Below are 72,089 nucleotides of genomic sequence, written 5' to 3'. Positions count from 1 at the left end.
GGTTATTATGACTGAGTCATAGTGACATGAGCATAACAATGTGGTCCGCTGGTCTGCCCAGCGGACCACATTGTCTGTCTACCTGTGTCCCTTTTATGACCATATGGAGATCTCTGTATCTACCAGTACTTGTCCCTTGCCCATATATAGAGTCATACCCTGTATATTGGAATACCTGGTATATGGGCATATTGTTTGGATCAACGGTTCTGGACAATTGGATAACCATACAGTATGCCTATATATGGACATATCGGTCAGATCAGCGGTTCTGGACAACCACATCATAACGACTTGGCAGCGTGCCTACACTCTCTCGAGTGCTTGCATATTATGCACGTGACCCAACCCAGTCTACAGGGTGTGACCACATAAGCCAGATCTATGACTCAAGACGGCCAGATCTCCATCCATAATATGTTTGTTTGTGTCATTTGCCCATTTCTCAGAGTGGCAACCATAACTACGGTGTCAAGCGGCTCCTATTCATGGGTTGCATTTGTAGTCCTAAACGGCCATGTTGAGGACCAACACAGGTGTTTCTATTTGACTGATTGGCACAGAACTAATGTTCTACGCCAATCAGAACACCTGTGTTGGTCTTCAACATGGCCGGTGTAGGACTAATGCAACCCATGAATAAGTGTGTGTGAGGCTGTGGGTCGACGCCACAGCTACACGACAGTGCTCTGGAAAAAGGTCTATATGTGGTCATATTGGGTTTGTTGATGGTGATTAGCCTAATTTAGGATAGGCCTTTATGTATACAAAAGTAGAAATTACATAGGCCTAGTGCAGTAGACCTACATTTCTTTTGAAAATCAATGTATTAAAATGGAGAAAATGTAAAAAAAAAATATTAAAAGGAAAATCCAGACATTTTCATTAAATAATCTTAGCTTGTAGATCTGCTGTTTTTACTATAATGTACTTTTTCAAAAGTCAAAAGTATCCTGAAATGTTTTTGCCTTGGAAATGTATTAGAGTGAATGTCATAAGTAGGCTAGGATATCCAAAAATATAAATATTCAAGCACAACCATCAGGAAAAAAATAATGCATCCCCTTTAAACCGGCCTGAAACTTTATGGCACCTGATATTAAATATTACATAAAACAAATGTTGAATAAATTAATAAAAAATAGCAAAGAATGACTTCAATAACAGCATGTCTGAAGACTTAAAATAATTTGTATATAGCCTATTTATATATTATTGGCCTATTCTTAAATTTCATTGGCATGTGGTTTGTTGTCCAATCAGATTATTGCTGTCTGATTGTGGCGGTCATTTTCAAATGACGTGACGCTCGAGCTGAAAACATGAGACCTACAAGCTCACAGGACTAGGTCGTGACTCGTGAGACAAAAAGATTAAATCAGTACACACACACGGATACAGAGTTATTTTCGGGCAAGGCTACAAGGAGTAGGCTGATCTACATTATGAGTGAATTAAGTTTAAAAATTAAGCAGCTAGTATGTATATCTGAGTTTTGGGGCTTCAGACATGGCAAAACTGCTGACTTTGACGAAGCATTGAATATCCTACCATGGGAGAAGACGACAAAAGGTAAGACATTGAAATTTAGGTTTAAATAATTATCGGTAGCCAATATTGACATAAAATAAAGTGAACAAACACAGGTGTTACCAGTGATAGCCTGCCCTTAGCCTAGTACAGAGTGCCTATAGTTGTAGGCCTACTACTAATTAGCCTAACAAGCAGCACCCTAGCTGATTTATGTTTGTATGCTCTGAACGCAAATACTTAACCTAGCTGTTTTACACCTAGAGCTCAGTGGTTCTCAGAATTATTTGTTTCAAGGACATATCATGGGTCCATTTGAACCCCCTCAAAGAACATGAGGGTCCCACTTATGATGATCCCTGGACCCCACAGAAATAGTGTCTATTACAGTAATGGAAAAAGTACTCACACATTTTACTTAAAGGTGACTAGTACTCCTTTAAGTAAAAGTATCAATACTGCAATATAGAAATACTCTGTTATGAGTAAAAGTGTTGTCATCAAAAATGTACTTAAAAGTACCAAAAGTAAAGGTACAAATTGTTTGATAAGCTCTGCTATTTTCAATTAGCCAAGGTATAAAATAGGGCTATAAAGTGGTTTATGTATGTGTAGGCCTATGCACAATATTATAATTCATATCTGCGTACTGGACTAACTAGTAACTAGTTTTCCAATAAATGTAGTGGAGTATAAGTACACTATTTTGATCCAAGATGTAGTGGAGTAGAAGTGAAAGTATTGGAAATACTCAAGTAAGTGCAAATAAATACTTAAAAATTGTACTTAAGTCAATGTACTTAGTTACTTTACACCACTGGTGAGTGGTGACTTATGCTGCATGTACATTTAAGGTCTATATTAGCCATTAGCAGTCTAGCTGACTGACCAGGGCCGGATGTAAGCTCTAGTAGTAGGTGGGGCGAGAGGAAATGCCAGGGGGGCAACCTTTTTAGGGGGTCATAACGCCAGAAATGCATAAAAACCTATGCATTTTGGCACACTTATACCAATGACACACCACACCATGCTGTGTACAGTACAAGTCACAGAACTTAAGAAATAAAATACACAAAAAAGTAAAAAAAAAAAGAAAATCACACCCGTGTGAACTGAGCGGTGGTTTACCCACCTCATAGATCATGTGTACCGATTTTTGTGACATTTGAAGAAAATATGTAGGAAAAGGAGCAAAAAGTGTGTTTTGGAGAAAATTCAAGATGGCGGATCCTGGCGCAAATGGGCGTGGCCTATATGGGGAGATGCGTCTTGACCCAAGGAATCCAGGGAAAAAAGAATTTTAATTTTCCGATCTACGGTTCAAGAGTTACGGGGCAAAACGTAAAGTAGGCCGTTATAGCGCCACCATGAGGCCGAGTGATGTAATTATTTTTCGATTCATTCTTAAAATCATTATGAATCTCCTCTCCGAGGTTTGAAACTGTAGCTCCAATGGTTTACGAGAGAAAAATACTTGAAAGTGATTTCTTGCATTGTCCCATTATAAGTCAATGGGGACAATTAAGCGTCGTTTTTTGCCGATTACGTCGGCATGGTAAGGCGGATCGGAACGAAAGGTAATAGCACACCATTCCCGGCCGAGCCGCACATTTTGATGTATATATTGCGCGAGTGGCGTAAATGGTGCGGCACTAGTTACGCGCCGAAGTTTAGGCTACATACAGACACGGACGGAGACAGACAGACCCACACACACGGCCACGTATAGGAGCGTTGTGACCACCGCTCAAAAAAAACAACAAAAGGTTAAAGAAATGATAAATAATGTGATGACAAAAGACAGACATGTTACTGGTGTGATAGCTATATAAACTGATGTGATTGACAAAGATGAATGCAAATGATACTATAGACTGATAGATATAGATTGATACACTGATATGAGACTAGATGGATGATAGATATGATACTGGATAGATTGAGACACTGAGATGACACTAGATGGATGATAGATATGATACTGGATGGATAGATTGATACACTGATATGACACTAGATAGACAGACAGACAGACAGACAGACAGACAGACAGACATGACACTAGACAGACAATGACATTATATTTCCTCCAAATTTGCGACAAGGAAAACAAAAGCACGCATCTAGCTTCACTGAATATTCCAGCCATGGTCTTCCTCCACGGTACCAGCCCGGGCTGAATGCGCGTGCTGTCTTGCCAAAATGACGTTTTGGAAACACAAGATTAGCGGGCTGTGATGGTGCTGTTGTGCTTAAGCCAGTGCTGTTAGCAGCGGCCACTGCTGCGTCGTGTACGGCGAAGCTTTCAGCTTGTGTTGCCGTGCTTGTGGAACTCAATTGGGGGTTAGGGTTTGGGTCGGGTCGAGGAGCAGCAGCTCTACCTCCTGCTCCCTGTGTGCTGTTGTCGGCGGCCGCTGCTGCGTTGCGAACGGCGACGCTTTCAGCTTGTTGCCGTGCTTGTGGAACTCAATTGGGGGTTAGGGTTTGGGTCGGGTCGAGGAGCAGCTGTACCCCGAGTCGACGACGGCTCGGAGCCTGCCTCTGGACTGACTGGAGCCGTAGCAGCAGTGCTACTCGCGTCGCGAGGTTTAGAAACCAGAAATCGACGCATATTGACCGAAAGAGCCAGAGAAAGAGAACAGAAGTTAAAGTGAAACAAGCTGCAAGCACAACTAAAAAACAAACTGTTCCTTCTCTCGATTAGTTCCTTAATGCGCTGGATAAAACTGAAGTTAGTTGGCAACCAGAAGTGGTGCGTGTACTTGTCTGTCGAGACCATAGAGTTATAATATTAAGGTCGAGACGAGACTGACTGCTGTTCCCTCCTACGCATTCAACGCATATCGGCAAGTGGGTCTGGCCTGGCTGGAACATTATTATTTGTTTTACTTCTTTTGAGGTGCAGAGAGGGAGAGAGATGGCATTGGCGATCGGAGTTTTTAAAATGTATATATAATGAAATGGTGTTGGTTTTGGTGGTGCGACAGCTGTAGCATAATATAAAAAAAAAAAAAAAAAAGAAAAAAAAAAAAAAGAAATATATATATTTGTATTTTTTCATGCCATCTTGTTTGGTGGGGCAGACAGGGCATTTAGGGGGGCAATGCCCCCCCTTGCCTATGGGGAGATCCGGCCCTGTGACTGACACACATAATGGATTGTGCGTTTGTTTTGGCACAGGCTGTGCCTTTTGGTTATTGTGACATAGCCTATGTCAACTTTAGCCTGGCTGCGATAGACAACAGACTTTGTTTTGGTTGAACACAAGTGCTGTGTAGATAGATAGGCTACCTGTAGCTCTGTTTTGTTGTTTAATTTTTAGCCTACTAGTGTGTGTGTGTGTGTGTGTGTGTGTGTGTGTGTGTGTGTGTGTGTGTGTGTGTGTGTGTGTGTGCGCGCGTGTGTGTGTGTGTGTGTGTGTGTGTGTGATGGCTTTGTAATTCATGTGAACACAACCAAATCAAGAATTAAACCTTGGTGTTTTATTGTCTCTACTGTATCATGATAAATGTTTAAAACTATTCAACAGGTGTCAAAAACTACATTTGATTTGTTTGGCCCAGCGTGGTTTAGAGGAGAGTGGCGTCACGCTTTGATCTTGCCGCAGACCGAAAGTGTCGTTGCATGGAGCCTGTTCTCATTCTTAGCGAGCCTCTGCTGTTCTTCAGCCCCATCCGCCACCATTATAACCGAGGCATTTTCACTCGCATGGTAAGTAGACTAAATCACGTCTTTTCCCCCCTTTTAACGCATTCACAGGCCTCTCCAAGGTAGAAAACATTATTAAAAGGGGGGAAAAAGACGTGATTTAGTATACTTACCAGCGAGTGAAAATGCTTCGGTTATAATGGGGGCGGACGGGGCTGAAGAACAGCAAAGGCTTGTTAAGAATGAGAACAGGCTCCAGTATGCTAGGCTAAGCTAGCTTTCCACGCTTACAATGGGAGTCGACGTAAGTGTCATAACTCTCTCTTTCTAGGGGTCTGGTTTGGCCCAAGTGATGCAGACAGATTCATGGCTCTTTGCACAAGAAAGTTATTTCTAGTCTAGAGAATGGGATGACAGGGATGGACCAGCAAAGAGAATATCGTCACTGTTGGGCAGAAACCTCATATCTCCCAAGTTTCAAATCTGTATGTTTTGTTTTTTTCGTAAAGTAAAGCCCTGCTTCATCAAACAATACTGTCGCACAAAATTATTGAGAATAGCTGATCTACAAGCAAACAACGCCTTGCACCGTGAGGCGTTGTGTGCTTGTAGATCGTCTATTTTCACAATTTTAAATCATTTTTAAAGTGATAAATACAAAATGAATCTGATACACAAACAATATTTCAATTTGTCCTCTTTCTGAAAACTGTTTACCGTGCAGTTATAATCGCTTGCTAAGAAAATATGTCATGATTTGTTGTGGAGTGGAATGTACACCTGTACATCATCTATCTATGTAAAACCATAGCACGCTTCTGGTGGGCTCATTTGACTGGCACTCCGTCTCTCCGCAGTGCTGCAAAGTTGAACTCTGATGCTCTGCTTTAGGCTGGCTTCGTCTCCTCCTGCCGCGGTAGGGAAGGCAGCGGCCTGCTCCTTTCCATCTATACTATAATTTTGCAAATGTCTGTCTGAGTGAGTGAGTGAGTGAGTGAGTGTCTGTCTGTCTGAAACAGCGTTTCTCCTCAGTGGCTGGAGCAATTGATCTGAAATCGCATCACCATTAGCTTATGAACACACCTGACATAACTGTGAAGCCTGTTTGTCACTTTCACAAATCGTATGCTGTATATTAGCATTTTAATGGTGTATCTACTATCTATTCTGCATCTAGCATGAGGCACATCTATTCTGCATCTAGCATGAGGCAAAATGTTTAACCAGCTCTGTGTGTGTGTGTGTGTGTGTGTGTGTGTGTGTGTGTGTGTGTGTGTGTGTGTGTGTGGGGGTGTGTGTGTGTGTGTGTGTGTGTGTGTGTGTGTGTGTGTGTGTGTGTGTGCAGGCAGGCAGGCGGGTGTGTGTGCAGGCGGGTGGGCGGGCGGGCTGGGGGGGGGGGGACAGTATCTCTGTAGCTATTAAACGAAACGGGTTTCTTACATTGATGCTCCTACATCATGCAAGCACCAGTTAAAGTTACTTTCCATCCCTCATATACTGTGTGCACAGTGCACATCCCATAACCCACACACTGCACATCATTTTGGAGCTCATATCTTTGAACGGGTAAGGGCTAGTATAGAAAATGCATTGAAGCTGACCGCCTGCTGCTGTGAATTCAGTCCACACACTGGCTGGTCAGGGAGAGAGAGAGATAGAGAGAGAGAGTAGAACCCAGTGTGTGTGTGTGTGTGTGTGTGTGTGTGTGTGTGTGTGTGTGTGTGTGTGTGTGTGTGTGTGTGTGTGTGTGTGTGTGTGTGTGTGTGTGTGTGTGTGTGTGTGTGTGTGTGTGTGTGAGTTTGTCTAGCTATACTTATGGGGACTAAACGCATGTTCACACAGTCACCTGCAGGGGACCTCTGACAGTGTAGGGAGACTGGGGACAAAATAGTAGGTCCCCACAAGGGTTAGGGGTTAGGTTTAGGGATAGAGGTTAGGGTAAGGCCACAGGACTTGCATAAAAATGAATGGAAGTCTATGTAATGTCCCCACAAGTGATGTAATATAGTGTGTGTGTGTGTGTGTGTGTGTGTGTGTGTGTGTGTGTGTGTGTGTGTGTTGTGTGTGTGTGTGTGTGTGTGTGTGTGTGTGTGTGTGTGTGTGTGTGTGTGTGTGTGTGTGTGTGTGTGTGTGTGTGTGTGTGTGTGTGTGTGTGTGTGTGTGTGTGTGTGTGTGTGTGTGTGTGTGGGTGGGTGTGTGTGTGTGTGTGTGATAACTAGTACTGTATGTTTGTTTATGCTCTAAACAGATCCTTGATTACAGATGAATAACGACGGCAGTACTAGTTTTATTAAGGCGGCAGTGGCTCAGGGGTAGAGTTGCCGTCATAGAACACGTAGGATTCCCGAAGGGTTCCCAGTTCGATCCCGGGCTGTGTGTGTGTGTGTGTGTGTGTGTGTGTGTGTGTGTGTGTGTGTGTGTGTGTGTGTGTGTGTGTGTGTGTGTGTGTGTGTGTGTGTGTGTGTGTGTGTGTGAATGGGTGAAAAGCACCTTGGATAAGGGCGCTATATAATGCACCATTTACCTTTTAATAACATCAGGTGTAAACCTTTTACCATTACTAGAAATGTATAGAGTGAAAGTCATTAAGTATCCAAAAATACAAATACTCAAGTAAAGTACAGATACTAACATCTTTACATAAGTAATGGTACCACTACTGGTTGTCATCAGCTCCCTTCACATGACAGTCACAAGGGATCATTTCACGTCACTGCAGTCAAATTTATATTTACTCCTCAAACAAATGCCGACTGTTAATCATACTTCTCAACTCAACCAAATAATGCTGCCATTCCGTCATCAGCTGGGCCTTGTTTTAACTGCGTATAAACTGCTTGTGGCCCAGACTGAGGCTGTGCGTCTGACAACTTCACTCTGAAGAGCTCTAGTGTTTCATAACAGTCATCCTTCGTGTGAAAAGGCAACACTCAAGGCATACACTCCATCATACAGTAGGAGGGTTGTTGTGCGCTGAGAATAGCCGAATTATAAGCTCACGACGTGTCGGAAGCTTAACATTTATTTGATAAATCATGCTTTTTATGAGTCTTGTTTTTACAAAAATGAACCCATGGCCATGACGCATATACTGTATCAGATGTTTATGCAATCAAAATATCATTGAGAAGGCTTATTTATGCGTGACAAAAACTACTTATTCTGAGAACACATTGTTTTTGTACGCATAAATCCTGCCACACTGCCAAGGCCACTAGACCCCTATGATGGCTCACATGACCGTGTCAGGCAAAATAGAACTTTGTGTATCTCAGCTTGATATGTTGAAACCTATTCTGAATCACACTGTGTAGATGAAATAAAAATGCCTCTCTCGTCTACATACCTTAATTGAAATGGTCTGTCTGTCTGTCTGTCTGTCTGTCTGTCTGTCTGTCTGTCTGTCTGTCTGTCTGTCTGTCTGTCCATCTGTTCGTTCGCTTACTAATCTAAACTCCCGGCCCAGTAGTTGTTCAATTGTCTAAAAAACATAATACAAAAATCAATAATGGTTCTGGTCACCGGTTGGCCATATTTTTTTTCTCCCATCAGTATGGCTGTAACAGAGGTAGGCATCAAACCATCTGGGCACTAGGGACATGTGTGCAGCTGGGCACTAGGGACATGTGGGCACTTGTAGAGGTGGGCACTAGGGACATGTGGGTACCTGGACAACTAGGCACTAGGGTCATGTGGGCACTTGGAGAGGTGGGCACCTGGACAACTGGGTACAATGGACATCTGAGCATGTGGGACATGTGGGCACCTGTACAACTGGGCACTAGGGTCATGTGGGCACCTGGACAACTGGGCACTAGGGACATGTGGGCACTTGGGTCATGAGGGTATTTTGAGAGGTGGGCACCTGGACAACTGGCCACCAAAACCATCTGGGCACTAGGGACATGTGGGCACCTGGACGAATGGGCACTTAGGAGTGGAGACATCTGGCCACTAGGGACATGTGGGCACCTGGAGAGGTGGGTACATGGACAACTGGGCACTAAAACCATCTGGGCACTAGGGACATGTGGCCACTAAGGACATGTGGGCACGAGGGACATGTGGCCTCCTTGACAACTAGGCACGAATTAGGATTTGTGTTAGGAGCGGGCACCTGAATTAGGATTGACTGACAGACACACAGATCTCCATATATGGCCATATCAGTCACATCGCCATATATATACTATAGCTGGGATACCCGACCGATCCAGATCGGGCTCGGGCGGACGCATTTTCATAATGAATGGTCGGGCGCGGATTCGGGTCGGACATATTGTTGATATAGCCTACCTATGACATGCATCAAGCACTCTCTCTGATGATGCCCGCATCGCACAACTCCTGGTGTGTGTGGCACTGTGTGTGCAGCAGCAGCAGGCACGGAGACATACCTTTTAGCACGGAGAATGTCCCAAACATTGAGGTAAACGTGGTTTGATTGGACGTGGTGTTCCGCTGAAGGGAGCTCATAGCTTCCTACTGTCCCTGGCATTGGATGTTTATTTTGCGGCGCTGTTGTGTGTACTGTGCAAGCCTCATCCGTCCAACATCACACACATTACCCAAGTTGCGTACAAGCTCACAACGCCTCGCATCCGCAATGCGCTGTGAGCTTGCAGATCAGCTATTTTCCAGACACGGAAACTTGCAGGATGTAAAGATGTTCAGAAATGTTTGCCTTCGCAATAACAGCATCGGTATCGAGCCGTGGCGCGGGTCAGACCCATATTAATAATTAATGGTCGGACGCCGATTTAGGTCGGACAGAAAGCTGTCGGTAACGTTCAGGCTTCGGGCTGAAAGAATCAGCCCGATCCCAGCTCTAATACTGTATATACCGGTACGTGGCCCGAATCTCATTATATATAATACATATATTATCCCAGACAGTTCCACACAGACATTCACAGTAGCATACTCTCCTTTGAAACAGAGCGCCTCTGCTTATTAGAGATGCGCGGATAGCGGTTTTAGCCGCGGTGGACCGCAGTGATCCGCGGTGCAGTCGGATTTGGATCAATCAAATATAATTATTAATTAATTTCGGATATCCGTGGATGAAATAATGCAGGAAATAAATTATGGCTTAATATATCTATCAATAAAAAGCGAAATCTAGGTATGCTTGTGTCTGTGTGTGTTATTTTGTATAATTTGTAAAGTAACCATCATTTTTCATGAGGCAATGTGCAGTCCACGATAAAACTAAACAGCTGTGTCCACTTAAACGGCATCACGGCATGCATCGTCGCACTCATTACCTCTTGCGCTAAAAAGTGAATCTCTCTCAGCTCCATAGTCCATATTGTAAAGTACTGTACAGTAGGTAAGTTAAACTTCCCACTAAGTTGTGTTTGTTCCTCTCTCTTTCGCTCTCTCCCTCGCTCTCTCTTTCTCTTGTGTGTCTGACTCTGTCTGCCTGCATGTCTGTCTGCATCGACGCGCAGCACCGACTCAAAAAAAAAGAAAAAAAGACGAACGGAGACATTCCGTAGGCTAGATCAATGCATTTCTGTGATCGCACAACTAAGAAAACTAACAGGGAATAGCCTACCAGAAAATAATATTAGCCTAATAATAAGGGTAATAATAATAATAATAATAGGCCTACTTTTGAAGTTGCGGATGAGGATGGTGCGGATTTATAAATTGGATGATATAATTAATGCGGTTGGATAATGGGCGGATAATGAATTTGCGCGGATGGATTCGGATGGCTTCAAAAGCCTATCCGCGCATCACTACTGCTTATGTTTCTCCGACAGTGTGCAAGGACTGACAGATACAGATCTCCATGTACAGCCATATCATAGTTGGATCACTGCTGCAACATAGCTGTGAGCGCCCGCAAAGTGGGTGTGATCTGTAGACGTTCAGGACGCAAACTTCTAGTGCATATTATGCAAATGGTGTATGATGGCTTGATAAAATCCTGAAAACAGACGAAAACATTTGAACTACTTTTTTAATTAATGTGAATTGTGAGGTGACAGTGATCTTGACCTTTAACCTTTGATAACCTACTTCAAATCAGTTAATCATTGAGACAAAGTGGATGTTTGTGCCTGAGACACTTTGTGCTTATAGTTTAGGCACTGATGAGGTGCAATTATATTATTATGGTATATTGGTTAGTAGTGAAAACATTTGCTGTTGCTTGAGTCCTGAGAACCATCTGTAGATGAAGTCAGAAAGTAGGGAGTAGTAGCATGGAAGGTCACAGCTGGCTGACTCAAACAACAGCAAATGTATTCACTACTAACCAATATACCATAATAATATAATTGCACCTCATCAGCACAAACAGACAGACGGACGGACGGACAGAAGTACGGATAGACAGAAAGACAGAGGCGGACAGCCGGGAAATACAAAAATCAAACCTCGGTTCGAAGTGGAGCTGTGTGTGTGTGTGTGTGTGTGTGTGTGTGTGTGTGTGTGTGTGTGTGTGTGTGTGTGTGTGTGTGTGTGTGTGTGTGTGTGTGTTTGTGTGTGTGTGCAGAGCCGTTTCTGGGCCGTTTCTGGGCTCGCGCCCGCGACAAAATAATAGGCCTAATATTTTTTACCATTTTTTAATCCATTTTATAATGGATATATATATATATATATAAAATATATATATATATATAAATGAATAAATAAAAAACGACAACAACAGGCAACGTATTTTTGCTGTTTGAAAAATAATAGGCCTAATATTTTTTATAATTTTTTTATCCATTTTATAATGGAAATATATATATATAAATACAAATATATATATAAATGAATAAATTAAAAACGACAACAACAGGCAACGTATTTTTGCTATGTTTGATTTGTTCTTTTCTTATTTAAATAAAAAATCACACCCGTGTGAAGTGGAGCTGTGTGTGTGTGTGTGTGTGTGTGTGTGTGTGTGTGTGTGTGTGTGTGTGTGTGTGTGTGTGTGTGTGTGTGTGTGTGTGTGTGTGGATCATGTGTACCGATTTTTGTGACATTTGAAGAAAATATGTAGGAAAAGGAGGAAAAAGGGTGTTTTGGAGAAAATTCAAGATGGCGGAAAATCTATCATGGCGCAAATGGGCGTGGCCTGTATGGGGAGATGCGTCATGACCCAAGGAATCCAGGGAAAAAATATTTTTAATTTTCCGACCTACGGTTCAAGAGTTACAGGCCAAAACGTAAAGTGGGATGTTATGGCGCCACCATGCGGCCAAATGACACAATTATTTTTTATTTAATCCTTGAAATCATTATGAACCTCCTCTCCAAGTCTTGAAACTCTAGCCCCTATGGTTTGCGAGAGACAAATAATTGAATGTGAGTTTTTGCGATTCCCATTATAAGTCAATGGGGAAAATTAATTCACTAATAAATGAATATCAATTAAACTATTGAACCTTTCTCTTAGCAAGTTACTAGCCCACGATTCCCGAGTAAGCCGGTCGATTTGACATATGGCGCGAGTGTGTGGTGGCAAAACTGTGGGACTAGTAGCGTGCCGAAGTTTAGGAAGTTCAGGCTACATACACACAGACACACACACAGACAGACCCACACGGCCACGTATAGGGAGCCTGTGCTTCACACAGCTCCAAAAATGAAAACTTCCCCATGGGGTGCTGGAACACCTGCAGCACCCCTAGTTCCCACGCACTGGCAGAGTCCTGCACAGTGGCCACTGTGCCAAATTCACTTTCACTTTCAGCGTGTGGATGCTCGGAAGCAAAGAAAGTCACCACAGTTTGATTTGATCATTCCTTAGTCAATTATGAAGGGATTTCAAAAATTAAAACGTCTCCATATTGCTTGAGTCTACTTCGCAGAGAAACCGTGGCCTTTGCGATTCGCTAATCGCGGGATTTCGCATCGCGATTTCGGTTTGAAAACGATTAACCATGCAGCAGTAGTTCTTTTCTGCTGAGGAGGGGGCGGTGGGGGGCCTTTTTGGTCGGCTGTGTGTGTGTGTGTGTGTGTGTGTGTGTGTGTGTGTGTGTGTGTGTGTGTGTGTGTGTGTGTGTGTGTGTGTGTGTGTGTGTGTGTGTGTGTGGCGTGCGGTCGTGCATGCTGTGCGCACGTCATTCTCCATGCATCCGGGCGGAGGGGAACTCAATTCGATAGGTACCGAAATGTTGTGTAACTGCTGCGCATGCGCAGATCCTGTTCAAACTCAACGGGACAGTTCTCACTTGTGAGGACACACATTGCTGCCTATAGCGGAGCTGCTGTGTTCCACACAGCTCCAAAAACATAATGCCTCTGTCATGGCTGTCTGCCGGTGGAAAAACTGTAGATCCCATAGTGAATGACTAACAAATTCCACCAGCAGACATATTGGTTCAACCAAGGTTTATGCTCTAATTGGGGTGGAATGTATGTGTGGCATTCTACACGGTTTGTCATCCCCATACATACACACACAGGCAGAGTTCCTTTAGGGGCAAGTTAATTGCATAGTTTGTGTACTAATTACTTTTGCCCCAGTGGTTGTTTTGCATGGGCCAAGAACAGACTCTTTTGATTATGATCTTGGTGCGCCAGAGATGGGGTGATGATTTAGGAACACCATGTTCCATTCCCTCATTCCAAGCTGCAAATCAATTGATGCAGCATAATTATGAAAGAATGACAGAGATTATGAGGCAGGGAACTCTAAACGTGTTAGTATCAATGAACGTTCCCCTCCCACCAGGGAGGGGAACATCGGGGATGTATGTTGTATGTTTTCCTACACAAGGGGTAGGAAAGTGGGACTGAGTTACCAGGGCCCAAGGTGGAGGGGCCCTAGTAACTTTAGCTATTGAAAAATAGCAGATATACAAGCTCACAGCGCGGCACTCGAGCTTGTAGATCTGCTATTTTTGAAAAGTCGTGAAAATGTGCGCAAATCTTTGAATATATGTATTTTTTAAGTGAACATTTGTAACTCAAATTTTGCTTCTGGGGGTTCCCTGGAACTAACTATTTTGAGATGGGGGGTCCTTCACATGAAAAAGTTTGAGCATCACTGACATTTTCACGATTTTTCAAAAATAGCAGATCTACAAGCTCGCAGCACGGCACTCGGTGCCGCGCTGTGAGCTTGTATATCTGCTATTTTTCAATAGTTAACATTCATGGGCCCGCAGTGAATCCTTGTACCCAGGGCCCAGAATTTGGTGTGACGCCCCTGCCTCCCACCCTTCTCAACACACACAACTTGCACAAGCCGCTTTCACACAACCGTCTCAAACCAACACCCAAAAAGACATTTGCTCCACAATCTAAATTTGCATAATTTGTTTTATTTATTGTTATTGTCCTTTTTTTAAATATTTCTTCTTAATTGTTTTCTTTTTCTTTTCATTGAAGTGGACATCCCATAAAGTAAAGTCAAGCCTGAAGCCCTTAGCTGAGTTGTTTGCACATTTTCTGAACTAAAAAGTTAAGATTGGAGGAGTGGATTTGGGTTTTCCCCTCTCTCTCTCTCTCTCTCTCTCTCTCTCTCTCTCTCTCTCTCTCTCTCTCCTTGCTCTCGCTTTCAGTCACTAACGTAACACAGTCAAACCTAGCGTTATTTTAACTTTGAGAGTGTAAAAATGGACCACTACACTTTCAAGAGTTACAGTAACACTCCGGATTTCTACAGTGCACCCCAACTCAACCTTCACGTATCGTTTGTTTTGAACAAAGAGTGTACCTTACAGTATATTTACACATCTGACATACTGACTGACTGTATTACAATTTCACTTAGATAACGCAAGGAGGATTAAACTGAAAGTTCTTGTCATTCATATATATTTTTTGCAGTAACTTCTTTCCTTTAGTCCTCCCTTGACACTCTTTACCTTCTCATGCTGGGTTTGTAATGAGCTTGTCATCATTTTCATCATCGTCATCATCATCATTATCATCATTATCATTATTATCATCATCATCGAAACATCATTGTCACCATCATAATTATATATACGTGTATATATATATAGCTCTTCAATAAATTCCTCTCTGACAACAACTGTACAATCGTACACAGTGTTTGACTTTTATATATCTTTTTGGGAATATATTACTTGAAACAAAAACAAACAAAAAATAAAATATATTAATATCCCAAAGTAACAAAAACATGCATGTTTCAATGTTTTTGTCCAAAAAAAAGGGTAACATAATTGATGGGATCTGTTTTTATTTTTATTTTTTTATTTACACTATATTGGCACTGTTTCATGTCGTGTTTTGTTGGAAACTTGGAATGATCATAAAGAATACTATCTACTGTGTGTTAACACTCTTCTGGTACCGGAAGTCAGAGGCCTGCTCTAAATGTCAGGTTTGACAAACATACTCACTTTATAAACACACACACACACAAAAAAGAAACGAGGCAAAATAAAGAGGGGTGAAAGGAACAATTTTAGACTCATTCAGGGGGTTACAGTGTGTAGAAAAAAGCATTTCACTTCAGCTTGAAGGCTGATTTGTACGCCATCATAAAAAGGAGCCGCACTATATAAACAGACGTTCTAGAAGACTTTGCCTTGTGACATTTTAACCAGACCCTCTATTCTTGAGTTGCTAGTGTACTTGGACCACTTTTTTCTGTCTGACACAAAATAGCTTCGCCAAAAACAGCCGATCTACAAGCTCACAAAGTGTCGTCGTGAACATCTATTTTTGGATGATGTTCCTCCCAGAACCTTTCAACCTCTGGTTCAAATGGTTAAGTTTGTAGATCAGCTATTTTAGGCACGTGGGTCCCTCATACAATGGCGTATAAATGAAGCATAGACTGTGGCAGTTTTCTCCTTTAGGCAGAAACCCTGTGACATCATGTCTAGTGACAATGTTTCCCAAATAATGGTCTCTCTCCCTACGTCTCATCTGGTGGACCTGTTGTTTACCTTTATTAGGGTGAAATTTCAGAAAGAGAGCATTGATATTTTTTGCTTTGTTTTTTTTATTTTATTTTTTATTTTTGTTTGTTTTTGTTTTTTGAAAACTCTTGTTCAAAAGCAGCATTAACTTACTCAGGCAAATTAGATAACCTAAGGAGACAAAAGTAATTGAACATTGCCAGAAAAGAACAACAACTCAGTTCCAATTTTGGCAGGCAGGTAGGGCTAACTTTCTTCAATTTCCAGTGTTTCCATGTCAAACTAGTGCTTGACAGTTAATCCAAGGTCGTTGTGTGTGAGCAAACATAAGGATGTGTGTACATGTGTTTGTGTGTCTCTACATACTCATATATTCAGTGCAAACACATTGGGTAAAAATCCCATCTTGACCATTAAACCACCAACTCTTGTTATTTCAAGTGACAAAGTTGAACCTACACTACCAGTCCACCTTTCGACCATCATCACTTCCTTCATAGTTCTCTTGTCGCGTCTCTTCGAAGAGATAAATCGATTTGGCAGACTGACATGCCTTTTTGTCTACGCAGCCTAGCGGGGGGGTCAAGTGCCGCCAAGCAGCCAGTTCCCACCCCACCCCACTGCCAACCCCGCCCCGCCCCACCCACCCACCCTGCGTCTGATCCTAGCACAAGCCAATGTACTTGAGATTGTTCTGGATGATCACGTCCGTGACAGCGTCAAACACAAACTGGATGTTGCTGGTGTCGGTGGCGCAGGTGAAGTGAGAGTAGATCTCCTTGGTCTCCTTGTTGCGGTTGAGGTCCTCGAACTGCCGCTGCACGTAGACGGCGGCCTCCTCGTAGGTGTTCTGGCCCTTGTAGTCGGCGAAGCACACCGTCAGGGGAATGCGTTTTATCTTCTCAGCCAGTAGATCCTTCTTGTTGAGGAAGAGGATGAGCGACGTGTTGGTGAACCAGTTGTTGTTGCAGATGGAGTCGAACAGGCGCAGGCTCTCTGCCATACGACTCTGAGGATGTCCAGGGAGGGGGTGGGGGGGACAAATGTAAAGAAGAGAAGAGAAAGTGAAATTAATTAATTCACAGTTATACAGGGGAGTGTAGCGTTCTTACTAGGGTTGGAGGCGGTAACCGCCGTACCGCCGTACCGCGGTATACCGAGGTCTACCGCGGTGTCATTGTGCTTACCGCGGTAAAAAGACAAAAAAAAAAGGTCTATTTTTTATTGGAAAACAAGCGAGTTTTAAAACGGGGGAGAAGCGAGGACCGCATGCGCTCCATGCCGCTCTGCTCTGGGCCGTGTACCACACGTTGGAAGCCACATACGTCACTCAGACACAGACCTGCACACGCGTGATTCCTAAACCCACCAGGCTTGTGTTAAGACCCGCCTCGTGGAAACGCGAGGTCTTCCAGGAGTGAGGCGGGTCTTAACTCAATCCTGGTGGGTTTAGGAATCACGCCCTGCACACAGTGCACAGAGCAGGGTACGGAGCACAACTTATGACGGAGCAGCAGCATACAATTTCTCTGTAATCCACTCGACACAAGGATGTTAATACATACCTTGTGTTGTGGCATATCTTTTTTTATTCATACGGATTACTGGCGGAGCGCGGGCCGCGTGGAGTAAAACCGAAAATGAAACTATTTTACTTTCTCCACCGCGTCGCACGTTGTGCCCCGTACGGCGCGTCGGCGATTTTATAACCTTTTCTGTCAAGTCTTGTAACTAAAACCTGTATATAGCAGCACTCAATCACTGCGATTTGAGAGTTGAGACGTGACGTGAGTTTACAGAATCACTGTACACGATCTGACTACTCTTCCTCTTCTGTTTTGTTCACACAGCTGTTTGTGTCTGAAAAGCCCAAGTAGCTAGCCTACGTTACTATGGTAACCCGACAGTGCAGATCTAAAAGCTCAGAATGCGTCGCGGATGCGATGTGTTGTGAGCTTGTAGATCTGCTCCTTTGAAAGCCAGACCCGCTGTGCTGTACAGAGAAGTATAACTCGGGCAGTCAGGCTGTGTCTCCTCTCCACTGTGGAGAGGCGACTTTTGGGAAGATGATTGCAATATTTTGGCTTATCGCCGAACCTTAATTAATAGATACGGGGGTGCGGTAATTACCGCAGTACCGGCGGTAAATGGGAAGACGGTAATCGCGGTAACAAAATGTCCATACAGCCCCAGGCCTAGTTCTTACGACGTTCGGTAGTTCGAGATCACATTCGTCCGATGCTGGTGAATGCTAACCCGGTGAATGTTAACCTGGTGAATGCTACTATGCCTAAACCTAACCCTAACCTCAGTAAAACTATGCCTAAACCTAACCCTAAAACCTAACCCTAACCCGTTGTGTGCTTGTAGATCGGCTGTTTTCACTAGATCGGCTGTTTTCATTTTTAAAATACAAAACTGGCTTTCAAGCAGTTACAAGGGGCACACTTGACCCCTCTCAGGAGCACACCAAAGTTCCCCAGGCACAGTGGTTGAGAAACACTGCAGTAGAGTAGCATTGTAACGGCCACAGTTGGATGTTCTTACATGTTGGATCAGGTGGTTTGGAACAACTGTAGAATTAGACTGGGTGGGGGCGCCCGCTGGCCTGGTGGTCAAGGCGCGTACCATATACTAGGCTATGATGCCTGCTGGCGTCGCCGGTTCGATTCCCGATCCGGACGACCTTTGCCACATGTCATTCCCCATCTCTCTCCCCATTTCCTGTCAGTCTACTGTCCTATCGAATAAAGGCATAAAAAGCCCAAAAACAAATCTTAAAAAAAAAAAAAAAGAATTAGACTGGGTCAGGGGAGGCTTTTCAGAAGAAAAGAGTGACATCATTTTGTAGTTGAATCGGACCTTTCCGACGAAAGGTTCGGTGGCAGAGACAGTATGGACAGGCCTTTAAGTTAAGGCATAATAGCTGGTACTTACGTAAGACAATCAAAATAGAGCCCTAATGTCATTGTCAAGCATCACAGATCTCCACTTGAACAATGACCAGGCAAAGGTATGGCAGCTTAGCCTAGTAAACTAGACTCCTCCTGCCTGGCTGCTCTGTTGTATCAACAGAGTCTTGAGATTCATTTAGCCAAATTCATTCTGACACAGGACACATATCTTGCCCTATTTCCTTATTAAAAATGTGATTTAAAGGATGACAGTTGCTAAATGCATAACCGTCTAATTCACAGTGCAGTAAAGATCAACTGTAATCACTTATATCAATACATCTGGTTCGTCCAATGTAATTGTGATGTCCATGACAATAAATAAAACATAACATTCATTTTCAAGTTTGTAGACATGTGGAAATGTGTGTGTAAAGACACACAGAGAGAGAGAGAGAGAGAGAGAGAGAGAGAGAGAGAGAGAGAGAGAGAGAGAGAGAGAGAAAGAATGAATATAAGAGTAGCCTACTAGTATTTGTAGGTGCCAGTGTCTGTGTGACTATGTGTAAGAGAAAAGGAGCAAGTGGGCGGGTTCGACAAAGGCAAGCTGCAGGCATGTGGTGAGTAGCCAGTAGCTTGTGACTAGGAGGTTGTCAGTCGGAAGACTGGGCTGCTGTTTAAAAGGTTACAGAAAACATCTAGCGTGCTCTGAGCAAATCACAAGATCTAGTCAGAGTCTGAGGAAGGGAAATTAGTGAACAAAAGGCTTTGACAGATTTCGTGTGTGTTTTGACGTTTAAACAATCAGCACTGTCAGATTTCTGGTGGTGTTATGATTAAATGACCACAGGTCAGCTATGCCAGCTATGGCTGGCATTTAAAGCATCTGAACAGCTCCCAGTCCTTTTCATATGGTGGTCACCCTCATGGAAAGATGAGCTCTCCTTTTGGGATAAATAGGCCTCCACACGGGATGGGTCCGCATCAATATGCTGACGGGCCGGTATGCTGACGACCTAAACCTAACCTTAACCCTAACCTCAGTAAAACTAACGCTGGTGAACGCTAACCTGGTGAATGCTAACCTGCCGACGCTGGTGAGTAGCTAACCTGCCGACGCTGATGAGTAGCTAACCTGCCGACGCTGGTGAGTAGCTAACCTGCCGACGCTGATGAGTAGCTAACCTGCCGACGCTGGTGAGTAGCTAACCTGCCGACGGTCATCCTACTCGTACCAATGGACCTGCGTAACAATGAGTTCTTCCCCACAGGATAAGGGTGACACATAAACAGTGTACACTTTTTACGGAGTGGCTCCTAGGGGAAACAGTCGCTTATCTCCCGATTAGGGAGTCTTACTGGTATCATATCATATCCTAAAGTGTATCCTAATTTGTTCATCAGGATATCATTGTTGTCAGGTGGAAACCTTGTATGTCCAAAACCGTTCGTTTTTGTATTTATCAATAAAATAAATAAATAAATAAAACAGTGAAAATAGGGGCCAGCCCATAAACACATGGCTCCGATGCATGATAGCGTGTCACAGGTTCGTGTCCCTATCCCGACAGCCTTTGCTGCACGTCTCTCCTCATCACTCTCCCTGTTTCCTGTCTACCTATTCATGGGTTGCATTGTAGTCCTAAACCGGCCATATTGAGGACCAACACAGGTGTTCAATTTGTCTGACTGGCATAGAACCAATGTTCTAAGTTAATCAAAACACCTGTGTTGGTCCTCAAAATGGCTAGTGTAGGACTACAAATGCAACCCATGAATACTGTACTGTAAAAAATACCCCAAAATAACAAAACAAAAAACAGTGAAAATAGCGGATCTACAATAGTAGATCTGCTATTTTCATTGGATTTGGTGCTACAGTATGACGAAGCAGGTCTTTACTTTATGAAAAAACACACAGATTTGAAACTTGGAGATACAAGGATTCCGCCCGACAACGACGATATACTTTGTCATTGTACGAATAGTGAAAATAGCTACAGTATGTAGCCTACAAGCTCACAACGCATCACATCTGCATTGTGAACCGGTAGATCTGCAACATTTTTGCAAGAAAAAAAGAAAAAGTGTGAACATTCTCATCTATAATGACCGTGCCCAAAATAGGGATGTCAGGTTGAAAGTGGTTCATGGAAGAAGTTCCCAGAAGGATGGAACAAAAACACCTTGGCCTTCCATCTCTTCAAAACACAAGATGTAAAGATACTCACCCTCACACACCCATGCATACGCGTGCACACATGCGCGCACGCACGCGCGCACGCACGCACGCACGCACACACTACACACACACACACACACACACACACACACTACACACACACACACACACACACACACACACACACACACACACACACACACACACACACTAGGGCATTCACGAATAGTAATTTTTAGTATTCGAATTATTCAACCTCAAAGTAATCGAATAGTCGAATATTCGACAGAACTGGCCAAACTGTCAAATATTAAGTAAGCAAGAGGCGAACATTGTGAAAATAGCCGATCTACATGCTCACAACGCCTTGCGTTGCGAGGCGTTGTGAGCATGTAGATCCGCTATTTTCACAATATTTATCTGCGGAACCGAGTCACATTAAATGTAATGTAATGTAATTCCAAGTGCTTGTCAGGGTGGGGGTCCCTAGTTCAAATATGTTTATTTTGGGGGTCACGGCCTAAAAAGGTTTGAGAACTCCTGGTACAGTATAGAGCATTAACAAATTCATCCACCAGGGGCATTGACAACTCATTCTTATGACTTCCTATCTAGCCAAGCTTTATAAACTATATATTTTTTAAAGAGAAAACAATAAAAAAATAAAAATATGTGAATATTCGACTTCGGTGAACAACGTCGAATAGTGACTTTGATATTCGAATATTCGAATATTTGGTGAATGCCCTAACACACACACACACACACACACACACACACACACACACACACACACACACACACACACACACACACACACACACGCGCGCACGCACACGCACACGCACGCACACACGCATACACACACACAACCCATGCAGTTTTCCCCTCTAGTCTCCCTGTAGCAGCATCCTGTCCCTACGGGTCCATTCCTTTTCATTTGTGAGTTGAATTGAGAGTTAAATAATGCTCAGGGTTTTACACTGTATGTATGCTCTCCACTGTCTCCAGACACAGACCTTATTAAGCGCAAAGCATTAATGAAGAGGTTCCGCCCCATGTTAATGCTTTGTTTCCAGTAAATACAAGTTGCTGAAGTGAGGAGCCTCCCCCACCATAATTCAATTAATTAAAGTTCTTTTCAAATGCCACATGCGTCACAAGAAGGTACTCTTTGTAATGGCATCAATGGAGATATTTTCCCTTTCCCTCTGCCTTGCAACAATGCCTCTGTGTCAGAACAACCATTCTCTTTCAACTTGTCATCTCAGATTGAATGTCTTTCTCATTTATTTCTCATCCTTGTTGCGCTGCACTGGCTTTAGTCGCGACGCAGTGATAGACACGGTGGTAACAAAGGATAAAATAAAAATGGAGTCATGTGGATCTTGGCATCTACTGTACGGTACATGCACGGATTAAGTTCTCAGTCGTATGGAAGCATGTTGCACTGCGACATCTACGTGCTTATTCTTTTTAAAGATTAGAGCATTTTAATTTGTCAAACTAGCAATTATGTTCTGAAACATCCGCCATAAAATCTTGATAGTCTCGGAAATGTCTATTGAATTTCAAGGATGGAGCCCCAATCTGTGATTTATTCACATGGTTGGCAGTATGTATAACAGCAGGAACAATATTACTAAAACATCATAATTAAATGTTACACATTGTGTTAATTAACCATATAGCCCGGTTCATATACAGTACTTGTACAGTCCTTGTTTATAATGTACAACACGTCACAACACAACACAACATGCAGTTATGTTAAAGTGGCTAGCACTGAGCTCACATACACTGTATCTTATACTGTAACTCTGATCGTAAGGGACTCTTATCTGATTTCTATTTCACACCGCTGCTTGTGGTTGCTAGGCGCGACTATCATTTATAGCTACTGTATGTGATCATGTTTGCTAACAGTATCGTGAGTTGCATCCATTTGGTTAACTACATTAACATGTCTGTCTTCAAAACATTAGAGAGTCAGTCACATTATTTGTCATGTATCACTCAGTCTACAGTGGCCTCAATGTATTTCCTGCAGCTTACTTTGAAACACAATTTCAAAAGACCATTAAATCAAAATGAGCTAATTCAATTGCAGGTGAGCAATGCTTTTGTTGCAACTCATTCACCAGTTATGATGAAGTTACTGGCAGGGCTGTATTAACCATTGGGCCGGTGGGGCCGTTGCCAGGGGCCCTTGGCTCTCAGGGGCCCTTGGGGGAACTGGCCTGCGTGGTCATTGACAATTTACAAAAATTAAATGTATATTTTAATCAAAAATCATATGTGTGGGCCCCTCCTCTGTTGTCTACAGGTGCTTTCTTGGTCCACAGATGATCATCATGGCTTAAAATCCAAGCTGGATAGTGCTCGTCGGGAGGGAGGAGGGGTTATGGTGGGGGGTGGGGGGGCCCTCGTGGGGGTTAATCCGTCCATGGTTACTGGCCAAGAGATAAATGTAACTGTGTATTCCCGAATATTTAAATTCTGAAATGTGTTACCAGCTACAGTAACTTGATTCTAAAGTGATGGCTTTGAACTGAAAGCCATTTAACCGGGCTCAGCGCTATCCAATTTTCAGTTCTGTACGTTTATTTACAGCTTATTATGTGGCTAGAAAGGAAATGGCCTGTTGAAGGTTTACAATGAAAGCTTAAATTGTAATAAACGTTTTCCAAAGAAGAGTATAGTGCAAAAGGATTGATTACTGTCTCAGTTTGTGGTCTGCACTATAGAGCCTAATTAGCTACAATGATAAGCTAAAGACATTGTCACACTCGAGCGGAAACCTTGCATGTCCAAAACAGTTTTCTTTTTTTTATTATTATTTTAAAAAAACTATTTAGAATAGTGAAAATAGCCAATGTACAAGCTCTGAGCTGTCACTACTTTTGTGTGACACTCTTGGAAGTAGGGCTTGTCTCAGAGGAGGGCTGTGGACTAGGCCCTAGGGCATTCACCAAATATTCAAATATTCGAATATCAAAGTCACTATTCGACGTTGTTCACCGAAGTCGAATATTCGCTTATATTATTTTATTGTTTTCTCTTAAAAATATATATAGTTTATAAAACTTGGGTAGATAGGAAGTCATAAAAATTAGTTCTCAATGCCCCTGGTAATTGGTAAAAGGTACTTATAATATATCTACTTGATACAGTCTTTTTCTCACTCTCTATCAAATGTCTTAGGCAAATCATGTTCAGCCCCCAGGATTATGAATTTTGATTATCGCGATAATATTGTAAATCGCGATTTCTTTTGTCACAATAATCGTGATATGAAACGTTCATATCGTCCCATCTCTACTGTGTGGACTGTTCAGAAACTCTTATTGAAACGGCAGGCTTTCTATTCCTGGAAAGTTGGCATGCTATAATGGAAGCCATTGTTCTCACGTTAATGAAAAAACAAAACCCTACCTAATGATAATGTCACTGGTAGGCGGGTTTCTGAAGTGTCCTCAGCTATTTTCCACTGGCTATACACTACTATTGCTTTCACCTCACATTCACACAGAAGTTACTCAACCTAGGGCTGTCACAATTATTACATAATCGTCTAATCGCAATTATTTGACATAATCACGATTATTTTTCATAATCGTCATAATCGTTTCCATGTTGAAATGTTTCATGAATTAAAAAAAAATCACACCCGTGTGAACTGAGCGGTGGTTGTGTGTGTGTGTGTGTGTGTGTGTGTGTGTGTGTGTGTGTGTGTGTGTGTGTGTGTGTGTGTGTGTGTGTGTGCGTGCGTGCGTGCGTGCGTGCGTGCGTGCGTGCGTGCGTGCGTGCGTGCGTGCGTGCGTGCGTGCGTGCGTGCGTGCGTGCGTGCGTGCGTGTGTGTGAGAGAGAGAGAGAGAGAATATTGCAGTTGATGCTCAGACTAGACTCAAGAGCACCCTCTCTGGTCACTGAGTGGTAGTTCAGGCTACATACACACATACATACATACATACATACATACACGGATACACGGATACGGCCATGCTATGGAGCGGTCTACCACCGCTCAAAAAGTCAAGAATAGTGAAAATAGCAGATCTACAAGCTCACAACGCGTCGCTGTCAATGTTCTTTTTTAAGAATAAAGTTCTCAAATATGTCAGTAATTTCTTTGTATATTTCGCGATGCGACACGCTGTGAGCTTGTAGATCGGCTATTTCCACTACCAGTTTTCTTTTTTAAGTATAAAGTTGTCAAATACCGGTATGTCAGTAATTTCTTTGTATATTTAGGTCATGTGTCATATGTACCATGTGCAGCTTCAAAGCCAAACAGAAATGTAATTGTCAATGACAAAAACACAATTAAATCGTTAATTGCAATTATTTGAGTGATATTTAATCGTCATGTAAAATGTCATAATCGTGACAGCCCTAACTCAACCTTAGCTATTGCATACAAACATCCAGTATTGTATGTAGGTCTACATGCAAAATAATACAGACACACAGGTGCACATGCACATTTAAAAGCACATGAAATGTCATGTCATGAGTTGTGCGATGTACATTATTATTTTTTCTCTGTTTAATTGATTAATCAATAAAATCGATTATTGTGTATTAGGTCCGAAGTCCTATTCTATAATTTGTCGTTCAACAGTGTCCTACAAAAATTACAGATTTTTTGATTAAAATCGGTTGGTGATTATTTTTCATAATCAATTAAATCGACTAGATCGATTAACTGTTGCACTGCTACGCCACACACACACACACACACACACACACACACACACACACACACACACACACACACACACACACACACACACACACACACACACACACACACACACACACACACACACACACCCTACAGTAGTGTATTTGTGTTCTTTCCAGTGCTGGTGTTTGTTGTACAAGCAGCCTTCTCATCCTCCATTCCCTAGCCACACAGCTCACTGTCAACAGCCCAGGATTAGGAGCATTTGACTAGCCTGTTGCTAAGCAACAGTAACCCAGGCAACCAATTCATTATGAAGACAAGGATGGGACAGGGGAAAAAGCGTCAGGGCCTGGTTTAGTGGGCAAAAAATGGTTATACTGTGATTTTCAGTTATTCTGTCTCTTATATAGGCTTAGACTACTATACGTTATGTCAGTAATGGATGGCATGATTTTCTGCCTGGATAAAAATACAACAATAGTGCACTGTGGACAGGAACATTGGACAGCAGGGGTCTTCAACCACCCCTAGGGGGTCCTCAGAGTTACTCCAGGGGGTCCTTCAAATCTTTGTGTGATAGAAACCTTTTTTCTCCTTTTTTATAGAAACCTTTTTTCTCCTTTTTTATAGTAACCACTTGAACCCTAACATCCATATTCTGAGAACTTTAGCCAAAAATAGCAGATCTACAAGCTCACAACGCCTCGCGCTGTGAGGTGTTGTGTTGCTTGTAGATCGGCTATTTTCAGCAAAGAGGTTTGGTGTAGAGGGGGGAAAAAAAGAGTACACTAAGTACAGAGTGAAAGGTCAAGTTTATTAAGTATTGACGGTTCAAGTGGTTACATATGAAACTATATGGAATCTGGGGGTCCCTGCTTCATCTATATCTCAGCTAAAGGGGTCCTTGGCCTGAAGACGTTGAAGACCCCTGGTGTACAGCTATATTATGAAAACCTATGTATATTTTCCTTAGATACTTGATGACGTGAAGAGAGAAACAGTGGTACTGTAAGCGATAATGGAATCCGTAGGATACGGGGTTGAATAAATTAGAAGGCGCGGCTTGTGATTGGCTGGAGCGGAGGTCGGGAGCGCTCGGCTGTGGTCACTTAATTGGACCGCGCGGGTGAATGTTAACCCATATGCCTATAAACCTAACCCAAACCCTAACCTCAGCCCGGCTCATAGAAAAGATATTTTGAGAAGTCTTTCGGGGGGTGAAATTAACCGAGTGGGTGTTCTAAAACTTTAGCGATTTAATAGTTAGATCAAATTTATGATTTGTTTAATTGAAAAAGCTACACAGTATAGCTTTAACATCTATGCCTAAACGTAACCCTAACGCTAACCTCAGTAACCCTGACGCTGGTGAGTAGCTAACCTGCCGACGCTGGTGAACCGAAAACAAGCGCTCCTTCCCCCACCGTCTCCTACGGATTACATAATAGCCTACTGTAAAGTGCCGGCCCAGCACCACAGATGTATCCGGCTTTGTCGAGCGTCTATATACGAACAACACAATTGGCCTCGGAGGGAGGGAAGCCGGGCGGGGAGGGTGATACTTATCACTGCAGCGTGATTGACCAAGGCACGTAAGATTTTGGATAACCACGCCCCCGGAGAGCCGCTGTAATCCAAACCGCACCCCCCTGACCGTCTCGATTGGCTGGCTGTTTCCTGTTGCTGTCAAACACAGCTAGAGTGTTGTGTAGGCTGTAATTGCTGGCTATAATACTTGGCATAATCCAAAGATTTAAGAATACTTGGAGACAGTCTGGCCGACCATCTTGTGCATCCGTTTGTCAAACTAACATTCAGTATGAAACGTGAGGTGATATTTAACATATGTTGGGAGTTAATAATTGCTTCTCTACTGACGTGCAAACCATGAGGATAGAAGTATGCATTATTTTATAATCTGAAATCTTTTTTTTACAACTACAAGCCTACTTGTGCATATAGGTGGTGGGCTTGATGCATTAGCCCCCAATATAACGCCTCATCATCTCTGCTAATCACTATGATGTCATACAGGGAGAATAGAATAATTTTAATGGATGGAAGCTAATCACTCTGATGGCTCATCTCTGCCATTCGGGTGGCATGCATTATTTATTTTATAATCTAATATATTTTTTACAACTACTAATTGTGCATATAGGATAGGTGGTGTGCTTGTTACTGTTATGCCACGCAGGGCACAGCGTGCGTCATTTTGGATTCATAGCATTTACCGTATAACAGTGTTAGCTTACATTGAGCCTACAATGCATTGTGGTGCAAAGCAGAATCTTGTCTTTTAAAATCCTCATGGCTCGCACGTCAGCAGAGAAGCAATTATTAATTGATTCCCAACATATGGCGAAATGAACAGTCAGTTTGACAAACGGATGAACGAGACGGTCGGCCAGGCCGTCTCCAAGTATTCATAAACTCTCAGAACAGACAAGCATATTTCCATTTTGACAAACGGGAGTACAAGATGGTCGGCCCGGCTGTCTCCAAGTATTCATAAACTCTTTGGATAAGGTTATCATCATGCGTCACTGCAGGTACTGCTACAGGTTGGGCCAGCACCTGTCAGCAGAGTGTTGGGCAGGAGGAGTAGGATGAAGGCTCTACAGTATGTCCTCCCGGTGGGGGCTCCTCACTGGCAGAGTCAGTAGGATACAACAGCAGTGACAACACAGATGTTTGTGTGGGATGGAATCAATATTGCATTGTGACTAAATTGGGGGAAAAGGGGTATAAAGCTTAAACAAAAAATAAAAAGCAAATCTACAACCTATAAGCTTTGTGTGAGTGTATAATATATACAGTATGCACAACATATTTAGTGTTCACAATAGTGATTTAATTTTGTGATGCCATGCATACGTTATCTATGGAGCTCCGAAGTCCTGGCGTCATGCCGCTAGATGGCGCTATTCCCCCGGTTCACATTGTTATTTTTTGTATCGATATCCCCATAGGCGAATCTTAGATCTCCTCATATTAGAACTGTGTTCCAAAAATAAATCATCCGGGCGTGTCTGTCAGGTGGGTGGCTCTGCATCGTTCATAATATTCATTCATATTTGATACAGCCTGTTTCTGGAGAAAATGTTGTCTATTCTGCCAGAAAAAGTCTGAATCACTGTTCTCTACCAGCCGCATTCATGGGAAATGTAGTCGTTGGGTTTTGTCTGACTAGCGTTTATTGTGTTACTCTTTGGTTAAATGTATACATTGACAACTTTAGTCGATGCTTCATATCCATATGAGTAAAATCGCCAAAGTGGTGTGTTTATTTTTGGAACACAGTTCTTATATGATGCGATCTATGCAGGCATTGGCACTAAGGCTTGCCCACCTGCCCCTGGCAGGTAAATAAAACCTTATAGTCCAGTCATTTTAGGCCAAAATTTGTCCAAACCTGGAACAAATTGCAATAGTAGCAAACTCAACTGATTCTGTATCCTCATTATGTCCTTAGTGAGGGAAAAAAAGTCCCAAGAAATCCCACCGGGGCAAAGTTTTGAAAACGACCTATCTACCTTCACTTACTATACACTACAATATAAAGGAAAAAATGACTGAGAAGAAATCTGCTTTAAGTGGGATGTGAGGGGTCTAACTAGGGGTTTGTCATCATGCTGAATCCATTGCAGGCATTTGTTTTGCACAAAAAACATTCTGTGGGCTAGAAATGGCCTTAGAAAACAATACACGTATGGGTGCGTTTTCATGTTAGTCGGAGGCCTTAGGGTTTTTTTTTTCTCGTGCTAATCAGTCTAAAAGTTCAAAATTTTGCACAGATGTAGCTCAGGGCATGCTCTAATGATTTAGCTAGGGCGCCCGAGTCTGCGACCTTCGGGGTCGCCACAGCACCAACAAAACTCTGAAAAGTGATGACTCATCACTTTTCATCACTAAAGTCGATGGGAGCCCAACTTGATTTGGCCGCTGTGGCGACCCCGAATGTTGCAGACTCGGGCGCCCTAGCTAAATCATTAGAGCATGCCCTGAACTACATCTGTGCAAAATTTTGAACTTTTAGACTGATTAGCACGAGAAAAAAAAAAACCCTAAGGCCTCCGACTAACATGAAAACGCACCCATACGTGTATTGTTTTCTAAGGCCATTTCTAGCCCACAGAATGTTTTTTGTGCAAAACAAATGCCTGCAATGGATTCAGCATGATGACAAACCCCTAGTTAGACCCCTCACATCCCACTTAAAGCAGATTTTTTTCCAGTCATTTTTTCCTTTATATTGTAGTGTATAGTAAGTGAAGGTAGATAGGTCGTTTTCAAAACTTTGCCCCGGTGGGATTTCTTGGGACTTTTTTTCCCTCACTAAGGACATATTGAGGATACAGAATCAGTTGAGTTTGCTACTATTGCAATTTGTTCCGGGTCTAACCCTAAAATGACTGGACTATTAGGGCAGGTGGAGTTTGTGCGGGGACGCAACTGTCTATAAACACAACACCAGATATAATGTTTCTTTCAATGCTGTTTGCACTGTTGCTACACTTTAAGAATATAAAATACGTAGGTGTGAACCCACAGTCATATGCAATCATAGCTATGTAGGAATTTGGATTAAAAATTAGGTATGACATTTTGTAATCACACAGCCCCAGGAAGTAACACAAAAGTGTTAAATTGAACCATAATTCTGATTTTACCTATGATTTTATAATGGACGATTTGATTTTTTTTTTCTCGGGCAAGTGGGCATGACCTTTGGGCAAGTAGAACATGACCTGTTCTTGCCCGATGGGCAAGTGCCTCTGAGACCTTAGTGTCAACCCCTGCTATGGATATCAATACAAAAATATGCATGTATATTGTATACTCTTCTGCTGAGCTAGTCGAGTCATCATCATCATCATCATCATCATCAGTGTAATCATAATAATCATTATGATTATAACTCTATAAACATATTTCAACATTTCAAAGATTCAGCATCCATGCTTAGTGGCAAATAGTTTGAGTACCTACTTGATATGTTTGCCTAAAACCTTTACCTAAAATGTTGTAGACAGCAACAACATTGTTAATGCTAGTATAAACAAATAGCCTTGCCAGCCTTATAAAACACTTGTTCACAGTGAGTTACTGTGAACAAGCATTTACCAACACTCTCAGTCTCTTTTCCCTCTACGTTTCATTCCTTTCCTACAGTAAGAAATCACTTCTGCACCTGTGCTCTCCCTCATCTCCCTGCTTTCACAATGAATCTACTTATTATTCTCACAGGTACACATTCACACTTTATCCTGTGAATTCAATTAGCACTGTATTGTATTTTTCTCCTCCATGTTTATTTTTGCCATACAAATGAATTTTGTGTACAACAGTGTTGATTTTGACGACTTGACCGAGGCACTATGACGAAAAAGTTTTTTTTTTTCACTGACGAAAACTAAATAAAAACAAAATAAAAACTATGTGATGACTAAAACTAAGACAAGATATACTAAGATATACTAAGATATATTGACAATTTAGGGAAAACATTAGGGAGGGACAAGTGGATAAGAGAGTGATTTTATGTTTGGTTAGGGTTAGGGTTGTGAGCTTGTAGATTAGCTGATGTTGCTATTTTTGTACGCCACGTCGCCACCATTGTACAACAAAATATAATACAGCACTTTTACCACTTAAACCCTTTAAGTGGTATCCTTTGTGACTTTGATGAAAACAGATTTTTCCTATACAGTAGGTGGTCTGAAATGCAGTTTAAATCTGGAGCCCGGTTTATACTTTGTCATACAACGGTGTCACTCTGCAAAAATGCCCAGTCTACAAGGTCACATCGTGTCACAACCCGGAAGGATAGATAGGAGGATGAATAGATGAGTAGATGAGAAAGCTGTCTAAAGCAGGGGTTCCCAAACTTTTTTGTCTCAGGGCACCCCATGAATATTGTTTTAATCCGAGGCACCCCTACATTATAATTTTCACTCCCAGCACCTTATTTTTATAGCATGTCGTCGTTGTCGGGTGGAAACCTTGTAAGTCCAAAACCGTTAGTTTTGTATTTATCATCTATAAAATGTACTAAACTAGTGAAAACAAGCACACAACGCCTCAGTTTTGTGCGACAGAGGTTTCTGCCTGACAGTAATGATATTTTAGTGATTATGTTGTGAGGAAAACATTGAGATAATAGCCATTTTGGTTAGAACTGACTGTGAAAATACTTGTACTTCAAGTTTAAAATGATACTAAATATTTTTTCAAGTGTCCCAATAAATTCCAAATATTATCAAATGATCACACGGCACCCCTGGACTGCCGTCGTGGCACCCCAGGGTGCCCCGTCACCCACTTTGAAAACCCCTGGTCTAAAAGGTGCCCGCGGAAGGTTAGATAGAAGGAAGGATGAAAGGATGGATAGATAGATAGGATAGACAGACAGACAGATAGATTGAAGGGACCCTAATTTAAACAAGCCCAAAAGTGTTCTTGTGGTCCTTTCAGTTGACTTTGTATCATGGACTGTCCTGTCCTGTACCTTTTCTTATGCAAACTTGCAATCAATCAATCAAAAGATAGATAGATACTAAGGATAGGTGTGTGTGTGTGTGTGTGTGTGTGTGTGTGTGTGTGTGTGTGTGTGTGTGTGTGTGTGTGTGTGTGTGTGTGTGTGTGTGTGTGTGTGCGTGCGTGCGTGCGTGCGTGCGTGCGTGCGTGCGTGCGTGCGTGCGTGTGGCCCCTTGAGGTTAGCTTCTCTTACCGTTTGGTTGTCCTCGTAGAGTTTGAGGTCATAGCCACTTAACTCGACACAGAAAATGATTGCGGTCACGCCCTCGAAACAGTGGATCCACTTCTTTCTCTCCGATCGCTGTCCCCCCACGTCTACCATCTTGAAAGTGAGCTCCTTGAAGGTAAACTTGTTCTCCACGATACCAGTGGTCATGTCGCGGGAACGTAGGATGTCCTCTACAGTGGGGATGAACTCGGCCGCAGAGATGCGGTCCAGGTCGTTCAGATAGTAGGCGGTGTTGTCCTCTAGGTGGTACTCGTTAGAACGCTGGAAACACTCTTGAACCCCCGAGTCAGCCCACAGGCGTTTCATGACCCCCTGCAGCTCCAGCGTGATCTCCCCCTTACTCTCGGCTGGGCCCGTCAGGGCGAAGAGCTGCACAGCGTCGTAGGCGCGATCGGCGTTGTGGAAGTCGATCTTGAGGGTGGCCAGGGCCCGGATGATGCGCGTCAGGGAGTCGATGGCGTTGTAAAGGATGAGGGGCTTGTATTCCTTGCAGGCCTCCAGGTTGAAGCCTCCACTGTGGATGATCTTCATCTGCTTGACGATGGTGCTCTTGCCCGAGTTGCTGGTGCCCAGCAGCAGGAGCTTGATCTCGCGCCGCTGCCGCTGGCTCTCCGAGCGCAGGTGGCGGTCGATCCGCCGCGAGCGCCTCGCGGCTTCCTTCTCCTCTGAGCTCTGACGGCATCCCATGGTGCCCTGTGATATGTTGCGCACACAGGAAAACGTGGTTGCTGCGAGATGCGAACTATAATAACAACGGGGAGGGAAGGAGAAGTGATATGAGTGTAGAGTTGAACCGGGGACAGAGATAGTCCAATCTGGTTCACCTGCCGATCTCTGCTTTTAGAAAAGATAAACCACCAAAGAAAAGGCCTGAATTAGGAATGTTATATTCTCCTTGTTCAGCGAACCTGGTCTGGAAGTCCATGTGATGGCAGAACCCAAGCTTCAGAGCGGGCCTTGGCACAGGGCTCTACCAGGACATGGTGGGATGCCAACGTGGAGCCTGGCGCTGAGGTTGGACTGCCTGCTGATGCCAAGGGAGCGGTGGGTTCATAGCAAGGGACTCTCCCTGAGGAAGTGCCCTGGAGGAGGGGTGGCGTGGCGACAGTGTGTGTCACTGAAGACAGTGTTTGGGGTCGATGGGTGTGAATAACGAAACCCCCTTGCGCTCCACCCACATGGTTATTGTGGCGCTTCTCCCTTCGTCTGGCGGCCGCAACTGTCCACGTCACGCCGAGAGACTCTACCCGGCCCCCTGGCTCCTCTGTGGGACTGAAGGCGTCCAATCCTGCACACAGAATAGTGGAGAAATAAATTAGCTGTTGGTTCGGAGGCGAATCGGAGCAGTTTCACAAAGAAAGAAAAGAAAAACATTAACAAATATCACACATGTTCAAAGTTGGTACTGACTTTATCCACATCAACAATTGCTATAAGTAAACTGCATGTAGAATACATGCATTTGTTTCAGTGTACTTGGAGTTCTCCTAAGCAGACTCCCCAGTGAAACGGTCAGTGTTGTGTGTCTCAGACCAGCGACAATGTTGCTGCGATACCCTTTCACTGTATCGACTACCTCTTTACTCTCCTGTTCCTGACGCTTACACAGTATACACTTCCCTTCTGGCAGTCCTGTGTTACCATAGACAGTCAGCCACCGCAGATCTCAGTTCATGTTTCCATTTAACTCACAAGCACACACACCTGCCAACAACTCTCTCACACACACACACACACACACACGCACACACACACACACACACACACACACACGCACACAGGCACGCATGCACACACACATGCACGCAGTCATTGCATGGATTAAAGCAAAATAAAATCTTGCGACTGAAAATGTTGTGCTAAAGTGCGATTTGTGAAACAGTGGGACACACTGTTTCCTAAACAATTGCAGACACAATATGTAAAATGATGTTTTTGTAATATTGTTCCGCTGTTACACATACAGTACAGTCAACCAGGGGAAGAAATCACAGACTAAAGTTTCATTCCCACTGGACGCAATAAAGATAACGATATGTCGGCGTTCACATCAATTATGACAGCTTTATTGTTGTGGTGTGGACACTGCCGTCCACTTCAATTGAAAGCGATATTTTTTTATCGTTATCGTGCCCAGTGGGAACGGGCCTTAAGGCTTTAAACTTTGCTTTTATGAAATCTCTGAGACCATTAGGGTTTTGTGAAAGAGGCTTCTGAACCTATTGCTAGTTTGACCACTTCAGATGCTCAATAATAACCTAAAATGGGCAACCAGGCCATTTTAGCTGTGAAACATGCATGACTTGCTGGCCTCTATGGAATCCAAATGACTGAAATCAGTTGTGGAGACTGAGAACTGAGAACCTTAATCCATGAGTCATGCACGCTCTCATCCACGCACGCACGCACGCACGCACGCACGCACGCACACACACACACACACACACACACCCTTCTAGACCATACACGGGCAACTGGCGGCCCCACCTTCACTTAATGCGGCCCGCTGGTTAATATTGGAATACTAATAAAGTATTGATATCAGCTGTTGCAATTCCAACCATGCAAACATGACTCGCTTTAATTACTTCAGTCTATATTAGTAGCTTAAAGGAGTAATTCACCCCCAAAATGTTTTTTTTCTATTGATTACTCACTGCATGGAGACTTGAGTTCAATAATATCTTTTGTTTTTTGTCGAATTCCTAAGAATTGGGGGTGAACTCCTCCTAGTGCGACTTATCGTAGCACTAGTCTTTTTTATGTCCAATGTATTTGTATTTTAGTTCACAAAGTTAACATAAGAACATATAAATGCATTTGAAAAAATAATAACTTTTCAGGATTCCAATTCAAAGATCGCTAAAAATATAATTCCGGATTACAATAAAAAAAGAAAAATAGCAAAAATAGGAGATCTACAAGCTCAAATCGTCTCGAGTGAATATAGTGTCCCTCTCCATGCAACATCAAAGTTGCCCACCCTTAGAACACTGGTTCTCAAAGTAGGGTCCGGATCCTTCATGGGGTCCAGGGGATCCCCAGCAAAATGAAGTACAGTGAGTTTAAATTAAGCCTATTTGAAAATAGGATATCTGCAAGACTCATTTTGATAAATCTAGCACAAAAGTCTTTTCAGACGGAGGTTCGTATTAATATTGTAACATATCAGTTAGGGGTTCTTTGACATGAAACGGTTTGAGATACAGTACACTGTAGGGACGTGCAGAGAATGTTAGAGAGGCAGGGGCTGAAACTTCTAAAAGGGCCTTTTGGTGAAAATATCGAAAATAGCAGACCTCAAAGCTCACAACGTGTCGCACTGCGATGCGTTGTGAGCTTGGAGTTCATCTTTTTTCAGTGCTTGATACATTTCCACGCAGAACTAAGCATAATCAATTCAATACTGGAGATTTGGCGTGAAAGCATGGATTTCTACACAGAGAGGGCAATTCTGTCAACATAAGATGCTGCATTCAAGTTCAGGAGAGTTTGGACAAGGCAATTCTCTTGAATGCTGCATTCAGGTATGGTATGGAAAGGGGGCATTTGCATTTCTTTTACCATAGTAAAAACGGCATCCATGGTCTGGAGAGGGCACTTTTTACAGATGGATAAAAGGGCAGGTGCTCGAGCCCCCTTTGATGTCTATGTGTGCTAGGGCATTCACGAATAGTGATTTTTAGTATTCGAATTATTCGACCTCAAAGTATTCGAATATTCGACAGGACTGGCCAAACTGTCAAATATTAAGTAAGCAAGAGGCGAACATTGTGAAAATAGCCGATCTACATGCTCACAACGCCTCGTGTAGATCGGCTATTTTCACAATATTTATTTGCGGAACCGAGTCACATTAAATGTAATACCTACAATTCCAAGTGCTTGTCAGGATGGGGGGTCCCCAGTTCAAATGTGTTTATTTTGGGGGTCATGGCCTAAAAAGGTTTGAGAACCCCTGGTATAGAGCATTAACAAATTCATCTACCAGGGGCATTGACAACTCATTCTTATGACTTCCTATCTAGCCAAGTTCTATAAACTATATATTTTTTAAAGAGAAAACAATAAAATAATATAAGCGAATATTCGTCTTCGTTGAACAACGTCGAATAGTGACTTTGATATTCGAATATTCGATTATTTGATGAATGCCCTAATGTGTGCACAACACATGCCTGCAGTACACTGTTCCAGACAGCTCTGCCTCCTACAGTGCCACATGGTCAAAAGCTGTTTTGGGCGGAGGAGGTTGTGTGAGTCACACAGAGCCTACCATCACCCGAAGCCTCACTTCCTGTCCACAGTGATCAGCTGAAGGTCAAACTCAGAGATATCTAACATCTGAAAAGGGAAACCTTTTCCGGGAAAAAGGGGAAAAAACTAGGGAAATGTTTCCCTGTAAACAATCTGCCTTCCTGAACCCATTCACACCTCAATCCACCTCACCTGGCCTCTAACTAATCTGCCCTCAACCTAGAGTGGATTGCAGCGAAATGACATCAGGTGTAATGTTTATTTACTATTACAGTGGAAAATAACTGGCCCGAGAGCCAGCAGGTGCCTCTCCTCTTTCATACTCTTTATACACTGCAAAGCCTCTTCTCGATCCCCAATCCTCATACATCAGTTTTGTGTTGTACAGGTGAATTACTACAGTCAGCGTGATCGTAAAGAATTTTGCCAAACCGATGAATCCTCATTCTTATCTGTTTTGACATATCAGGCATTTAGTACTGGCGCCAACTATAATTTTCTATTACATGCATTATGACAAAATAGAAAATACTGAATACTGCTGAATTATGGTGACATGGATTTGGAGATTGTACAATAGTCATCTATTTTAGAGCATAAATTGTGCGCAAAGACAGGTTGAGAACAGCGAATATGCCTGTGGGACTATGTGATAAATAGATGCACATTGGGATAGACGGTATGCTCTTGGCTGAGTAACAAAAGTGAAATCATGCAGTGGCCTATTTATTTGTTGCCAAAACCATACTCCCCAGACCTGTAAAAGACACAGAGAGGGGGAGAGAGATAGAGAGCATCATGCAAAGCTGTCTGTGAAGCTCAATGTATACCTATACACTGACAACAGATGATCTCCAAGCAGACAACAACGTGTCAGCGACACATTCTGAGCTTGTAGATCAGCTATGTATAGTGTGCGACACATGGTACGCCGGAGCATAAATTGAGCATGAGTAGGTCCACTCTTCGAAGGATTGCAAAGACAAACAGAGCGGAACGAAGCCATAACAGAGCATCACCACACAAACAGAGTGAAGAGTAGCCTATTGTTCCCCTTGGCTTCAGGCATCTGACTACCCTCTCAGAGCCTGCCAAACCGGTTAACCACATGAACCCCAGCGTTGCTGCTCTGAAAATAGCAGATCTACAAGCTCCCGAGCAAGAACTGGACGATTTGCTCACTTTGCGCACCACCACAACGCATCTCGGTGTGAGCTTGAAGGTCGGCTATTTTTGGAGAAGAGCCCTGAGGGACTGTGGTCAAGGAAGTATACAGAGTTTAAGAGGTTCAAACCTCATTTATTCGTATAGAGTTGGATTTTTAATATCCAATCTACAACAGGTCAAGAATGCAACTTATTGTGAGCTTGTTGTAGATCGGCTATCCTCAGTGCGCAACACTGTCGCTCGACGGAGCATAAAGTACCGTAGCCTACGTTACGCATCATTACTCCCATAAGACTAAGAGACCATTCAGGGGGAACATTAAAATTGTGTGCAGACTAATTTCAATTAGCTGTTTAATTCAATAATATATGCAAGGCTTACACTACAGTTTTGCTTTTTGACGCAATATGCCTAGATAATAATTCCTGAGGCAGTGTATTTTACACTGTACTATATCACTGTACAAACAGAAAGCGAGGTGCGCCACGTTATCAGCTTGCGCTGCGTTTCCAGCGGCATTGCCAACCAGCATGTTCAGGTTGTGGTACCCAGCATTAGCCCGGGTTATTTCTCACCTCTCTCTCTACCTCTCTCTTACTCTAACTCAATCAGTCTCAGTATGTACTGTATATCTGTCTGTCTATCTCTCGCTCTCTCACTCTCTCGCTGAGCGAGCTCTCCATTGCCTAACAATGATTTGCACTGACGTCGAGGATCTCCATATATGGCCATGACAACATGGTGATGTTCGGTGATGCAAACAGTTTCTCTTCTGTCCATATTTGAAATCAGCGTTAAACGTAGGGCATGTCCATATTTGGGCATAATCTGTCCACATTTGTGCATAGCAAATTGCGCTGAAGTGAACCGTTGCCAAGCAACGCTGATTTCCACTTGGGCTTGGGCATGTCCATATTTGAGCATAATCCGATGTATGTGTGTGTGTGTGTGTGTGGGGGGGGGGGGGGCTGAAGGACATTTTTGCAATTGCGTCATTGAACTGGATAAAACAACTCAGAAGCAGAAACATTTTCTGGCTTCTTCATACATTTTAGCATCTCTATCATTATTATCATTTATCCCTTTGAAGTTGAGAAATTGAATACCCCTAGACAGGAGGTATAACATGTAGTAGGCTACTCGAAGCCCGTGTTTATTGACCACTCTTTAGTGCATTATTCTGTGTAGATGTGATGTGCCATGCCCATGCCGTCATACATTTGCAGAGCGTGATCGAGCAAGGAATATGAAATTAGTGTCCGATAATATGCTCAACAACATTTCCCAAGATACCTCGCAGTTGAAGGAGTATAAAAGGTTAGTATGCAATGGCATAGCCTACAGTACCTCTCCTCGTATCTCATATTATATCTATCCACATTCCCAGCCATCAGACAAAGCGTGTTGTGGGTTATAAGGAATGCACAGTTGCGGTTAATTCATGTAAGAAGAAGACGTGTCTCTTTAAGAGTAAGTGAGTGGAGGGAGAGCCGCAGGGGCAAGGAAGAGAGGCCAGTCTCTTGTTTTATCATGAGAGCTGAGGTAATGTGATAGCCAGCGTGAGACCGGCCCTGTCACTCTCCAGTCTCTGTCTGCACATGGTACAATAATACTCCCCTCTAGCCCAGGGGTTTTCAAAGTGGGTGACGGGGCACCCTGGGGTGCCGCGACGGAAGTCCAGGGGTGCCGCGAGATCATTTGATAGTATTTGGAATTTATTTGGACACTTGAAAAAATATTTAGTATCATTTTAAAGTTGAAGTACAAAGTTATTTTCAGTCAGTTCTAACCAAAATGGCTATTATCTCAACGTTTTCCTCGCAACATAATCAATAAATATCATCACTGTCGGGCAGAAACCTTGTATCTCCAAGTTTTAAATGTGTAGGTCTTTTGGTAAAGCAAAAGACCGTCGCACAAAACTAGTGAAAACAGCCGATCTACAAGCACACAACGCCTCTAGAACATTTTTTAGATGATAAATACAAAATTTACGGTTTTGGACAAGGTTTCCACCCGACAACGACAATATGCTATAAATATTCTATAAGGTGCTGGGAGTGAAAATTATAATGTAGGGGTGGTGCCTCAGATTAAAAAGAATATTTATGGGGTGCCCTGAGACAAGAAAGTTTGGGAACCCCTGCTCTAGTCTAGTTCCTTTACGTCTATGTCTGCACATGGTACAATAATACTCCCTCTAGCCCACCCCCCACCCCCGGTCTCACCTCACATTATTCATTGACCATGCTGAAAATAATTACAATCATGATCTTTATCGGAAATGATCACATGAAAGTCACATGGTCCAACAATGTTGTATAATGGACTCTTTCAGTCGAGGTTGACGAAAGTGCATCTAAGTTTAGATCAGTCATATTGGACTGAGAGGGAATTCGGCGAGCGACGGAATCACCCAACGAATTGTAGATTAGTCTTACTGCTGTCGTAGGTTGTGCATTATTGACACAGATTGTTTGTACCTAATTTAGTGTTGGGGGGGGAGTCGTGTTTGTGCAACAAACAGTAGGCCCCACCCCACACATTTATGAAGGCAAAAATACAGGCAAACCGTATGCAGTATCAAAACCTTGTTTGATGTGGTTAAGCCTCGCCACAGAATTCCGAAGATGTTTTGGGTTTGGATAAATGAAAATAAGTGCTGCAGCAAACAAGGGCTCGTTTTATTAACATGTTTTGTTCAAGCAGATAATCTTCATAAGATAATCTTCACTTTTATTAGTCTCACGAGGTCAGACCCACCATCTTATTTCATCATCACTTCCAGCATTGGAGGGTTTGAATCACGACTCAGCATGTTTGGGTTTTGCCAGAGAATGACTCGGGTACGAGCCTCTGATTGGCTGGGCTGGAGGTCTGTGGCTGGACAATTCATATGTTCTTAAAAAATGTCAATAGTTGTGCACCAAATATGAGATATCTATCTAATCACATGGCTACTACAAAACTAAAAAGCGCAGCTTCAAAAACTCACGGTTGATATATAAACAAACAGGTGTAAGTAACAACCAGTAAGACTCTCTAATGGAACGCATAATGTGTACTTTTAGTTTTTTAAGTCTATTTTGATGCTAATTCTTTCGAAATGTAGCTTAAGTAACATTTTAAACGCAGGCCTGCAGTACTATTCCGCACCTGCAATTTTGCCAAAACATATTTGCCAAAAGCTAACAACATTATAAATATATATTGTATTGTTGTGACAGACAGCCAAAGAAGAACACCATGGACTGCTCAGTTGAAGCCATTATGGAAACGGACGACAGATGTTGGCACCTGTCCAGGGAAAGTGACACAGAGAGAACAGCTGCACAGCCCATTTACGGTAAGCATTAGTTAGGGTCCCATAAAATATACATTTGGCCCATTTTTCCCCTTTTAGAGCGGGTGCACATAACATAAAGGTGTGGTCTGCATGCAGTAGCCTGCAGGCCACTGCACCATAAAATCCTTAATTCTTATGCTCTCACTCTGATGAAATGAATAAACATTGATGTAGGGCTGTTATGATTATGACATTTTACATGACGATTAATTGTCACTCAAATGATTCAGATTGCGATGAACGATTTGACATTGTGTTTTTGACATTGACAATTACATTTTTGTTTGGCTTGTAGGCTTGTTGCACATGGCACATAACCTAAATATACAAAGGAATTACTGACATATTTGACAACTTTATACACACAGAAAAAAACATTGATAGTGGAAATAGCCGATCTATCTATCTATCTAGGTCGTCCTCAGACGAGCCCTCCATCGTTGTTTCCAGTCATCTCGGTTCTCCATACATCTGGCCAGCTCATTGGTGTTCTGTGTCCCTACGTCTTCCTTGAGTATGTCCACGTATGTTTTTGTGGGACGTCCTCGCGGCCGGTGCCCGTGTGTTGGCTCCCACAGTACCAATGTGCTGGCTGGAAGCTCCTGGTGTCTTTGGCAGTGTCCTGCTAGTCTCATTCTTCTGGTGGCAATTTTCTCGCTTACCTTTGGTATTCCCTCATACAGGCTCTCGTTTGTAACATGTGCACTCCTGTTGATGTTGAGTACTGCACGCAACATTCTAGTGTAGCACCCGTCTAGAGACTTCTGCAGGGTTGGCTTCAGGGTCCAGCATTCACTGCCATAGAGGAGAACAGACTCCACCGTTGCAAAGAAGAAGCTAAGTTTGATTTGGCGGGGGAGGTTAGAGTTCCATACACTGTTCATGCCGTTCAGGGCCCTCCAAGCGAGTGCCTTCCTTACTTTAAGGTCTTTCTCAGTTGAGTCGACCCATGCGCCCAGGTACTTGAAGTCCTTGACTTCCTTCAACACAGCTCCTTCTGTTGTTGTCAGAGGTGAGTGATCAGGTAGGTTATAGGTGATAACCTCAGTTTTCTTAGCGTTTAGCCTGAGACCAACTTTGGCACACTCTATCTCCACCCTGTTCAGGAGTTCTTGTGCTTGTTCCATGCTGTCGGAGAGCAGGCTGATGTCGTCCGCATAGTCCAGGTCTGTCAGAACTACTGCGGGATGCCGTCTTGACCTCCTTGGTGTTAGCGTGAAGCCAAGCTCTTGTTCCCAAGCTCTTGTAGCCGATCTACAAGCTCACAACGCGTTGTAAACTTGTAGATCTGCTATTTCCACTATTTTTTTATGTTTGAAAATATATTAAACATTTTCAACATAATGGTGATTATGACAAAATAATTGTGATTATGTCAAATGATTGCGATTAGATGATTGTCATAATTGTGACCTACACTGGTGATGATTACTGTTCGTGCCATGGGTTAGACCAGCCCTACTGTACCTAGTTTGTCACCATTTGTCGTCCCCCCCCCCCCACAAACATACAACAAACAGCCCTAGCTTTGTGCAATAAATAGATGCTTATATAAGTAGCCTACTGACAAAAAAGCGCAATGGCATCTCTGTCTTATTGATGAATGTTGGTGTTATGTAAAGGGGTATGCCAGCAAATAGAGCACTTTCCACAATATGCAGCCCCCCACCGCCCAGCAATCTAATATACAGCACATGCATGTACGCACACTCACCAACTGGCTCACCCTCTAGGCCACATTCCAACAATCACAGCTACATCCAGCTGAGCAGCCCCCCCCCCTCTCACACACACACACACACACACACGCGCACGCGCACGTGCACACACGCGCGCACGCACGCACGCACGCACGCACACGCACACACAGAGAGAGAGAGCACTCCCTACTTTTAGACTGCAAGTTTGCCTTAGGATTATTTACACAGTGTGCATATTGCTTATGCTTTTAACCACTTAAGCCCTGTGTACTTCGGCGAGTAGCAAAAAAATACTCATTCTACAATCTCAAAACACTCCGCAATGCATGAGTTTTGAGCTTGAAGATCTGCAATTTTTAGCAATTTGGGGATTATTTATTATTATTATTTCTGTATTACCAGGTTGAAAGTTGGTTAATGTGCCATTTATGTGCTAGTCCATGGCACAGGCGGAGATTGCATTTTGGGAGGCCCTGCATTGACTGGCTTCCACATGGCTGCTTGGCAAAATGAGGGCATCAAAGTCCACCACAATCAAGCATTGTGATGAGCCCTGATGGTGATAATCAAGAGACATTTCTCACATTTAGTTTAGGTTTCAAAAAATGTGTGGAAAACAGACTAGCACAGATGGTGGACAACCCTCACTGTCAAACCTTATTCTTGGCACTACCAGGCAATTAGTCTTGATTAGGGTTCAAATTATAAAAGAAACTGGGAGGAATTTGTAAGCCCTATTAAATTGTTAAATTGGCAAATTGAATTTGTAAGCCCTATTAAATTGTTAAATTGATCAAACATAGCAAATTAAAATATAAGCTAATGTGACTCGGCATGTGATGACTATTTATATTCTTTCATTGCCATCCAATATTAAAGTAACAGCCGCTGCTAAAGGTTTGAAAAGGGGTTGCTGAGAACCAGTAAGAAAATATCATTCTTTGAACGTACAATATGATATACTGTATGTATATGAGATCATATTTTCTTCCTTTCTACTGTGTATTTAAGTGACTCATGTGATGTCAGTCTTGCCTGTGCTGACCAATGCCTAATACAATGAGGACTGCAATGGAATAAGTCATTAAGAATGTATTGTTTTAAATTCCTTGATAATTGTATGCGTGTGTAGCTCATAAGGCCTATTAATCCCTTGAACCCTTGCATCCCTTTTCTGGAAGTAACATTTTGCAAAAAAAAAAAAAAAAGAATAGCAGCTCAAAAGCTCACCGTGCCTCACAGTCATAACGCAACACGTTATGAGCTTGTGAAACTTCTCTTTCTGGCAAAGGGATTCGGTTTAGAGGGGGTAACAAATGGTCTGATTCAAGTGTAGAGGGTTTAAGTGGTTAACCTGTATTTTAACATCTGTGCAATAAAATCAATCAGTAATTGAGGTAATTTCTAAGTACACCTGTAACAGTGAGAAAAAAAAACTATCTGCACAAAGGAATTGAATACCATAATATGGGTTTGGCTGTTTACACTATTGGGCTGGGTCTAAGGTAGCATGTTGATTACCAGAGGAAAGGCTATGTTGAACTTGCAGATAAGGAGAGCAGTAGTTATAATGTCTAATAAATCATTCTCCTGCTTTATAGCATCATTATTTCTCCAAACTCTTACATAATGGCAACACATTCACATACAATAATAATAATACAATAATACATACATAATACAAGAACTGGTTCCAGTTAAGGTGTGACATGAAACAAGGAAAATAACAGTTTAGAACAGGCTGCCTTACAAAGGCAGAATGCAGTAACTACATTTTCGGACAAACCGACTTATTTGTGTCGCCCAAAGGTCAAATTAGCCTTCATGATATTGGGGGATGAGCAATTAGCTCAAGAACAAATATACAATCAGTGTAATATCACTTGTATGTCTTTATCTCATTTGGCTGATCAGCTGTAACTAGGGTTGGGTATCGTCGGCGATACTTTTAATGGTATCGATTCACTGACATGATACTATCGAGTATCGGTTCACATAAAAACGAACGATACCTTGTTTCGATACTTTTGAATGCACCCCTTGCTGGTCGCATCTGTAACAGTTGGGCTACTGAAAGTTTAATGACTGCTTTAGTAGGCTACACTTGTTACTGTGAAAATAGCTGAGAATAGCCTATGATGTTTATTATTATGATAATGATCCAACGTCTATAAAATAGCCCATAGAAAAAGGCAAATAATAATTATAATAATAATAATAAATAAAAAGTATCGAAAATGGTACCGAAAAAGGTATCGTATCGATTCCCAGGTATCGAAAAAGGTATCGTATCGATTAAAAGGTGAACGATACCCATCCCTAGCTGTAAGACTTTTAAACCCATTTTTCAGTGAAATTCGTGAACGTACTGTAGTTACTGCACTCTGCCTTTGTAGGGCAGCAGGGGTCTTCAACGTTTTCAGGCCAAGGACCCCTTAGTTGAGAGAGAGATTAAGCAGGGACCCCCATCAAAATTTTCATAGATTCCATATAGTTTCATACTTTGACAGCACAATGACAGCACGATCATCGTTGTATTTTGGATTCATGTCAATGTGTTTTCAGATATTTAACCACTTGAACCGTCAATACTTAATAAAGTTAACCTTTCACTCTGTACTTAGTCTGCTCTTTTTCCCCACTGCTGAAGTTAGCCGATCTACAAGCCGATCTACAAGCTCACAACGGCTCGCAGCACGAGGCGTTGTGAGCTTGTAGATCTGCTATTTTTGGCTAAAGTTCTCAGAATAAGGCCACTAGGGTTCAAGTGGTTAACATAAAAAAGGAGAAAAAAGTTTCTATCACACAAAGATTTGGAGGACCCCCTGTAGTAACTCTGAGGACCCCTTAGGGGCCCCGGACCCCCTGTTGAAGACCCTTGGTTTAGAACATTTGTTCTCAAAGTGGGGTCCAGCTAAATGTCTTAATACATTTTAACCCCTTTATCCATATGTTTATGTATATGGCTTGTAAATCTGCAAGCCATCTGATTTTTTTTTTATATTTTTGAAAAATCTTGACATTTTTTTGATTCATAGCACTTTACTTTTTACACAAATCTTCTCATCTGGGGGTCCCTGGCACAACACATTTTCAGGTGGGCGTCCGTGGCCAAATACATTTTAATTTGGGGGTCCTTAATTGGCATGAAAACGTTTGAGAACAGGACAATTACACTTTACAAGACAAACCTTATGTTTCTCTCTTTGCTTGCATCCCCATTACACATGAGCACTGTATGAAAGCACTAAAGTCATGCATGCGCCAGACAATTAAGTGAAACTGTTGAGGATTCAATTTCAGCAATTTTCTACGCACTGTAATTTCGCAATGAGACACGTTAGCAGCAGACAGGAAAATGATTGTGTGGAAAAATAAAACCGCAGCTGTAAAACCTTAAACGATGCGACGCCTGCTGAGCCAATTCAGGAGACGACTCAAAGCAGCGCTAACTCCTCCTGAACAGATCCATCACCTGCACATCTCATCTGATTGGGGCGGGATAGATAAACCTCCCTGCTTATTACTCTTTCCGCTCGCTGCTACTTTGCCATCTTGCTGCTCTATGCCAGTGGTTCTCAACCTGTGGGTCGGGACCCCCAGGGGGGGTCCCCAGATGATTAACTTAATGTGCAACATTGTTTTCTCACTCAACTGTAAACAAACCAACATACAGTAGTTTAAGTGTATAGAGGGTTTATGCACATGATAATTTAAGGATTTGATAGACCTTTTTAGTACCTCTGGTCAAACATTGGTCAAATTGTCAAATATTAGAGGCTGAAATTGTGAAAATAGCCGATCTACATGCTCACAACGCCTCAATGGAAAAACTCGAGTCAAACTAAATGTAATGCCAGCTCCTACAATTCCAAGTACTTGTGCAGGGTGAGGGGTCCCCAGTTCAAATATGATTATTTTGGGGGTCGCGGCCTGAAAAGGTTGAGAACAACTGCTCTATGCTAGTGCTTTGTGCTTAGCTCTATGACGTTTTTGAGTTCCCACCACCACAACGTGTCACAACACATAAAAACATTCTATAAGACCCGGAGACCTTTCTTGTCATAATGACATAGTCGAGATAGTGTGACACTTATTTTAGATCATTAAGTGTTTTTTGTTCTACTTTCAGACATTGTGCCATATAACTATCCTAGATAGGATTAAGGGTGAGGTGCATGGGGACAACTTCATCTTTTGATATAATTGTTGTTTGTTGTTTTTTCCCTGGTGAAACTTTATATTTACTATCAAAACTACTATCAAAACCTCCACCGGCTGTCAGTCAGTCTGTCAGTCTGTCAGTCAGTGTCCATCACATCACACTTTTGCCCTATTCTTATCTCTGCCACCGTTGGCCCTATCGATGCCAAACTTTGCACACACACTCCTTGGATGGCAAATCACAACCTCTGATTTCTCACATGGCCCTCCTCTAGCGCCACCATCAGTTGATTTTTGCAAAACACATTTTTGGACACTGCTCCTACAGATTTTGGCCTAAAATCACACAAAGCGGTACACAGTATCTCTACAGTCATGTCATCAACATGCATCTGTCCCATTTCCCATATTCCCTCCTGATTAGCTACGATTGCCTTCTAAAGTTTGTGTATGCGACGTGGCGGTCGCTTATCTCCCGATTAGGGAGTCTATATAATATTTTTGAACCCTAACCCTAACCCTTTTGTGTTTTTCAGACTGATTAATAATAACTTGAATTGAAAAGGCATATTTAGGGATTTACTATCTTAGCCTACACGAGTTAAATTAACATTGATTTTACAATATACATTGGGGTTTCAGAGACCATAGACATGCCATTAAATGGGGGTCCGTAGCCCAATGCATGTCAAACTGCGGGTCCTTGAAAGTGGTAGAGAATCACTGCTAGAGCCCTAAAAATCTTCTCTCATATGGGGGTCCCTGGCATATCTTTTCAAATGGGGATCCGCGGGCTAATAAGTGTCAATTTAGGGGTCCTTGACATGAAGAAGGTTATCAATTTACAGAAAGAAAACAAAAAATGTGGAAGCTCTCATAACAGCCTTTATATCGTTGGTGTCGAGCAGAAACCCGACACCAACCATATAAAGGCTGTTATGGCTCCGGTTAGGTTTTAATCCAGCACCTTTTATGCTGTGACGCAACAATACTAACCACTGAGTCAACCTGTGCAACCTGATATGGCACTACATATGTGCTGACTTTCCAGGGATGTGGTTACATTTTGTGCGTTCATACGTAAGTATTAAAGAAAATCTGTTTCAGAACGTTTGCTGGAGAGAGATTACTGATCTGGCTTCAAGTTGTACGTTCATTATTATTATTTAAATGTACCATTTTAGGGTGCATTTATGGATTCGGCCTGTCAATGTGTGTTTCGCATAAGCATTAACATCATTATTTCATGGGTTGAAATTTGACCCTCGTCCTGTGTCACATCATCTCCTTGTTATTTCTTAAGTGCCATCAAAAAAGCAAAAGGGATAACTTAAAAATAAAAAATAAAAAGTTTTTTGGCAGAAAGAAAATAATATCAGAATTACGTTATACAGTACTTACACTGTTGGCCCTTGACACTCGTAGATGTCAGCTGCAAAAGGTTTTCAAACTGCACACTTTCTGTAAAAAAGAAAGAAGAAAAAAGAGTCGTTATTTTGTGAAATATATATTAGTCAGTCTCTCAGGGCTCATATATTTCAAATATTTGTTTTCATGTAATCGTATAGATACTGTAATATTCTCTTTTAAACTTATTAAAAACACAAGGTTTACATCATGTTTGTGGTACTAAGCTAAATGACCATGGAACAGACTATATGATGATGTGTGTAATGGGTGACACATGATTCAAATCATCTATTTGACTGCCCATGAAAGCTCATTCTCACATTTAACTATTGGATTGTTACAGCAGGGGTCTTCAACGTTTTCAGGCCAAGGACCCCTTAGCTGAGAGAAAGATGAAGCAGGGACCCCCAGATTCCATATTTCATCGTTTGACAGCACAATCATCAGTGTATTTTGGATTCATGTCAATTTGTGTTATCACTCAGATATGTAACCACTTGAACCGTCAATACTTAATAAACTTGACCTTTCACTCTGTGCTTAGTCTGCTATTGTAGATCTGCTATTTTTGGCTAAAGTTCTCAGAATATGGACGTTAGGATTCAAGTGGTTAATATAAAAACAGAGGAAAAAAGGTTTCTATCACACAAAGATTTGAAGGACCCCCTGTAGTAACTCTGAGGACCCCCGGACTCCCTGTTGAAGACCCCTGTGTAATTACAGAGAATACTAGCAATGAGTACAGATAAGAAGGGAGGAGGTAAAACAAGGGAATGTGAAAGAAGGGATATGTTGTTGGCTGTTTTAATTTAACCGCAAGTATAAAACTGACTGGCAGGCTTGAAATTTACTCTCACTTCTCCTGACAAGACCTCTCTATCTAACATATAATTCACCAAATGTCTGAGTGAGTGTCTGAAACAGCGTTTCTCCTCAGTGGCTGGAGCAATTGATCTGAAATCGCATCACCATTAGCATATGAACACACCTGACACAACTGTGAAGCCCTTTTTTCACTTTCACAAATCGTTTAATTGATATTAATTTATTAGTGAATTAATTTTTCCCATTGACTTATAATGGGAATCCCAAAAACTCACATTCAATATTTTTTTTCTCGCAAACCATAGGGGCTACAGTTACAAAACTCTGAGAGGAGATTTATAATGATATCAAGGATTAAATAAAAAATAACTTTGTCAGTTGGCCTCATGGTGGCGCTATAACAGTCCACTTTACGTTTCGGCCTGTAACTCTTGAACCGTAGGTCGGAAAATTAAAATTATTTTTTCCCTGGATTCCGTGGGTCGAGACGCATCTCCCGATATAGGCCACGCCCATTTGCGCCAGGCTAGATTTTCCGCCATCTTGAATTTTCTCCAAAACACACTTTTTGCTCCTTTTCCTACATATTTTCTTCAAATGTCGCAAAAAGCGGTATACATGATCTATGAACCCATGCAATGAATATACTCAAGGGATATGTCGATAGTCTGTACCGTTCGTTCGTAACGGGCTTCCAAAGTTAGCGGGAGGGGCCCGTTTTGCAAACAATAGCCATAAATCACAAACAAAACGTCGAGTCAACACTGAATTTCTGCCACAGGTTGCGGGTGGCTTACTCAACGAATCCCCAGAAGCATTTCCAATTCCACCCGTAGAGGGCGTCACAAACGCGCAAAACGTAACCGTTTCGTTCCAAAACGCGTTTTTCAGGCGGACCGACCCTCTCAAAAAGAAACACAGACTACTCTGTGGATGGTCTCACGGTCCAAACCGCTGCACACACACACACACACACACACACACACACACACACAGTCACACACACAGTCACCCTCCACCCCCACCCCCACCCCCATTGGGTTTGATTATTATTAGCTACAGGGGGAGAGGAGAGGGTCCTCCTGTTGGAGATGGGGACGTTTTATTATGTTTGTGTTTTTGGCAGCAGCACGGCGTTTAGCTAAACGCTTCTGTTCCAGACAGACTGCTATAGCAAGCAGCCTATACTGCTTTGGGGGTCAGTTTAGCTAACAGGACAGCCAGCTAACGCCTTGCTAATAACAGATGCGATTGACACACACACACACATAGCCATTAAACGAAACGGGTATTTCTTACATTGATGCTCCTACATATTATCATGCAAGTACCAGTTAAAGTTACTTTCCATCCCTCATATACCGTGTGCACAGTGCACATCCCATAACCCACACACTGCACATCATTTCGGAGCTCATATCTTTGAACGGGTAAGGACTAGTCTTAGATAATTGTGCTTTTGTAAACACTGGAGGCCTAAAAGTCCCCAAAATGCTTCAGAAGTTCCGTTTAAAATGGAATGCAAGCAAATGTTGCCATGCCACCAAGCAGTTATCAAATGTGTTGCTTAGCTTATTGCTAAGCAACACATTTATTTTTCAAACTTTAAAATTTCTCTGACAGTGTACAAATGGAACCAAATGAACCCTGATGGGTTCATTTGGTTATAGACTTGTATGGGTCAATGTAACCCCCCCTAAAAGGAACCCACAGAGTCCCTAGAATCCACTTTGAGAACCACTGCTCTAAGAAATACAAACTGTATTGCTCTGTATTGCTAGTGGCTTAAAAGGCAAATTGGAATTAGCAACTTTTGTGATGTGTCATCCTCTTGGCTGGTAATCACTCCACAGGCCCTTGCCAAAGTGCTATGACATTAGGGGAACTTGACTTATCACTCAACTCTGAACAAACAATTGAACTGAGTTTTACTGAGTAAAGGGTCATTCCCACCGGGAAGATAAAGATAAAGATAAAAACATATCTTTCTCAATTGAAGTGGATGGTAGCGTCCAGTGTGGACACCATCCACTTCAATTGATAAAGATATTTTTTATCTTTATCTTTATCTTGCACGGTGGGAACAGATTTGACCAGAAAGAGGAGGCGGTAAACCAACAACCCAGGCGTGTCAGCGTGTTAGTCATGATCAGTGTTGTCAGTGTGTCAGTCATGTCAGCGTGTCAGTCATGATACATCTTTAGGGTAAGCCTCACTGTTATGGCTATATTATTTACATGAATATTTATATGCACAAATTAATACATTTAAATTTTAAAGGAGCTATAGTCAACTTCTTCTTGAAAAACGGATGCTAAAATAAAAATAATGTTTTGAAAATATTTTATTAAAAAAATAAGCTTCATATATGTGTTTCAATTCAAAAATGACCACAAAAAGCGTAAAATAATGATAAAATAATCATTTTGGCCATTGTCGGACTGACACTTTGTTTACATCCTAGTCTAACACTATCAAAGAATAGACAAGAATGTAAACAAAGTGTCGGTCCGACAATGGCCAAAATGATTATTTTATCCTTATTTTACGCTTTTTTGTGGTCATTTTTGAATAGAAACACATGTATGAAGCTTATTTTTTTATAAAATATTTTCGAAACGTTCTTTTTATTTTAGCATCCATTTTTCAAGAAAAAGTTGACTCTAGCTCCTTTAAGATGACAAATATGCACTTTAACCTCATGGCTATTGTAAATCTTGGCTATATTGTGATATAACAAGATATGACATTAAGCCCTGCTACTGTCAGAATATGAATTGAGCTGATTGCAGGTCTAAGACTGTCCCAGAACCTTTCACCATAATAAGATTACATCTTTACTATTTAATGTGCAAATCAGCTGAATGCTCTCTGTAGCTTTACTTTACTGCTAATAGGTGTTTCTTTGATTTACTGTTCTGAAGGCTAAAGTAATACATGACAAGCATCTTAACTGACTAATGCATTATTAATGTAATTACTGACATCATTAACAGCACTTTCTACTCTGACCTCTTAAACCCTATATAGTATATACTGTACTTGGTTGACTATACTTGGTGGTCTATACTTGGTCCCCTCCCCTTTTTCTTTCTACACCAAATCACTTTGCCGATAATAGCAAATCTATAAGCTCACGATGCTTTTCATTACGATGTGTTGTGACTTGTGAGCTTTTGGATCATCTATTTTGTAAACAATTTAGAAACATTTAGAAACATTTTAGATTTTTTTTTAAATAAGCGATTCATGGATGGATGCCCTTATTAGTTTTTCCTTCTTCTTGACAGTTTTACTTTTATAAATAAACACCTCAGCTTTGTAGTATGTGGCTCAAACCATCTGTCTTTTCTATGTACTTCAATCAATAAACCCACATGTAACCTAATCACTTAGGAATAGTGTAATTATCAGATCTATAATGGGTGATCTTTCTAAAAGCTCACAATGCATCTTCTGTAATGGTCTTCTTCCAGCAGCAATCACATAGTAGATCAGTGTCACTCTCCAGCAATGGCCATATATTCTAGCCAGAAGATTGCTCTGTGTGTGGCTCGTTATTGTTGCGTAATAAGCAAGAAAGAAAGGAATTGGCAAATGTCACTGTGTGCACTATTGAGAGCAATCAATATAAATCAAGTGTTCCCACCTAGATTAAGGCCTAATTTATGCGAAAACAACCGTGATGCACAACATTGCGTTCTTCACTTGTAAATCAGTTCTCTTCGGCAAGCGACAATATCGTGAGACGAAGCATAAATGAGGCTTTAGGCCTGTTTCCATGTAGTGAGTCATTGCTGTGAGCTAGCTCACCCCATCCTACGTCAGAAACATATAAGATGTAGGTCGCAGTCTGAGCGGCCTTCAGCAGTCAGTGCTTGGCATTGCATTATGCAAGAGTTTGCGCCATGCACGCTGAAAGACGTCACGTCACTTTCTATCACCTGGCTCCCTACAATTCCCAATTCAACGGTCTGCCTCCTTTGAATGTCACTTCTTGTCCTTGAGGATTGCTGCGAAAATAGAGCCACAAAATGACAAGTATAGTGAGCCTCTCTGGGCACATGTTATCAGACAGTTACACTACTATATCCATATACACTACCAGTAAGACTCCCTAATCGGGAGATAAGCGACCGTAGGTGGCTTATCTCCACAAATAGGGCATTTGTTTTTCCAAAATCTTCCTGATCCATGTTGATGACATGAGTGTAGACATGCTGTGTAGTGATATTCGTGATTTTAGGGCAAAAACTGTAGGAGCAGTGTCCAAAAATGTGTTTTAAAAATCGGCCTGAAGGTGGCGCTAGAATAGGGCCATGTGAGAAATGAGGGGTGGGGTGTCCGCGTTGCCTTGGCGGACGAATAGGTACCGGCCCCGGCTCTCCCGGACGCTCCTAGCCCGAGTTACGGCATTTTATGTGCGCTGCAGTGGCAGGGGGTCCTCCACTGGGGGCGCCACCACTTTTGCATCCGTTCTGGAGCACCAGGAGTCGGTGGTCCCCGGGAATTCACCGTGAGCAGCCCCGTCGCGGTGGTCATTTGGTCATTTTTGCACATTTGGTCATTTTTTACATCTGGGGGTCCCTGGGGCTCCGGGGGTCCTTGGAGGTTGTAGTTTGGCAGGCAAGGAGTGTGTGTGCAAAATCTGGCATGGATCAGGTCAACGGTTGCGGAGATATGAGCAGGGAAAAAGTGTGACGTGTGACGTGTGACCACATTTGGTCATTTTTTACATCTGGGGGTCCCCCAGGGACCCGGGGGTCCCTGGGGCTCCGGGGGTCCTTGGAGGTTGTAGTTTGGCAGTCAAGGAGTGTGTGTGCAAAATCTGCCATGGATCGGGTCAACGCTTGCGGAGATATGAGCAGGGCAAAAGTGTGACTGACTCACTGACTCACTGACTGACTGACTCACTGACCCACGGACAGCCTGTGGAGGTTTTGGTAGTAAATGCGACCTACGGTCGCAATAATAGTTTGCCATATCTATACACTGAGGACACGTTTAAAACTTTAAATAGATAGCCCGAGTCCATCAGAGATGCATGTCTGGGATCTCTCTCCCACACGACTCTGGGAGGTTGTCAGTCAGATAACAGGTTTTGATTTGTAAAGATGAAAAAAGAACAGAATGGTGGGCAGCATTTTTTTAACCACTTAAAACCAGCTATTTTAGAAAAAAAAGTAAATAAAAAATATTTTGACAAATGTACCCAAAATAGGGATGCCGGGGATAGTATCTAGATTTGCATGTACATATTTTTTCCAGTGCAGAAAGATGGATGAAACTCCCCACCGACTATAAAAAATGAATGACCAGAGGGGGGGGGGGGGGGGGGTATGGCCTCCCCCCCAGCAAATCGAACCCTTCAGATAACACTGTAGCTGACACTGTATCCACTGGATTACCCGGGATTCTTGTCACATGAGGTGAAGCACCGCCATCTCATTTGATTCTACGGGGATAAATGAATTAGTGCCGTTGTAGCCTATCAGCGACCCTGCATTCAATCATCAGATTGAAGTCATTTATTATTGTGGTTATCATCAAAGCGCCTGGGATGTAACCCACGGTCACTTCAGAAGTTCTCTCCCTGTTGAGCTAAAGAGCTGCCAAAGAATTCCCAGCATATTTCCCCTCTTGGGCCTGCAGCCCTGAACACAGTCAATTTCACAATTACACTTTGTGGAAAGACCTGAAGTCATCTAAGGGGATTCTTTCATGTCTTTCACCTCAATTTGTGTAAAACAATATATCATGAAATGCAATATTTGATCATATATTTTCCAATCGTTACTTTAAATATGAAAACCAGTAAGACTCCCTAATCGGGAGATAAGCGACCATCAGGTCGCATACAAGACTCCCTAATCGGGAGATAAGCGACCGTCAGGTCGCATACACAAACTTTAGAAGACAATGGTAGGCAATCAGGAGGGGATATGGGAAATGGGACCAGATCCATGTTGATGACATGACTTGCGGTACACATGACTGTGTACCACATATCGTGATTTTAGGGCAAAATCTGTAGGAGCAGTGTCCAAACATGTGTTTTGTAAGAATCGGCCCAATGAGAAATGAGGGGTGGAGGTTGTGGTTTGGCAGCCAAGGAGTGTGTGTGCAAAGTTCGGGGCAACGGTGGCGGAGATATGAGTAGGGCAAAAGTGTAGCGTGACGGACAGACAGACTGACTGACTGCTGACAGACAGCCGGTGGAGCTTTTCATAGTAAGATACAAATCACTGTTACTTTGAAATATCAAAGCAAGCTTTTAAAACGGTTTCAATCCATAACCATAACCAAAGCTGTGTAAAACTAGGAAATTATATATGTGCACGGCTCCTGGGATCCTCCTAGAAACGGCTCCAGTGTGGACCTCAGTCGTGGCACACACACACACACACACACACACACACACACACACACACACACACACACACACACACACACACACACACACACACACACACACACACACATACACACACACACACAAACATTTGACTTAACATCTTTTCATATCTTCTCATCTATAACTATGGGTATACAGTTGTCTGATCTTGTCTGTCTGACCGATCCTTAGCTTGTGAATTTTGATGATAAACAAAACGAAACATTACTAATGCTTATTTTACGCTTTGTTGTATGATGGCATTGCGGTCTGAAAATAACAGATCTACAAGCTAAAATGCAACACGTTGTTAGCATGTAGACACTCTATGTCTGGCACACGACACCGGCAACAAACTACAAATCAGGCTTTAGTGTTCCAGCTGAATTCAATGTCATAACAAAATGTAATACCGTAAATGGGACGAATTTGCTGTCTTGCGTCAGAATAATTTAGTGTAACATGAATCATACAAAATGGCAAATTTATGGGTCTCACAACTGTTTGCTCAACGTTTCATATTACCCTGTCATCATATTCAGCACGGAATGTGAAAGTCACTGGCAGATAGACGCCTGTTTATGTCCCTCAGTACACCACTCATTCATTATGGAAAACAACGATATGCAGTGTTCTTTCTTTCCTTCATTTGTCAAAAGAGAGCCTGGTGGGGGTGAGGTCTGAGTATGCTCGATGCTTTTTTGTGATAAGCAAGCGTCTGTGTTTAGTGTTCCTCATCTCAATGGCCGCATTCGCCCTGCTCCAATGCAACGGGTCACACTGAGTCACAAGGCCAGCCAGTGATGACAATGGCACGTTTGTGCATAGGGCAGAGCTACGAGCATCCCGTCTGATGTGAAGGGATGAGATGGTGCAAGGTGGTCGATTGAGAGAGTTGTGTGTGGGGATGGGACGATACACGATATTATCGTGTATCACGATAATCGTATCGTGGAGATTTAATTTATCGCCATATCGTTCTTTCGTCATGCACTGGGATCAATTCACCTTTTATTTGCCGAGCTGCATATCCGGTACCACTTAAACCCTCTATAATTTGTTAAAATGTACTTATAATTGCGACCGTCAGGGAGCAGTTTACTATGAAAACCTCCACCGGCCGTCCGTCCGTCCGTCCGTCCGTCACACGTCACACCTTTGCCCTGCTCATATCTCCGCATCAGTATGACATCACACCACATGTGTACACAAACCTTTGTGTACGTTGCTGTGGCAACAGTCTGTTGTTGCTGGTCTGTTAGTGTACGTTAGCAACCACCTTAGCAACCATGGTTTTACCCTAGCAACCAACTGTTTACCCTAGCAACCAACTGTTTACCATAGCAACCATGTTTTTTTACCCTAGCAACCAGCTGTTTACCATAGCAACCAGATACGCAGAGCAGGGATCTCCATATATGGGCATAAACAGGTGACATCACACTGATGTCAGATACTCAGAGCAGGGATTTCTCCATAATATATGGGCATAAAAGGGATTCTGTTAGGGATCTCCATATATGGGCATAAAAGGGATTCTGTTAGGGATCTCCATATATGGGCATACAAGGGATTCTGTTAGGGATCTCCATATATGGGCATAAAAGGGATTCTGTTAGGGATCTCCATATATGGGCATAAAAGGGATTCTGTTAGGGATCTCCATATATGGGCATAAAAGGGATTCTGTTAGGGATCTCCATATATGGGCATAAAAGGGATTCTGTTAGGGATCTCCATATATGGGCATAAAAGGGATTCTGTTAGCTGTTAGTGATCTCCATATATGGGCATAAAAGGGATGCTGTTAGGGATCTCCATATATGGGCATAAAAGGGATTATGTTAGGGATCTCCATATATGGGCATGAAAGGGATTCTGTTAGGGATCTCCATATATGGGCATAAAAGGGATTGTATCCCAGATGATGCCCTGTTAGGAGATCCACACTAACAGAATCCATATATGGTCCTACCGACAGCTGCTATAAGCCAACCCTGGCGATAAGGTCTGAGTCGAAGAAATGCTTCTTTCCTGGCAAGAATTGCCCCTTTATACTGTAGGGCTCGTTTGTGTATTGTATGACATCACGCCACATCATCGGCTGAGGACTGTGTGATGTCATCATATCTCCATATATGGAGACATAAGTTGCTCATGCCCAAATATGGGCTGGTGAGGTCAGACTTAGTGTGATGCGTAGGTTATCTCCATATATGGAGATTCAACTTCAATGAGTAACCATGGCAAACTGTCAACTGCCCGTATGTCTTGATAATTGGTAAAACAAACTTTTGGCCTATTTGTGGAGATAAGCGACCAACGGTCGCTTATCTCCCGATTAGGGAGTCTTACTGGTAGATACGTACTTATACAGTCTTTGTATCTCTATCAAATGTCTTTGCCAAAAAATAGCCGATCTACAAGCTCACAACAGCTTGTAGATCTGCTATTTTTTGGCAAATGTTCAGCCCCAGGATAATGGATTTTGATTATCGCGATAATATCGTAAATCGCGATTTCTTTGGTCACAATAATGGTGATATGACATTTTCATATCGTCCCATCCCTGGTCGTGTGTGTGCGTTCGTGCATTTATTTTTGTGCATGTCAACAACAGCTGATCTAGAGCTCACAACAAGATCAGTGTATGTGCTTATGTTCTATATACAGTATACTGTAAGTGATTTGTGTTTTTTCTTTTTTTCTTTTTTAAGTTATGGTTTTTAAATTGATTCTAATGTTGCACCTTTTTGCCAAAATATAAGACTCAAAAGCAGGATTGTTACTGGCTCCAAAACAATCTGCCAATGTTCAGGCTCCAGTGTATAAATGTAATGTCTGTGTGTCTGCACGACACGTCTTGTCGGCTTGTCTGTGTATCTGTCTTGTTGCCTGTTAAACAAGGATGTTTGTTTCTGTAACAGTTGAGTGTTTGCACGTACAGTATCAACTACTACAACTAGCTTTGGCTCATTTCTTCAGCTCTTGATTGTCTGCGCCCAGGCTTGACACCCGAAAGGCCGGACGGTCGAAAGCTGGAGACAGTTTTTGCCACTATGCATCCGTGTGTCATGTGTGCCAGTGTGTCTGTGAACCGAACTTTGCATGCACTCCCAGTAGGCTAAGGAAGGACCCTTTTTGAGCGGTGGTCACAACGCTCCTATACGTGGCCGTGTGTGTGGGTCTGTCTCCGTCCGTCCGTGTAGCCTAAACTTCGGCGCGTAACTAGTGCCGCACCATTTACGCCACTCGCGCAATATATACATCAAAATGTGCGGCTCGGCCGGGAATGGTGTTCTATTACCTTTCGTTCCGATCCGCCTTACCATGCCGACGTAATCGGCAAAAAACTACGCTTAATTGTCCCCATTGACTTATAATGGGACAATGCAAGAAATCACTTTCAAGTATTTTTCTCTCGTAAACCATAGGAGCTACAGTTTCAAACCTCGGAGAGGAGATTCATAATGATTTTAAGAATGAATCGAAAAATAATTACATCACTCGGCCTCATGGTGGCGCTATAACGGCCCACTTTACGTTTTGCCCCGTAACTCTTGAACCGTAGATCGGAAAATTAAAATTCTTTTTTCCCTGGACGGTCAAGACGCATCTCCCCATATAGGCCACGCCCATTTGCGCCAGGATAGATTTTCCGCCATCTTGAATTTTCTCCAAAACACACTTTTTGCTCCTTTTCCTACATATTTTCTTCAAATGTCACAAAAATCGGTACACATGATCTATGAGGTGGGTAAACCACCGCTCAGTTCACACGGGTGTGATTTTTCCCCCACATCTGCCTCATGGTGCCTCACGTTGTTTTGCTACCGTAAATACTGTTTTGTGTTTTGCTACTATTCCTACAGATTTTTTCAAAACACATGCAAATTGGTACACGAAATGAAAAGCCAGTGTGATGTCACAATAAAGTTGTTGTACATATTATCCCCAGCGTCATGTGACCAAGATGGATCCAAGACCAAGGTTTCTCAGATTCCATTGCAGTTGGCTATAACTGGCTTCCACTGGCTGGCGGAGAACTGTGCACCAGGTAGCACACTTTAGTTTCAGTACTAGTGTCATAAGCATTTTTTTTTATCAATAATCATACTCTGTCACCAACATTATACTTATTTGGGTCATGATGACAGATAAGATAAATGTTTCCTGCAACAGAAGGAAACTGTGGGTTGGGTAACAGACATTTTATGTCTTCAACATCCCACTGACACTAATCAAGGGCTAGAATTACTTGAAACTCAACTAAGCATCGCCCTCAGTGTTGCAAACCCTGTCAATTTAAAAAGTACTAGCCCTTACCCGTTCAAAGATATGAGCTCCAAAATGATGTGCAGTGTGTGGGTTATGGGATGTGCACTGTGCACACAGTATATGAGGGATGGAAAGTAACTTTAACTGGTGCTTGCATGATGTAGGAGCATCAATGTAAGAAACCTGTTTCGTTTAATGGCTACAGAGATACTGCCCCCCCCCCCCACCCCCCCCCCCCAGCCCGCCCGCCCACCCGCCTGCACACACACCCGCCTGCCTGCACACACACACACACACACACACACACACACACACACACACACACACACACACACACACACACACACACACACACACAGAGCTGGTTAAACATTTTGCCTCAAGGTAGATGCAGAATAGATGTGCCTCATGCTAGATGCAGAATAGATATAGATACAGCATAAAAATGCTAATATACAGCAAACGATTTGTGAAAGTGAGAAACGGGCTTCACAGTTATGTCAGGTGTGTTCATATGCTAATGGTGATGCGATTTCAGATCAATTGCTCCAGCCACTGAGGAGAAACGCTGTTTCAGACAGACACTCACTCACTCAGACAGACATTCGCAAAATTATAGTATAGATGGCTGCAATGTAGCCAACCTGTCAACAGCATACAATACGTGAGTGAGTGTGTGTAGAATACTGCATATCGAGGGATGCCACGTAACATCCAATTTGAGTGATGGATGGAATCCTCTTGAGCAAATATATAGCTATTCATTAGGGCTATTTTCAGTGGAATAAGACTAAACTGAAAGGTGCGGTCATACAAATAAATGGCGCATCTCATATATTCATCAATCAATTATTTGGACAGGTAGGAACATGCTGTACACAGAATCCTCGATGTTCATTTAACTCGGAAAGTGTAGAAATTGATAAATAAGCACTGAGGATTTTACCATGTACTGATTGTGAATTAATTAAGTCACTCTCAGCCTTCCCTGCAGGATTACAACATATACAGTACTGCTATTATTTATACTATTATACTATTATATATACTAGTATTTGACATTCATTGCAACAAAAGGGAGCAGCACTACTGGACCACGTATGGGCCACCAAAAGCAAAAGCAAAAGTTGACATAGTGATGATGACTCAATATCAATTTAGCAGGGAAAACTACACCCAGATGCTTCAGAACAAGCTAGTGTATCAGTACTGTTAAGATCGTCAGCTTTCAGCCACATGCATTCCAAATTGCCTAAATCTTGCAATGGCATGACTGTCCCATGAATATTTTTTCCTCTTTGCTTTTTGTTGTTCCTTTCATGTAGCTAAGAAATATAACGTTCAAATCGGATATGAAGTAAAATTCTGCCCTCTTCTTCATACTTTGCATCTTACGTGTAGGCCTATTATAGCTTGGTTTTGCTTTGAGACAGGTGGGAGGGAGGCTTCTGTTGGAACTCCTCTGTAGAACAACCAGAGTGACATGCATGGGCAGTCGTACAACATGATTACAAGCGGGCGGGCGTGCGGACACACACACACACACACACACACACACACACACACACACACACACACACACACACACACACACACACACACACACACACACACACACACACACACACACACACACACTCACACGTTTAAACTTACTTTCACTGACTGTCTTCCGCCACTACACAACACCTCTCTCTCCGGTGGTAGTCCAGAGCCAGACCTCCTCCTCCTCATCCAACCCTCCCCCTCCACCACCTCCTTGTTGTCATATGACCGCTGTTATGTGTGTGGAATGGAACACAAAGATACTCTGTTTAGTCCCCTCTGCTCTGCCCTGAGTGTAGAGAGGAAGCTCCTCTTATATGCTTGCAGTCCCCAGAAACACAGACAGTCCCTATGTCTGACTGGCAGCGCATATTACGAGAGAGAGAGAGAGAGAGAGAGAGAGAGAGAGAGAGAGAGAGAGAGAGAGAGAGAGAGAGAGAGAGAGAGAGAGAGAATAAGAAGAGGGAGCAAAGAAAGAGATAGAAGAAAGAAAGAAATAGAGAAGAGTTCTAAAAGTGTTGTAGATTTATTGCCTGATATTCAGACTGCACGGCCAATTCGTTCACCACAACAACGAGTGGGACGAGCGAAGATTAATTTGTGAATAGTGATTCAAAGTAATGGAAACTGGCTATTTACGGAGGACTGGCAGATAACTTAATCCTTACAGACACACCAAATGTGGCGGTCACATTGGAGGCTGACCATAGGAAATGAATTGGATCCGTCGTCTTGACATCCCTCACTGGATTTGGTGGCTGCACCACCATGCCACGCCCTAGATTAGTTCAGCCCAACGCACAGCAATAATTAATTTCTTGTCTTTTTAGGCATAAAAAGACAGACACAAAAACAACAATAGCACTAATTCTCTCTACTCACAGCCTGATACTTTTGCAGTAATATCTGACAACAATTAAAGGCCCAAAGCAAATACAAATGCTTAACCAGCTGAATCAGAGTTAATATTACTAGTAAGATGCCTCAGGGCGACATGCGAGGTCGTGCCATGTCTTGGCCACCTGGCAAGTGATATATCAGACCAGTTACCCATATATGGAGACCCCTGGTACCCATACATATGGAGATCCATGTACTGTATATGGAGATATGCTGTGAGAGTACTCAGTTATTCGTTATGTGCAAGTCCTATGATGTCTATGACATCTGACATCATACATACAGTCCCTTTTATGTCCATACATGGAGATTCCTGTCTGTAGAACCAGCCACACAGCTTTCCTGGCCATATATGGATTCTGTTAGTGTGGTATGTGGCCGATGTGGCCTCCATATATGCGCATTCCCATATGAAGTCCTGTTAGATATGGACTTAATATTGATGACACCAGGGATCTCCATGTATGGGCATAAAAGGGATTCTGTTGGGGTGGTTCCCCTGACATCACAGTGAAGTCAGATTGTGATGTTAGAGCGGAAAACCCATTCTGTTAGAGTGGTTCCCCTGACATCACAGTGACGTCAGAGCATGATGTCAGCGTGGCTAACCAGAGTGTCAGGCGTGACAGAGATACGGACAAGATGTGCCGGTTTTCATAGTTAACTGCGACCTACAGTCGCAATAAAGCAATGTACTGCAGCAATGAAGAAGCCAGGGGATTGGTTTAGAGATAGATGTTTTGAATGATGTTCAAAACATCATGACAGTGACTGGAATAGAGTGAATCAGCAACGAAAATGAATTGAAATGTTGAAGATTTATTGCCTGGCATGTATTCTGACTGAATGGCCTATTCCTTACCATGTGTGAACAATGAGTGGAGAAATAAGTAGTGAATAGCTCTGGAAACAGGCTAGTCTATTTCTGGAAGACTGACAGTTAACTTAATCTTTACAGACACACCAAATCCTGTGGTCGCATTAGATGCTCTCCATAGAAAATTAACTGGATCAGTCGACTTGACATCCGTTTCCAGATGTGGTGTCTGTATCACCATGCCACGCCCTAAATTAGTTCAGACCAACAGACAGTACTAATTTCTTAGTTCTCCGTCACTCCATCCATGCACCAGTGGCTGACACTTTGGCCCCAATTATAGTCAAGAATTAAGACACAAAACAAATACAAATGCTGAACCAGCTGATCAGACAACACCTTGTGTGAATACTGTACCAGTAAGACTCCCTAATCAGGAGATTATCGCCACAAATAGGGCAAAAATGTGTTTTTCCAAAATCTTCCTGATGCATGTTGATGACATGAGTGTAGTCAAATACGATAATTCTGAGCCTCCAGTACGATAATTCAACATTTCCCATCTGGTAACACTGGACTAGAGCAATGTACTGTAGTAATGAAGAAGCCAGTGAGATAGTTTAGAGATTTAGAGGTTTTGAATGGATGTTCAATTGACCCTATTCACCTAGCAGCCATTTTGCACTTGCATCATACTCTGTGGGCTATAATGTTTTTACTATCACTTGGTCTCTGAATATCTTTAAAAGAGTAGTTCACCCCCCCAAAAAAAATGTCCATCAATTACTCACCCCATGGAGACAATTTTTTCGTTTTTGTCGCATTCCTAAGACAATAATTTGATTACCATTTGGGTCTCCATCTGGAATCAATGGGCCTACAAAGAGTCTCCTCAAATTATTGGCATCGGAATGCAAAAAAAAAAAAAGAAAATCTAAAAAAAAAAAAGTCTCCATGGGGTGATTAATCGATAGAAAATGTTTCATTTTGTGGTTGAACTACTCTTTTAAAGGTGATACACCATGAAATTTAACTTTTTCTATTTTAAAACCTTTTTTTGGGGTCCCACTAGCACCTTCTATCCTCACAAAGTCCCATTTCTGACCGTTGTGTCTTTCTCTGGTTTTGAGAAGGCAAAGGTTAAAAGTATCCCACGGGTTCTTAAAACAGGCTGTCCAGATTTGCTGCCGATTGTGACGTCATCATCGGCCGTTTTTTTTTCTTTTTCTTTTTTTTTCAAAAAAAAAATTTTTTTTTCAACAAAAATGAGAGAGGCTCTCTATTCAGGAGTGGTAATTTAGCCTCAAACCTTTTGAAAAACGTTTTTGGGACATAAACAATATAAATACTTTTTAAATGCATGGTGTATCACCTTTAACATTAATGATTAACATACCGTAGACTGCTCAATTTCATGGCAGCTAACATTAGCCCTACTGTACAACAAAGATAGAGATAATGTCGACAACAGTAATGGTGTCTCTTTAAATCGCTCCAGAGTAATACCTTTACTATATGGTACCTAGCTACAGAGGGGATTTACTCCATTCAGAAACATTGCCATTCAGAAGATTGACTTCCATTATTCTAAATGGACACATGACCCGAGAACATGACCTGTACTTGCCCAACGGGCAAGTGCCTCTGAGACCTAAGTGACAACCCCTGCTAACCCTAACCTCAGTGGGGGTATTTCTGAATGGGAATGTTTCTAAGTGGGGGTGTTTCTGAATGGAGGTCTGCCCCCCTCCGGTAGCCTACTTTACTGTTGTACAAATTAATGCAATGTTCAAGTCCAATGTTATTCACCTACAAGGTCAAAGATGCTAGATGCACAGACAAATAAGCAATAGCATTGGCCTCATATGTAGTGCGTGCGGGTGCCTAAAAACAACTTCCAGTTGTTCTCTGCCACTATGTCGGCCCTGCGGGAGTGGACGTAGAGATTAAAGGTTCAAAGAGGTCAAACTCAACATAGGTTTGCTGGGCCGTTGCTCTCCTTGTTTTCATGTCCTCAAACGGCCGTCGACTGACAGACCATTTCACAATAACAAAACGATTAGCTAATGACGCTCTGTTCAAACTCCCATATGAGGCAGTTGTGTGATGTGTAATGACATTTCATACTGAGCTGCCTTGTCAAGAATGTCTAATTCTAGTTCCTTTGGTTAAAACTTTGGTTACCAACCAACTAACTTTGCCTTATTATTTGTGTTGGTTAAAAACCTTGGTTACCAACCAACTAACTTTTAACAAGTATATGATATAGTTAGTATATACTGTACGTATACACACACACACACACACACACACACACACACACACACACACACACACACACACACACACACACACACACACACACACACACAAAATATATATATATATATATCGTCACTGTTGGGCAGAAACCTTGTATCTCCAAGTATCAAATTTGTATGTTTTATTTTTCGTAAAGTAAAGCCCTGCTTCATCATACAAGACTGTCACACAAAAATAGTGAAAATAGCAGATCTACAAGCACACAACGCCTCACGGTGCGAGACGTTGTGTGCTATTTTCACTAGTTTAATATATATGCAGTATATATATGTGTGTGCGTGCGTGCGTGCGTGCGTGCGTGCGTGCGTGCGTGCGTGCGTGCGTGCGTGTGTGAACTTAGAGGGCCCACTCCCACTATGGGGGATGTGATTAGCCTTCATTTGAGTTGGCTGTTCCCTGTCATCCATCATTGAGTTGACTGTCAGTGGCCTCTGGCAGCTTTAGTTAAACCACATTACCCTTAAGGATCATTTATACGTCGTTGAAAATCTGTTATTTATGACGAGTGATACCACCATGCGACTAAGGATAAATGACCCTGCATTCACACCAGCGGCAATAACAAGAGAAAGCAACCGGTTGCATTCATTTAACCTTTTGGAGCCCTTCTGTGTAGCTCTTAAAGCACTCCAGTAGGATTGTTCACTTTCCTCATTGAACACATAAAAAAGTATATTTTAACATTTGTAACATTTAACAATCACTAAATGTCATTAAAAGCAACATTATGCTCTCTGAAATATTTCTGGTAGTGAACGTTCACAGGTTAAATAAATGAAATGAAATGTCATGTTAGATGCAGTTTGTTTGCGGGTAAATGCAACTTTTCAAAGTGAAAGTATTACTTATCTGTCCTTATTTGCCTGGTTGTGCCCTACTGACCCATAAGTGGTAGACAGATCAATTTGTCATGTTACTGCATACACTTTATGTTCTGTAGTCCGTCTAAAGAGTTTTGTACATGTGCATTTATCTTGTGCTCTGGAGTCTAGAGCACAAGATAAATGCACATGTCTATTTGCCACTTGGCTAGTGATCTAGAGTCTAGACCACTTGCCAAGTTTACTTAATGGGATAACAAAATAATTGATCTTGTTTAGCTGATCATAGGAAGGCTTGTCGTATAAGAACTGGAAAACATTACAGCAAATCCTGTTGCTGTAAGAAAGGTGTAAATTTAGGAGCTCACTCAGGGAACTGCTGCAAAACACTTGTCGTGATGTACCATTGTAACCCCCAAGATCTTGCAGGCTTCTTGCATTTCTCATCTAAAAGCTGACTTGGCAGCAACATGAGAGAGGGACATCTTGCCTTGTTATGACATTACTGAGTTTCAAATATCTGCTCTCTCGAGGGTTACTCCCTTTAATCGTTGCTACTTTGACTCCTTAAACTTGACTGTAACCAATATCACATCACATCACAATGGAAATCTAACATCAATCTGCCTTTCTTTCTGTCGCATTGTTTTATTATCTATATCAAGACCTGAATATTCTGTTATTTATCATCTTTGTCACATTTTTGCAATATGAAACACCAAGTAAAATGCATGTACAGAAGATGACATAGATGCGTCTCCTCTGATATTATCAGGAAATCATTCCTTCTGTTACTTAGCAGCATACTCTGTTGCTGGGTATTCCCCTTGTTACTGTGCTAGGTTACAGAAAATAAATATTTGAATATTTCTTAGGCAAACAGTGTTTTGATTTAGTAAATCATACTGTAAGTAATGAAGTTGTCACCACTCTGTTATAGCAAACGTGAATCAGAATGTGTTAGCTCCACTGTCAGACAATGCTTTATTCATATTCTGTTTCCGATTAATCTAGGGGGGGAAAAACTAAAACAAAAAAAACATCATGCACACTGCTAGTTGACTTTGTATGCTGTAGGGAGGGTTCAGGAACAGCATCAATCTAATATGTCTAATCTATTTTGCTATCAGTAGCGCTCAGGAGATTCCAGCAAAGCATTGTGGGATTTATCCACCATTTCTGCTTTGATTTATTGATGTCTAAGGGCCTGAATGTGAGCTAGTTTTATTTTGCTGGGTGTACCACACACACACATAAATCCTGCATTCTCTCTGTGTCAGAATCTTAAACGGCACCTCTGTCTGAGACCCTAATATTTGTACATTTATCTCTATTACTCTTGTGTTTTCAAATCCCCCTTCCTCTCTCTCTCTGCTGCATGAACCTCCGCCCCTCTGCCCCATCTGCCTCCATACTGTTAAACCCCCACAGCCCCTCAACCCCTCCCTGTACCGTCTCTCTCCCTCTCTCCGTCTCTCACTCTATCGCCCTCTCTTTCTCTCTCAAGCATATAATGCACGTACACACACACACAGACACACATACACACACATACACACACTCCACACATGCAACTTCACCCATTTCAAATCCTGTCAAGGAATTATAATAGTAATGATATGAGAAATCGTGGAGAAAAAAAAAATGCCATGCCACAAATTAACCTCATCCTGTTTTGGCTGCTGAGTACTGAACATGCCTCATTTCTTTCTCCCCATTTGACCGTGCAGAATTACACTCACAGCCAATATATCACAATAATATATCAAATGAGCCCTGGGAGAAGATTCTTAATCAATTTTCTTGACATTTTTGCTGTCAAGCAGTAGGCATGCAGTGCACTGCAGGGGCAAATATTAAAATGCCCCTCTGCCAGCGTATGGAGCTACAATTTGTCCGCTCATCCCGGTGCCTGCAGAGCCAGCTCCGCGGGATCTGTGCACCTCCCACTGCACATTCACATTCAATGTCTGGCAAAAGCCAGTCAGCAGTACTGAACACCTGATCCTACGTGATAGTGCTTTTACTCTCTCATCGTCCTCCGTAGGCTTATGGCCTGGTCTGCACACACACACACGCACGCACACACACACGCACGCACGCACGCACGCACACACACACGCACGCACGCACGCACGCAGACACACACACACACACACACACACACACACACACACACACACACACACACACACACACACACACACACACAGACACACACACACACACACACACACACACACACACACACACACTCGATGCATCCTCCTCTTGTCCTGAACTATTCATTATGCACCTACACCCCCATTGCATGCCACGATATGCATTCTATATGAATTAAGCCAAGGATGTACCAAGGAGAAGATGTGTGTTATTATCGGCAGGCAAAGGCAGCAATACTCGTCTGCCTGCCCAGAGCTATAGAAGGGTGGAGGAGGAGGGGGGGTGGAGGAGCTGCCCTGCCTGCCTGCCATCTCTGAACATCACCTTCCCCATCTGAGCACAAAATATATAGGCTTCTTCAGAAGATAATAATAATTAAATTACTACACTTCCACAGAAACTGGCTACCCCACCCCCTGAAAACAAAGGGAGGCCATTCACTCGGTGATTGCAAAACAAGGTGTATGTTTGTGTGTGTGTGTGCGTGTGTATGTATGCGTGCGTGCGTGTGTACGTGTGTGCGTGTGTGTGCTTGTGTGTGTGTGCGTGCGTGAGTGAGTGAGTGTGTGTGTGTGTGTGTGTGTGTGTGTGTGTACGTACTTGGTACTGTAGGTTGAGAGGGAAAATAAAAATGCCAGACTTACCGTATTCACAATCCGGCATCCATTCATGAAGGATACTGCAGACCAAACCCTTGCAGGGAGAGAGAGAGAGAGAGAGAGAGAAAGGCTGTGTGCAATCCACCCTTTTTAGTCCTGCTGCCGTTCCAACATCCTTCTACCTCTCATTGTATCACCCTCACATATACACATATACACGCTCTGTCAATACCCCCCTATCCCTGCCTGCCTTATTATTGTCTGTCTTCTATTTCCTCCCTCTTTTGCTCCAAGGCAGTGGAGAGACACTGCAGCGATGGGGGGAGAAGGGCGTGTGTGTGTGTGTGTGTGTGTGTGTGTGTGTGTGTGTGTGTGCGCGCGCGCCCTTGTGCGTGCGTGCATGCATGCATGCATGCGTGCATGTGTTTGAGTGTGTCAGAGAGTGAGAGGCAGTGAGAGCGAGTGCAGGAGAGAGAGAGATGGAGGGAGGAGTCAGCAGGGGCTAGTGGGGAGAGAGAACAGGGAAACGAAACGGCCAGGATTAAATCATGAGAGAAAACGGAAAGGGGCTCTGATACTGTAGCAGCCACACCAAGACCACGCACAACATATGCATGTTTTCCTGCTATGTAATAACCAAATGTATACCGGTCATAAGGAGAGACTGACGGTATAAGAATGGTGATGTACACAACAAGCCAATCTGTTTCTTGTTGCACTGTATAGCATTGGCTCTGGTTGTCATTTCATTGATGACTGAGGAAAAAGAATAGGGAGAGTGAGGAGGAGGAGGGGACATGAGGGGAAAGGAGCGGGTGGGAGGGGCAGAGAGCAATGACGTCCGGGGACTGGGAGGGGGATTGGATAATGGTGTAATGTGCTGTTTCCGTGCCAACTGTTTCTGTGACAGTGGGGCTACTTATCATCATGATGTCACCGCAGGAAAGATATTACTTCCGGGTGGAATACAACTATTATTTATAATGTGGCACTGAAAATCATAGTCGATATCTTACAAGAATAGCTTGTATGAGTTTAAAACAAAAAAGGTGAAAAGGTCATCATTGAAAATTGTATTTTATTTTTTAAATTTAGAGTAGCCAATTCGTCTTTTCCCCCCTTTTTCTCCCCCAGTTTAGACGTTATGCCAATTGATTCCTCCCCAAACTCATTTCTGTGTTGTGTCAGTGAGGACACAACAGATCCTGCTCTCCGGCTCCCACCGGGAGGACGGAGAGCAGGGGTGCCATGGTTTTATTTTCTAGATAGTCGTGTGCCATGTCAACATAAGTTTTAATGACACCCCATCAACATTCGGACATATTTTGATTATTAGACTAACCCACCGATCTCCCTCCCCAGTCAAAGTTCAGAATTTTAATTAATGTAAAATTATGTGTAGTAATTTGCTGCAAATTAGGTGACTTAATTTGAAACAATATTTGATTTTAAAATAAAAATCCTCTCTCTCACAACCTTGCCAGTGTGCCAGTGATCATCCTCCCCTGTGCCAATGTTGGCACCTGTGCCTAAGGTTGCCTACCCCTGACGTAGAGCCTCTCATGCTGTCCTACTCCTCCCGCCCAACACTACCTGCTGACAGATGCCGCCCCAGCCTGTAGGAACACAGGCAATGACCAATATCACCCTCCCTGCTGTCTTCCCTTATGCAACACTTACAGTATGCCATACGTATATTCGTATATCCGTATATCACTATTTAACGTATATGACCATATCGATTTAATATCATTACTGTAGCTCTGAATGAATGCATAAAATATAGTGTATGCCCATCAGTGTGTTTGCATGACGGCATCAGCATTAATCGAAGTACTAATTTAACAACTCAACTATTCTGCAACATGACAGAAAATAACCAAGCAGATGCACAGCACATCATGTGATCGTGATTTACAACTTAAAACCACTTAAAGAGCTGGAATTATTTTATACTTTAGCCGAGTGCTGCGCTGCGAGCTTGTAGATCTGCTATTTCTTTTAAATCATGAACATTTCTGCAAATCTTTGAATATAAATATTTTTTAAAGCAAACTTTTGTAACTAAAATGTTGCCTCTGGGGGTCCCTGGAACGAAATAATCGAGATGGGGGGGGGGGGGGGGGTTGGGAGCCAAATACATGCTAGGGGTCCTTGACTTGACAATGTTTGAGAACCACGGACGTAGAAAGATGCGTTTTTCAAAAACCTTAGAAGGATTTAGAAGACACCTATAGAACTGTGTCAAAAATATTCAAAGACTTGCACAAAATGTTCACGAAGGGGTGCCCGCTGGCCTACTGGTCCAACCGCATACTACATACATAGGCATGGATGCCTGGTGGCATCGCTGGTTCGATTCCTGATCCGGATGATCTTTGCTGAGTGTCACTCCCCATCTCTCCCCCCATTTCCTGTCAGTCTACTGTCCTATCAATAAAGGCATAAAATCCCCCCACCCCAAAAAAAAAGTTCACGGAATTTTCAAAAATCTACAATCTACAAAGCACAACGCTGTGAGCTTGTATATCTGCTATTTTTTAATAGTTAAAGCATGAAATAATGCTTATAATACGTTCCCGGTCTAAATGGGTTAACCGTTCCCGGTCTAAATGGGTTAACCACTTAAAGGTACCGGTAAACGTGTAACACTATGTAACTTTCCTCTTCTACCCCGCATTTGAACCCGGTTTCCTGCGCACGTGCTGAATTTTTCATAGAGCCTGCCTACTTTCATAGAGCCTGCCTGCTTGTCAGATCCTGTGTCTAGGTGAGACGTGACCTTTGACACAATCTAAATGTCTCAAAATATGTCATAAAA

At 42.5% G+C, this 72,089-nt stretch overlaps 1 protein-coding gene across 2 annotated transcripts; it reads right to left on the bottom strand.

Annotated features, from left to right (window-relative positions):
* Positions 1 to 16,689: 16,689 nt before the first annotated feature.
* Positions 16,690 to 69,535, bottom strand: gnaz (guanine nucleotide binding protein (G protein), alpha z polypeptide; the record flags this gene model as incomplete). Of its 2 annotated transcripts, none has more annotated exons than XM_080742963.1 (4): positions 69,314 to 69,535; positions 48,596 to 48,655; positions 32,525 to 33,848; positions 16,690 to 17,034 (listed from the first exon to the last, which is right to left on the bottom strand). In XM_080742963.1, the coding sequence occupies exons 3-4, from the start codon at positions 33,245 to 33,247 to the stop codon at positions 16,690 to 16,692; spliced, it is 1,068 nt and encodes a 355-aa protein (XP_080599089.1). In that variant the 5' UTR covers positions 33,248 to 33,848; positions 48,596 to 48,655; positions 69,314 to 69,535. The 2 variants fall into 2 exon arrangements, with proteins under 2 accessions (XP_080599089.1, XP_080599090.1); XM_080742964.1 differs by lacking the exon at positions 69,314 to 69,535 and adding an exon at positions 61,758 to 61,825.
* Positions 69,536 to 72,089: the final 2,554 nt, after the last annotated feature.

The sequence above is a fragment of the Nannobrachium achirus genome (genome assembly GCF_963921795.1).
Source record: "Nannobrachium achirus genome assembly, chromosome: 15".
NCBI lineage: Eukaryota > Metazoa > Chordata > Actinopteri > Myctophiformes > Myctophidae > Nannobrachium > Nannobrachium achirus.
This window is presented reverse-complemented; position numbering and strand designations above follow the sequence as displayed.